This window comes from Antechinus flavipes, chromosome 3 (genome assembly GCF_016432865.1).
Source record: "Antechinus flavipes isolate AdamAnt ecotype Samford, QLD, Australia chromosome 3, AdamAnt_v2, whole genome shotgun sequence".
In the NCBI taxonomy this organism is placed as follows: domain Eukaryota; kingdom Metazoa; phylum Chordata; class Mammalia; order Dasyuromorphia; family Dasyuridae; genus Antechinus; species Antechinus flavipes.
Window position 1 is genome coordinate 626,742,318 of NC_067400.1, and position 70,523 is coordinate 626,812,840.

Here is a 70,523-nt window from a genome sequence, read left to right on the forward strand (position 1 = left end):
CTCCTAGGTATAAGTATAGATATAGATGTAGTTTAAGAAATGTTTTTAATGGTGTTTGTTTTTTGAGGGGGGAAGGGGAATGTTTGACCAACAATAAGCTTTGACCTGGAAAGCATAAAGTAAATATATATTATAGTGAATTGAAACTTCAGATAAGTAAAGGGACAATAACAGCATTTAGCTATTCTTTTTTAAAATAATAACTTTTAATTTTTTGAAATACATGCAAAGATAGTTTTCAAATTCACCCTTGAAAAACCTTGCATTCCATATTTTTCTCCCTCCCTCCCTCCTTCATTCCCTCCTCTTCTAGGCATCTAGCTATTCTTGATGAGTCCAAATCAATAGGCCCCCCAAAGGATAATTATTTTCCAATTTTCATAAAAGGTAAATGAGTGTATTTTATAAACTATAGTAAAGAAAAATTGCCATTGATTTCTGTCAAAATTCCAGAACATGTAGTTTAAAAGATGATTAGAGATACCTGGGAAAGAAAATAGTGAGCACAATCACAATAAGAGTGTTCATTGGAAAATGAGCCAGTTAAGTACAATCTCCTTGTAAATTCTGAGATTCATTGATCCTAGAAATATGTTAGGCAGGGGAAATCATTCCCCTATACCACCTGGTGTAATGGAAATACTGTTCATCTGTCCAAGGTTCAATGTCCTGGTGTGTTAAATAAGGGGGAATATTACCTGTAAGATGCTTTCCAATTTTTATTAATTTACAAACTCTGAGTTATCCATAAAAATAGTTAATCTTCTGTGGAGAAAAATTAATGATCAGGTCTGGATAAGGTATGGCTGACCAAAAAAGATCCAGGGAAAAAAAGGGTCTATCCTATGAGAGATGGTATTTTACTGGGGAGAGGAAGATCTAACTCACCTGGGACCTGATGGCCAAGTGCACAGAAATTATTCCTTCTTGCTTTTCCTTGGTATTTCCCTCCTGAGGAAGGTCACAATCTTGAGAAAGCAGAGCTGTGAGACAAGAAAGAAACCATGAAGAGTAATCCTTTCTCAAAACTTCCAAACTTACCAGGGTGAAACTCCCCACATACCCATAATACAATTACTCCTTTAAAACATGGGGTCAAAGGGAGGCCAGGAGTAACATTTGAGAGAAATGATGATTTTTGTATCATATTGATAATCAACTATTTAATTGGGATTAATGTTTTTCCCTTTCCTATTTCCTCATTCAGAATTAGCACCTGTAGGTTATCTAGCAGCCTTAAAAGGGCAGGATTGATAAAATGAAATCCTGGGCAGATGTATATTCCTGGGAAAACCAAGATCTGCCCAATTCTAATTTCGGTGAATTGGTGGATTCCAAACCATTTTGTTTTAGTCAGATGGATCTAAGTGGCAATGAATTCCTCTTTTTGTCTAGATTGACCTAGATGGGGTGATTTAGGTATACATAAGTCAGTTTGATCAACACTGAATGATCAGAGTCACATCCCCCCAGTCCTTCATTAGGATAAGGCCATCTGGCATTATAATGTTCATTCTTTCATCACTTGTTAACCAATCAGAATTGATTTCCACTCTCAGGTACAATCACTTTTCCAAAGTCTTTGTCTCTGCTCACCAAGAGTAAAAATGAGCTCATTTTATTATTTGCTGATTGCAATTAATAAATTAAATTATAATTTACCCAGAAGCTGTCTCTCAAAAATTTTCCCTTGCCATTTCCTCCCTTCTCCATCTCCAGATTCAGAGAAAAGGGCCATAGAACCTTAGTGAATGAGACACTGACTGGGCTACAGTGATCATAGAAGCTTCCAAGGGATAGAGATCTATATTGAGAACTAGAAAATGTGGATTCAATTTATAATTCATAGCTTTGTCCTTTATGTGTTATGTGATAGACTGATTGGGTATTCAGCTCAAATCTATGTGTTAGTCACAGATTTATTTAATGAAAAAAAAATCTAATTCTCCCCTTAATATCTACATGTACTCATTAAAATATATGTATATATATCACACTAATGTATGTGCATACACATATTAATATATCCTGTATATATACACAGATACATATATATATATATATGCATATAAACACACTCCTACACATGTGTATGTTTGTACAAACAGGAAACTAGGTGGTATAGTGAATGGAGTGGTGGGCATGGAATTGGGAAGATCTGAGTTTAAATTAAGCCTCACATACTTACTTGCTGTTTGACCCTGGTCAAGTTACTTACTTCTGTTTCCCTCAATTTCCTCATCTGTAAAATGAGCTGGAGAAGGGAATGGTAAACTACTAGTATCTTTGCAAGAAAATTCCAAAAGGGTTCACAGTCAGATATGATTGCAAATGACCAAACAATAAAAATATGTGTGTATATTTGTGTGAGTATCTTTAAATTCTGCAAAATATGAAAAAAATTGCATTTGATCCTCACAACAGCCATAGCAGGTAGATACTCTTATTATCTCCATTTCACAAGTAAGGAAACTAAGTCAGACATAATTTAAGTGACTGCCCAGGATCACACAGCCAGTAAGTAAGTAAAGCCAGATTGGAATTCACTTCTTTATAGCTCTAAACCCAGCTCTCTATCCACCTCTAAGGTCTGTTCCAGCTCTAACTCTAGAACTGGATAATTGGAGACATCCTCCTACGCTGCACTTCTTCACTGGCCTGGGATTCTTGTCTGGCTGATTGTGGTTTACTCACCTTTTGAGACTTCTCCCTCTGGCTGCCATGATACTTCATCTTTCTCCAATTGGGAAATCACACCTGGCTGGAAAAGGAGGGTTCCTGCTCATGAGAAAAGAAACAGAAAGAGCTGAGAAGAGAGATGGTCTCCCCATGTAATCCTAAACTCTTTTTTTCTTTAAGAAAAACAGGACACATCAGGAAGGTCCAGGCTTAGAGTACAAAAGACCACTGCAAGATTCTTTGTATTGTATGCGGAGGAAGTATGGGGAGATTGGTCAGTTCATTGGGGCTCAGACAGAAAATTAAGTTTAATTGACTTATATTAAGAAAACAAGGAAGTAATTTCTATTAAGAAAATTGGAACCTTTTAAATTTTTGCCTCTTTCAAGTTCTCTTTTAAGCATTGCCTTCCCTTATTAGAATAGAAATTCCTTGAAGATAGGAATTACTTTGTTGTTTTCTATTTTTTACTTATATTTTAATCCTCAGGCTTTTTGTCGCATATTCAGTGGTTAATAAAAGATCTATCTATGTAATTTGGGTTATTTTCTCTGAGATTAAGTTTTGACTTGAGATAGAAAAAAAAAAGGTTATTTCCTTGGAATTAGAACCTTGGAAAGCACAACAAAAATGCTAGCTAGTGTATATCTTCATCCTGAAGGATTTAGGGATCACTATATATTACATAAATCGCATGTATTCTTAAACTTCAGGTGAGCAATTCAAATACCCCGGGAATTTTTGGAAAGTTAAATTGTAGCCACACTTCCAAGATTTGCAGTACAAAGCTGCCTTACCCAGAGATGTTAGATTCTCATAGTTCTCTAGCATCACCTCTCTATAGAGTTCTTTCTGAGAGTCATCCAGTATCTTCCATTCCTTTTTTGTGAAGTACACGGCCACATCCTTGAATGTCACTGTTTCCTGAAATATAGAACACACTCTGGCTCAACCAGATAACCATCAAATGGACTCTGGAGAATGTATGGAGTTGCCAGTATTTACAAGAACTGATTTTCATAATATTGGGGATCTTAATTATACTATGTTTACCACCGACTTAATATGTGCTTCATTTTATACTACACTCCACAACATAAATGATGAGACCCTGGATTATTAGGTGGGGCTGGCAGAGACAGCCTGAAATACTGATGAAATGACTCCCTCAGGTAAGCAGGGAAGGCACTGGTGGGGATCAGTTCAACCTTATAGTCCCACTATCTGTGAGGTCTTGGATACCCCCACTTGCTGTGTCATCAGAAATCCAAGTTAGGTCAAACCCCTGAGGTTAAAGTTCCTCATAAATCTGCCCACGGTCCATACCTTCTTGGGGGGTGGGGGTTAGCACAACCTTCTGCCTCATGGTGTTTTTCTCTTTCTTACAGCTAACTTTTTAAAATTCCTCTATGGATTTAGCCTGCCAGTTACTGCCAACTCCTACCTCATGGCATATTTCTTTAATGAATTCACCTTTCCTGGATAACTCTATTGCTCTCCCAACTCTATTTCATATTTATCCTTCCTATTGTATTTCTTTGTTTTGTCGGTAATCTTTTCCTAAATAAATTTTCCTTTTGACAAAGAGAATGGCCATTGTGAATTCATCACGTGACTAAACCCCAACATTTGGCGTACCTACATCAAACACATCAATAAAGAACATGTTTAAGAATTGGGACATAATACCTAGAAACAATCAGTGGGAAAAGTCCTGAGAAATGTGACCTTCGGCAGTAGAGAAGACAGTGAATTTTGGATCCAAGAGAGAATTAACCCTGGCGATTGGGAATCAAATTGTAGAAAGGCACAGGCTCAGATGCTCACTCTTCTTGGTGGCACCTTGATAATTTCTAGGAGAATATGTTTTGATTTTATATGACAATATGGTATAGCTACCATTCTTACTAGGTGATTTTAGTAAATGTCTTTGAGCTAATTTTATCTACTGACTAGTTATTAAATATAAGTACACTGGTGAGGACTTCTTAGATATAATTTTACGATTGTACCAAACACAATCAGAGTACCTTAACCTTGAAGGAGTAAATTCCTGGACACCCAACCTAAAGTTTGCAAGTTTGAATTGGGGGTGTAGATGCCAGAGAGGGAGCTACACCATAGGGATTTCACTTCAGGTTATTTGGGTGACTTATGCATTTTCTGGAACCAAATGGGACAATTCTCCACCTAGGAGTCTTCCTAGTACTATAGGAATCCAATGGAGAAAAAGAGTATTATTTTTTCTTTTTTTCCTTCCAAATGATAATTGGTTAGTCAGTATGTTTTCTTTACAACTCAAATCAATTTTTTTACAGATAGTTTTTATACAGTTGAATATTTAAGTCTTAGTCACTTAAGTCTACTAAGTCTTAGTATCTGTTTTATCACTGGATCCAGTATAAGTATGAAAGCTCAAATGAGAGGATGGGTGTTATATTCTTAGAATACTGGCACCTGGCAATGTCTCCAGATCCATACATGATCTACATCTCCTAAGAAAAAGGTGATATTAAGATAATTCTTTGGGACACTACAGACTATATTTTATTGAGATATGAAATATTTACTAAGGAATATGAGGAGAAAGACAAAACCCTGTTGAGTCAATAAAGCTTTATCCATTCCAAAACATGCTAAGGTGACCTCATTTCTCTTGTGTTATATGTTGACTTGGGCTAGTGAATCACCATCAGTGATTTTGGAAGGGTAGCTGGTAGAGGGAAAACATTCTTCCTAGACCACTATGGTGTACTGGAATACTGTTTAACTGTCCAAGACTCAACTTCCTCATGCATTGAATAAGGAATTTAGACCACATCACTAGTAAAATAGCACACTTTCATTATTTATAGATTCTAAATCATCTATGGGAATAATCTGATAATAATAATTCTGGGAAGAAAAATGATTAATTATTGATTGAAATATATTATATGTATTATATATCAAAGTTATGTAAAATTAATTAATTAATAATAATTATTACCCTGGGCAAGTCACTTAACCCAATTGCCTCAGCAAAAAATAATTATTATTAATAATTAATAATTCTCCTAAGAAAAATTAATGATCAGGTCTTTGTATAAGACATGACCAAAAAAGATCAAGGAAAGAAAAGGGTCCATACAATGAGAAAACAGGAAATATTTTAGTGGAGAAAAGAAGACCTGATTCACCTGGGATCTGATGGCCAAGTGCATAGAAATCATGCTTTTCTCTTCTTTCTTGGTGTTCTTTTTTTGAAGAAGGGCAGAATCTTGAGAAAGTGGAGCTGTAAGACAATCAAGAAATTGTGAAGAGCAATCCTTTCTTGAAAATTCTGAACTCACTAAGGCAGAATTCCCCACATACCCATGTACAATGACTCCTATAAAATATGGGGTCAAAAGGAACTCAGGAGTCCAGATTCAGAGAAAAAGCAATGGAATATTATTGTTTGGGACACTGACTCAGCTACAAGGGTCATAGCCAGTTCCAGTGGATGGGGGTCTGATCTGAGAATTAAGAAACATGTTTAATTCATAGCTTTCTCCCTTATCTACTATGTAATAGACTCAATATTCAGCTCAGCTCTCTATGACTCAGTCACACCTTCATTTCAAAAGAAAAACATTCCCATTCTCCTCCCTAGCACTAAGGATGTGTGAGAATTAATCTGCTGAATCCTTTGGAGCAAAACATAAGGCACCAGCTAAATACTATCAGAGACTACGTGATCTGATGGAAACAACACAATATTGGGTTCAAGCGCCCCAGAATTCTGGTACTAGCTGACTCTTCACTGACTCTCTTGACTTTCTTCTTAGCTCCTACTTTCTAACAACTGGCCTCCTACATCTTCTCTGACACATAGCCTTGTCTCCAGTCTCTATCCCTTTGCTTTGGCTGTCTTCCATACCTCACCTACCCATGGTGAGTGTGACCAAATCACTTATCTTCTCTGGGTCTTTGGTTCCATCTATAGAATGAGGAAACCCCTCTAGGGTCTGCTTCAGCTCTAACTCTAGCACTGAATGAGCACATTAGAGACTTCACATTGCACCATCTCTGTAATGCTTCCCTAATCTGGGGGAATATTTCAAAGGTCCAGTCCCATGACTGAGAAGCTGAGCTGTTGTACCAAGGAGTCCCTCAGTTGTGGCTCACTCACCTGGACCAGGGCTTTTGGGGACTTCTTCTTCTGGTGGCCATAATGTTTCACCTCTTTCCAACTGAGAGATCACATCTGGCTGGAAAAGGAGGAGCCCTGTGTATGGGGAAAGAAGTGGAAAGGACTGAGGAAAGAGACATTTCACAAGGAAGTCTCAAACCCTTATTTCCATAAGGAAAAGAAGGTCCAGGCTGGAGTGCAAAGGACTTCTGAAAGCATCAGTTAACTGGGGAAACACACAGAAAATTAAGTTTCATTGACTCACTCTCTGCTAAGAAAATAGGAACCTTTCATGTCTTTGACCCAATATGGATACCCTCCTCCCACTTCCTTTGCAGCTTTCTTTATGTGTTCTTTTTTCTTATTAGAATTTATAAGTTCCTTGAAGAAAGGAACTTTTTTAAAAAATCCTTATATTTATATCCTCAAGCCTAGCATGGTTTAGACCAACAACGGGCACATAGTCAGAACTTAATGAATATTCTCCTTTTCTGGGGCTGAGCTTTGACCTGGGGAAGAAAAAAGTTACTTCAATTACAAACTTTAAAGTTCAATAAAAATGCTAACCAGTATACATACATACATACATACACACACACACACACACACACACACACACACACACACACACACCTTCATCCTGAAGGATTTGAGAATTTCCATATATTACATAAATTACATGTATCCTTAAACCTCAAGTGAGCACTTCAGGCACCTCAGGTATTTTTGGAAAATTAAATCCTATGGAAGTGGATATGGACAAAGAGAAGATCCACTTCAGGTCCAATTGACCAATGATGGACAGAATCAGCTACACCCAGAGAAGGAACACTGGGAAATGAATGTGGACTACTTGCATTTTTGTTTTTCTTCCAGGTTATTTTTACCTTTCTGAATCCGATTTTTCTTGTGCAACAACAGAACTGTACTGATCTGCACACATATATTGCATCTAAGATATACTTTAACATGTTTAACATGTATGAGACTGCCTGCCATCTAGGGGAGGGGGTGGAGGGAGGGAAGGGAAAAGTTGCAACAGAAGTGAGTGCAGGAACAATGTTGTAAAAATTACCCATGCATATCTTCTGTCAATAAAAATCTATAATAAACAAAATTAAATAGTAGCCACACTTCCAAGGACAAACAGATTTGCAGGAGAAGCTGCCTTACCCAGAGACACTAGGTTCTCATAGTTCTCCAACATGACCTCTCTGTAGAGTTCTTTCTGAGAGGCATCCAGTGTCTTCCATTCCTTCTTTGTGAAGTACACAGCCACATCGTTGAAAGTCACTGTTCCCTGAAATATAGAACACACTTCTGCTCAGTCACAGACCATCCATCAAATGCAGAGTTCATAGGATTCATAGGGAATGGTTCCCAAGATATTGAAGGCCTTAATTATTCTGTGTTTAACATTGACTTAAAATGTACCACATTTTGTACTAGACTGTACAACTTAAAGGACATGGCTTTAAATTTTTTTTTATAAAGCTTTTTATTTTCAAAATACACATAAAGATTTTTTTTTCAAGATTCGCTGTTGCAAAATCTTGTGTTCCAAATTTCTCTCCCTCCTTCCCCACCTTCTCCCTTTCCTGGAAGCAAGCAATCTAATATAGGCTAAACATGAGCCATAAAGAACACATTTAAAAATAAAACCAAAGAAGACATAATCCTTAGAAAGAAACAATCAGTGGAGAAAATTCTGAGGAATTGTGACCCCTGCCAGTAAAGAAGAGAATAAATTTCGGATGCAAGAGAGAATTAACTTTGGCTGTTAAGAGTCAAATTGTAAAAAGGAATAGGATCAGGGGGCCACTCTCCCCAGTGACACTTTCTGAATTTCTGGGAGAATATGCCTGACTTTTATATGACAATATGTTGTAGCTATCATTCTTACTAAGTTATTTTAGTAAACATAGTCGCTTTGAATTAATTTTGCCTATTGATTATTAAATATAAGTGCATTGGTGGGGATTTTTGAGATACAGTTGAGAGAGAATGTGTACCCACAGAGTACACTGGACCATCCTGGACATCATGTGACTTGCTGGTGTTATTTGGGGCTGTAGATCCCAGACAGGGTGCTATACTATAGGAATTTCATCTGGGGTATATTTGAGTATCTGCTGCAAAAATTTTCTGGAACCACTGGGAATATTAATAGCACCTACTTCCCCAAATTGTTTTGAAGATATTTTTAAATTTTTTAAATTAATTTTTAATTTAATAAGAAAAGAAAAAAATTATCACATATACAGCAGAACATAAGAGAGGATTCAATATGTAACAATTTCCATTTCAAGAAAACCTTTATAATAAATACTACTATGACATACACATATAAATTAGTATATACACATCTATATAATAAGTAATACTACACACTTTTTCACAGCTGTCCAGCTTTTCCTTACTTCCTTGCATGTTCCTTGTTCCTTGCTATGCACTTTTTACTTTACTTTTTTCCTTTCTCTCCCGCAGAAGAAAGGTATGCATATATAAAAATATGTATATATACAAATTACATATCTACACATATACATTGATGCCTATAAACATACACATGTATATTCATACACGTATATGTAAAACCTATTGACATGTTTTTATGTTAAAATAAATTGTAAATAGCTAGAGCCATACAAAGCAGACCTAGAGGTAGATTTTTAGAAATAAAGTAGAGGTTTAATTAATTTAAATATGCTAATAATCTAGATTTAATTAATCATTTTAAGATTAAGGAATGAAGTTTGCAAACTGGTAGCATTCCTGGGCAGAAGACCTTTCCTGTAAAGGCAGAGATATTATACACAATTCATAAGGAGAAGGAAATAGGGAAGATGGATTACAATACAAGCATTTTCAGGTCCTGAGTGGTTTCCTACAACAAGGGCATGAGTGCAGGATAATATGGATGTTCTCCAGTTTTATGGGAACAGTTTAAGTGATTGTTTCAAATCACTGGGGTCATTACTTGGTGGGGGACAGGTGAGAGGAATAGGTTCTGCAATCTTTGATTCTCTTCACTAACATACACAGAAAAGTGTTGTCAGGGATTGATTTGTCATTTCAAGTTGCACTGTAACCCTCTGACCAGAATCTGCTGGCAAAATGGTAGCTCTGAAAAATCTAGATTATCAGCATATTCATTATACATATGCTGTTAATATGGACATCATAATTTTCTACACAGTTCATACTGTGTTTATTTTCACTTGTCATCTAATTCTCTGGACATGGAGACCAGCTTCTTTCATAAGTTCAAATTTTTCCATGTTTTTCTAAATCAACCAGCTCATCATTTCCTAGATCACAACTATATTCCAACCTAATCACAGTCCATCTGACAGACTATCTATAAAAGTTATTTTTTTCCCAATTCCTGCATTCTTGGCTACATAGGTTTTATTTATACAAGAAGATTTTAATTTAAAATAATCAAAATTATCCATTTTACAATTCAACAATACTTTCACTTTATAATATAGTTTAAGGTCTGAATCTGCTTCTTTTACATCTTTTTCCCCCTTGGTTTCTTTGAAGTTCCTCACCTTTTGTTCTTCTAATTGAACTTTGTTATTATTTTTTTTCTAATTCAGTAAAATAATTTTAGTAATTTAATTGGGATGTCATTACTTAAATAGATTAGATTAGATGATCATTTAAAAATTAAATTGACTTTACCTACACATGAACAATAAATAGTACTTCAATGATTTAGCTCAAATTTTATTTGTATAAAAAGTGTTTTATGTATATTTTTCATATATGAGTAAGTTCATCCTATTCACATTCTAAGCCATAATTACTTGTTGTACATTTTCCTCCTTCCTATTTTTCCTCTCTATCCTTCTCATCCTGTTTCTTTCCTTCATTTTTTGGCTTTATTTCTACTTATTACCTTGCCTTCCTATTCCTTAACCTACCCACTTTTCAAGAACCCTTCCCTTATCCTTCCCCCCACTTTATCCCCTTGACTCTTATTTCAAAATTTAGAAGACTTTTATACCCTTCTATATGCATATGTTATTCCCTTTTTAACCCATTCCTGATGAGAGTAAAGTTTCAGCACCACCTGTCCTCCCTCATTAGCTTTTTTCTGTATCAATTTTTCCTTTTTTTGTTCTTATTTATATGAGATAATTACTCCTTTTTTATCTTTTTCTACAGTGTTATATACTTTTATTACATTATCATACTCAGCTCAGCCCAAGTCTGTATTTCTAACTACCCAAATAAAAATGACAATCAAAAAAGAACATGTAATATTTTCATGTATAAGAAGTAAATAACTTAACCTTGTTGAGTCCCTTATAATGGGCCCTTGATGTTTACTTTATAGTTCTCCTGGATGTTATATGACCAAGAATAGCTTACTCAACAAAATATAATACTGAATGAAAGAAATAGACATTTAACAAACTAGAAGGCTTTAAGATATTTGTGACAAAAAACAACAGAGTTTAAGGGGAAAATTCAACATATAACATGTTATATTATATTCCTTACTCCATTTCTTGCCAGAAGTAGTCAAAGAAGATGTCCCTAACTATGATGGAAGAGCTCAGAAATTATCTGTACAGCAAACATTATAGTCCATAAGCAATAGCTATTGTAATGACAAGGAAGAAACATGAGAAGGGAATGTAGGTATATGTAGACTACCATACATCAAACAAGAGATAAAGTGGACCCAGAACTCAAGATGCTCTGGCCCTTTTGCCTAGGATTGGTAGTGTTAGATTTATGGTGTGAACACTCCTAGATTTAGATGGTGCAAAAAAAAGATAAAGGCAGCTTTTCTACATGGAGTGGAAAAACCAATTTGACCATGTGTTTCAAGACACTCAAGAGATACTTTAAATGCCTTATGAAAAAGGGCATATAGACCATAACCTTCATGGAAGTGTTAGTGTCCCTAGTTGACTTCATTGTTTTTGGAAAAGCAACAGAGTATGAGGAGAATTGGATGAAATTTTGGATCAGCTAGAATAGGACTTGTTAATCCTTTTTGGGTCATGGTCCTTTGGGCAGTCAGTCTGGTAAAAATTTTTGCTTCCTTTTTACAAAAAATATTCTTACATGAATAAGAGAAAATACCTAAGGCTATAATGGAAATCAATTATTTGAAACACAGTTATCAAATAATTTTAAAAACATTCACAGATGGGGCAGCTAGGAGGCACAGTGTATAGAGACACAGCCCTAAAGTCAGGAAGATGCAAGTTCAAATCTGAAATCAGACATTTAATACTCCCTAGTTGTGTGACCCTGGGTTAGTCACTTAACCCCAATTAATTCAGCAAAAACCAAAACCAACCAACCAAACAAAAAACCATTCACAGATTCTAGGTTAGGAACTACTCAAGCTATAGGAAGTGGATTTAAAGCTTCCATTTATGCTGTCTATCACCAATCTCCCAGTCCAGAATTTATCCTTGACTTCTCTCTGCCACATCCAATCTATTATCAAGTTCTATTGATTTTATTTAGCAACATGTCTTGAATATGCTTCCTTCTCTCCTCTAACACTGTTGCCACCTTGGTTGAACCCATAGTTATCTTACTCAGCCATTGACGTCAAATCTCTCCCCATTCCCATATATCTTCCTGAACCACCAAAGTGATTTCCTCAAAGCACTAGTATGACCATGTCACTTCTCTATTAAATAAAATGCAATGAACTCTACAAAATTCTTTGCTTGGTGTTCAAAGTCCTTCATACTCCATCTCTTCCCATCTTTCCACTCTTCTTACATGTGACTCCCAACCAAGTATTCTTTGATCTGGTGACACTGGTCTCCTGATTATTCCATTAAGGAGAAATCACTTGTGGTATCTCCTGAATGGTAATATATGAGAACATACAAATTTCTCAGCATCAAAGAGTACCTTTGCAAAAACTAATCAAGACCAATAGCAAATGAAATCATAAATAAATTAAATAAGGCAGAAATATTAAATATGCCATTTATCCACAAAAATAAACTGTAAATCAGAGAATAATAAGAAAAAGACACATGCCTAAATGGACACTCAGTAATGGCATTCTGAATAGTAGAATATTCAGCATAGATAAAAGAAAATATTCTAGAATAATAAATGCTAAAGAGAAGGATAAGAACAATAATGTCCCAAAATATTTCAATATAGCTAAAGCAGTATCAGAAATTCTGAAAACATACCCAGCAATTACTCTTGTGTATGTTTTTTCTTTAGGCAGAATATAAATTTCTTGACTGAATGGACTCTTTTCATCTATTTATTTATGTTATTAGTCATCTAGCTCTTATGTTCCAGGTACTGTTAAGCTTAAAAAAATTTTTAATTGCATTTAGTTTGTTGTTTGTTTGTTTGTTTGTTTTGAGAGGCAGGGAATGTTTGGCTATGAATAACGTTTGAATTGGAAAGGACAGAACAAATATGTTTAACAGCGAATTGAAACACTAGATAAATAAGGAGAGAGTAAAGCACCAATCTGTTCTTGGATGAGTTCAAGTCATCAGGTACAAAATGGAAAATGTTTCCCAAATTTCAGAAAAAGTGAGTGAGTAGATTCTGTAAAATATGATTGCCGTTGATTTCTGGCAAAATTTCCAAATGTATAATTCAAATAATGATTAGAAAATATCTGGAAGACTCACTAATGATCATAATGAGCCAAGAAGGTTTTATGCAGCAGAGAACACGCCAGGGTAACCTTATTTCTCTAGCCTATTATGTTGCAGATATTATTCCTATATGTATGTGACTGGAGCTGTGATCTCCCAGTGAGTTTTGAGATTCAGTAATTCTGGAAATGTAGCAAGCATTCCTTCTATAACACCATGACGTAATGTTTACCTGTTTAAGGCTCAACTTCTTCATGCATTAAATAAGGGGCTTAGACAACATAACCTGTAAGGTGCCTTCCAAATTTCATTATTTATAGACTCTGAATCACCTATGAGAATAGTTAGCCTTCTGGGAAGATAAATTAATGATCAAGTTTTGGACAAGGATTGGTTGATCAAGAATGATCAAGAAAAGAAAAGGATTCATACTATGAGAAAAGAGGCATTTCTACTGAGAAAGACCTAACTCACCTGGGACTTGATGGCCAAGTACACAGAAACCAATCTTTTCTCCTTGTCTTTAGTGTTCTCCTCTTGAGGAAGGGCACAATCTTGAGGAGGCATAGCTGCAGGACAAGAAAGAAGCCATGAAGAGTAATCCTTTCATAAATCTTCCAAACTCACAAGAGAAAATTCTCAACAAACCCATAATACAATGAGAACCATAGAATATGGGGGTCAAAGGAGCTCAGAAATAACTCTCCTTTACCCATCCCCAGATTCAGAGAAGAAGGCCCATAAAACATTAATGCCCAAGAGTGACTCAGCTATAGTGATCACCGCAGTTTCAAGGGAAAGAGGTTTTCTCTGAGAACTAGGAAACATTGATTCAATTTATAATTCATATCTTTGTCCTTTATTTACTATGTGATAAGTTGAGTATTCAGCTCAACTTTCTGTGATTCAGTTACACCTTCATTTCAAAAGAAAAATATTCCCATTCTCCTCCCTAGCACCACGGATGTATGAGGATTAATCTGCTGAATCCTTTAGCACCAAGCTCAATACTATCAGAGATTATGTGATCTGATGGAAACATTGCGACATTAGGTTCCAGGGTTCTTGAGTTGTGCTATTACTTTTGCTCTCCTGGCTGACTTTCTTCTAGCTTTGAAGAGAAATTTGCTACTTTTCCAACTGGCCTTCTGCTTCTTCTCCAACATAACCCTTTTTTCAATCTCTGTCCCTTTGCATGGGCTATCTCCCATCTCCCTAACCAGATTATATTTGACTCCTTTGTTTTCGTTTTACATTTATTTATTCTGTATTATTACATATATTTATTCTACATGTAATCTCTATGGAGAGAATGTCAGCTTTTTGAGATTAACATTCTTTTCTTTATCTTTTTTGCCTTTGATTGGTTGAGTTTTATTAGCCTAAATCTTCATGTTTGCCAAATGGAGAAGAAAAGTTTTCTCATCTTCTTATTCATAGACATTTATTTGCAAGGGGAAAAAAACATGATAATGGACATGAAATTTTTGGCAAGTGAAATGTTAATGGTGCAGACCTAGAATAAATGGAGCAAGTTCATCTGGGAAGATGAACCACAAGAGCCACAAGATTCAGGCTTGTTTCTTTTTCTGTTCAATAGATTTATCCATGATCCAGATTGAACACAGATGGCTTAATTGCTAAATCTTTGGATCACATGTAGCTGAGAGGAGATAGTATATTCAATACAGAAGGGAGGTGAGAGGACACATCCCATCCTTGTCTATCCCTTTTTCTTTCTCTTGTCCAATTCATTGGACAAATTCTATCTTCCTTTTAAGCCTATCCCCACCCTAAGAAATGTCATTTCCCCCTCCCTTCTCAAGGATTATGGGCAAGTTGTCATTTCTATCGCATCTGTTTCAATGTGTCCAGAACATGCTACATTTGCCCAATTCTGGTCCCCTGGACTGGAGTCAGAAATTGCTTCAGCTCCAACAGCTTTAAAGTTAGGTCTTTCCCATTGGTTTTTCTGTCCAGTCAAAGTTCACAGGTCAGAAATATTTCAGATCAAGTCCTGTATACCAGAGCTGCTCTTTGAAAATATCACCTTTCTTTCCTTCTTTTGAACTATCTAAATTTATTTATTTTTTATTAAAACTTTTTATTTTCAAAACATATGCAGGAATAATTTTTCAACACTGACCCTTGCAAAATCTTGTGATCAAAAATTTCCCCTCCTTCCCCCTACTCCCTCTCCTAGATGGCAACTAATCCAATATATGGTAAAAATATGACACCACCTTTCTTGAAAGCTCTGACTCTGGGGTTAAAAGGGAGGTCATTTTGACTGGAGCCTTCACTAGGAGATACCAGCTGTTTCTATGGTAATCAAGACAAGGCAACCTCTAAACCCACTTGGGACCAGCCACAGAGTCTAAGAAAGCCTCTTTCCTTACAACTGGTCATGTGATGAGTGTCATTAATTCTCCATTCACCTCTCTCATTGGTTCAGGTCCTGCAGAACCAGTACAAGGGTCATAGCTACGAACTTAGGGAAATACATATGGACATAAGTGGATTTGTGAGTTCTTCTGTAATTCCTTTCACAGTGGCAGATCACACGACCCCCATATCACAGGGGATGAGGCACTGGTAAGACTGAAAAACCTCACCCCTAATGGCCAAGCATCTCTGCGCTTAGGGAGGTGGTTCTCTAAGAGGGCAAATGTTGTATGCTCGAACAGGGTAGGAAGCCTTTCCAATGGCAGGACCCCCTAGAGATGGCACTGCTCTGGCAAAGGGAAAGATCAGGGCTACTTTTGATCAGTATATAGTTTTTATGCATAGAGGAAGACTGACAGAGAAATGGACAGATCGACAAATGGAGAGATATCTACAAAGATACCTTCAAAGATTTGTGGATCTCTCCCTGTCACCTCTATGTCTGTAGTTACATATCTACAGCAATTCATATACACACACAAACATACAAACACACACTCAGAGTAGCATGTGAAAAGTGAAAAGCCACAATACACACACACATGAAAAAAGAGGGGTGAGAAGGTTCCCACCTGTGCCCACTGGCTCACTCTCTAACTTACCTGCCAGCATCCTCACAAACAAAGGAGCCAAGCTTCAATTGTAACAGATGAAGGAACTACCTTTCCCAGAATTCCTCGCGGCTGAGAGGCTAAGTGCTGGCACAGGCTTGTGGGGCTCAACCTGACACACTGGAAAGAGAGTCTGAGCAAGTGTCCCTATGGGAACATAGGGGCTTCCTCAAACTACTCTGGGAAATGTAGTTCATGGACTATGTAGTTCAGAAGCGCTGTCCCTCCAGCACCACTCAACAGTACTACAGCTTGAAGGCCAGTTGAGGGGCCAGATATTGGAACAAAAATGAAGCTCATGTTAGATCTTGGAGAAGCCCCATATACATTTAAAAAGACTGAACACATGCATGCAAATCTTAGTTTTGAACCACAATACCTAAAAATTGTATTAATCACAGCTAATTTTAAATCTATTTATATAATTATTAATAATTTTATTAATTATTAATATCAAATTATGTACATAACATATACATAGTAGAAGAGGAATTTAAAAATTTAAATAGCATTTTATAAAATATCTCATTTGATCCTCATTACAGCCCTGGCAGGTAGGTGCTACTATTATCCTCATTTTACAATCAAGGCAGACAGAAGTCACACAGCCAGTAAGTGCCTAAGCCCTCATCTGAACTCAGTTCTTTATAACTTCAAGCCCAATATTCTAGCCATTGCACTATCTGCCTTCCTATTAAATTATAATTTCATATTCACTATGAACATAGTGGATATATAGCTGGTCTGGGAGCCAAGAAGACCTTAAACCTCTCCTCTCTCAATCCACCCTTCACTCAGCTGTCAAACTGATCTTTCTAAAGTGTCAACATGACCATGTTACCCTCCCTCCCAATTCAATAAATTAATTGCCTATCACATCAAATATAATGTCCTCTGACTTTTAAAGCCCTTCACAACCCGAACCTTACTAACCTTTCTCAGTCTTCTTATACCCCAGGGATTTTGCCATCTTGTACATTGGCCATCTTGCTGCTCCACAAGCTCTTCATCTCCCCAACTCTGGGCATTTTCACTAGTAGTTGCCATGTCTGGAATACTGAATCATCTCATCTTCAGATTTTCCTGCCTTTCTTCAAGTCCTATCTAAAATTCCATTCAAACCAGAAGCTTTTGCTGATCCATCTTAATGCTTATGCCTTCCCTCTGTTGTTGGTATCTTGCTTGTATCTAATTGCTTTTAGACTGTGAGCTCTCAGAGAGCACCAAAACTATCTTTTACCTTTCCCTGTATCTTTATCGCTTGGCACAATACACAGTAGCTGTACACAATAGTTGCTTAATAAATACTTTTGACTTGACTTGATGGATTTACCAATGCAAAATAAAAAAAGGAAATGAATGATTTGGGAAAAGGAAAGATCTAATCTTAGTTCTGGGAACCCTCTGGAAGCATTTGTTAACAAGGTGTGGGGGCTATAAGTAGAAAGTAATCCATCTACCCTTGTGAAAGATGGGGTCTAGTTATTATGGCCTAGCTAACTGCAGCTGAGAAGGCTTGGGTGGCTTTGTACAGTGGGTATGTGTAGGGATTATGCATGATATAGATGATTAATTGGGCCCTTATTCAGTATAATTCAGTTTTTTGATATGATTCTATAAGGATAGTGATTATAAATTTTGTATTTTAGGTCCTACAGCTGTAAACAGCAAATTGTAAGATTTACTTGCTTAATTGTAGGAATCTAACTAGAGGACCTGCACTCTTATTTTACCTTGTTATGTTAACCAAGCTCTTTATGGCAGAGGTGATTCAATAACATGGAAAGTCTCCCAACTATTTTTGGTTGCCTCTTAGTTCCTCAACAACCTACTATTACTCAACTCACAGGGAGATGACCGTGAGACTTTGACCAGCAAATGATCCTGTTGCCTGGCCTATGTAATGCTTTTTTACTGGCCCATGTAGATATATATTTTTAATCACCTCAGCTTATGGGTCTGCTCTTAGACTCAGTAGGACCACCTAAAACATCAAGTCTTATAAGGTTTGCTCATCAGTTTATTTATCAACCAATTGGATTCTATATTTTGTGTAGGCCCTCCTAGAGGATTGTCATCAAAATCTATCAACCAATGAAGCTCTGTATTTTTCTGTGTATTTTTTCTGTATCATTTGGGTATCAAGCACTGTAAAACTAAAGCCCTGGAGGTAAGGAAGATTAAAAGGGCGAATGATCATTTAATAAATTGCCATTGACTCAAAGCTCTGTCTCAGCTTCTTTTATTGTAAATTGGACAATTTGGAACCCCACATTATGATGACTCCAAATAGCAAAGAAATATGCAGGCCCTCATCTCTTTAGAATAGCTTCTACAGGGGGTACAGGAAGGAAGTGCATTCCTGAATGAGTTTTCACCAATGGCTGAGTCAAGGACTCGGGTCCTGGGCGAATGGACTTCCCTCTAACCCTGAGGCAAGTCTCAAGATGGGTATGTGTGGGGATTATGCATGATATAGATGATTAATTGGGCCCTTATTCAGTATAATTCAGTTTTTTGATATGATTCTATAAGGGTAGTGATTATAAATTCTGTATTTTAGGTCCTAGAGCTGTAAATAGCAAATTGTAAGATTTACTTGCTTAATCATAGGACTCTAACTAGAGGACCTCCACTCTTATTTTTCCTTGTTATGTTGACCAAGCTCTTTATGGCCGAGGTGAGGCAGAGAGAACTGCCTCAGTTCATTCCCTAAAGTTCTTTCCCTTAATGGAATTCTCCAATTGAGCTGAGAGGGACTGATTGGATTTATATGTTCTGAAGCACTTAAATGAATTATTTATAAAAATTATATGATCATGATTTTAACACTTAAAACATAAACTAATTTTTTCCTCTGTCTACTTTCATTTTTATTAAATAGGAAAACCAGAGAGATTCAATCAGCTGTGAAAGAGCCAGTTCTTCATTTTTGACCAGCTAGTTAGCAGGAACCTGGCATCCCAGATCATAAGGAACAGCTGAGGTCTACTTTATTAGAGGGGATCATGGATCCTTTAATAAAGTGCTAATGGCATAGAGCTCTGTCTCAACTTCCACTATTGTAGGTTGGATAATTTTGGATTCCATTTTCTGTCCCATTTTCTTGACTCCTTTTGTGTATTATCTACCCCCATTAAATTAGGAGCTCCTGGAGATCAGGCTTTTCATTAATTGTATCCCTGAGCACACCTTTTATTTCATTTATTGTTTAATAAATGTTTAGTGGATTGGATGCCATTAAGATTGCAAATTTGGATGAATGTTAGGATTATGTTGCCTTTGACAATAAAGGGGACGTTAGGAAGAGAGGAGAATTTAGGGGAAAAGATAATATTTTGTTTTGGATACATTTTCACTTTCGATGCCTACAGAATATCTAATTTCACACGTCCAAAAAGTAGATGGTGATATGGGACTGAAGTTTTGTGACAAACTAGGAATGAATATATATTGCTATTGTTATTCAGTTGTTTCAGTAATGTCTGACTCTTTATGACCCCTGTTGGAGTTTTCTTGGCAAAGATACTGAGTAGTTTGACATTTCCTTCTCTAGCTCATTTTACAAATGAGGAAATTGAGGCAAACAGGATGACTTGTTCAAGATCACACAGCTAATGTGGTCAATTTGGAATTCAGTTCTTTCTGACTCCAAGCCCAGTGCTCTATCCATTGCACTACCAACTATTTCAAGAAAGATGATAATTAAATGTATGGGAGTTGGTAAGGTCATCAAGTGACAGTATAGGGCTAAAATAGAAGATAGCTCAGCATAAATGTTTAAGGGATATTCAATTAGTGAGTGTAACATAAATGAAGAAGCAGCAAAGGAGAAGGAGAAAGAGTAGTTACACAAGAACATTAAAACTTAGAGAGGAGAAGCCATTCAGGAAAAGAAGGTTAAAAGATGATAAGAATTCAAGAAGGGGATTACGAACAAGGCCATTAAATTTGGCAAATAAGTGGAGATTGCATTTTCAACTGAATAATCAATAAACATTTATTAAGTGCCTACTATATGCCAGGCATTGTGCTAAGCACTGGGGATAGAAAAAAAGACAGTACCTGTCCTCAAAGAGCTTACAATCTCATGGGGACACAATGTGTAAATAAAAATGTAAACATATCTAATGGAGAGATAATATATTAACAAAATGGTAAACTCATCTAATGGGGAAGCAATATGAAAAACAAAAATGTAAACTCATCTAATGGGGAGACAATATGCAAATAAAAATGTAAACCTATACAATGGGGAGGCATTATGTAAACAAAAATGTAAACTTATCCAATGGGAGATAATATGTAAACAAAAATGCAAATACATCTAATGGGGAGGTAATATGTAAACAAAAATGTAAACTCATCTAATAGAGAGGCAATATGCAAACACAAATGTAAGCTCATCCAGTGGGGAGATAATATGCAAACAAAAATGTAAACACATCCAATGAGGAGGCAATGTGCAAACAAAAATATAAACTCATCCAATGGGGAGACAATATGTAAACAAAAATGTAAATTCATCTAATAAGGAGGGGAAAAAAGTAAATTCCTCTAATGGGTAGACAATATTTAAACAAAAATAGTTAAATGTTTAAATACACAAAAAAGCAAGCTATATACAACATAGCTTTAAGACACTAGCTTTAACAGGGGATGGGGAAAGTTTCTTGTAGAAAGTGGAATTTTATGTTTGTGGCAGCCCTGTTTGTAGTGGCTAGAAGCTGGAAAATGAAAGGATGTCCATCAATTGGAGAATGGTTGAGTAAATTGTGGTATATGAATGTTATGGAATATTATTGTTCTATAAGGAATGACCAGCAGGATGAATACAGAGAGGACTGGCGAGACTTACATGAACTGATGCTGAGTGAAATGAGCAGAACCAGGAGATCATTATATACCTCAACAATGATACTGTTTGAGGATGTATTCTGATGGAAGTGGACCTCTTTGATAAAGAGAGCCTTAATTGATCAAAGATGGACAGACGCAGCTACACCCAGAGAAAGAACACTGGAAATGAATATAAACTGCTTGCATTTATGTTTTTCCTCCCGGGTTATTTATACCTTCTGAATCCAATTCTCCCTGTGCAACAAGAAAACTGTTTGGTTCTGCACACATATATTGTATCTAGGATATACTGCAACCCATTCAACATGTAAAGGACTCTTGCCATCTCGGGGAAGGGGTGGAGGGAGGGAGGGGTAAAATCGGAACAGAAATGAATGCAAGGGATAATGCTGTAAAAATTACCCTGGCATGCGTTCTATCAATAAAAAATTATTTTAAAAAATACTAAATAAAAATCATTTATTCTTTAAAAAAAAAAAGAAAGTGGAATTTTAGTTGAGACTTAAAGATAATCAGGAAATTCATCAATTGGGATGAAAGAGAGAGAATTTTCCAGGTATAGGAAATAGTCAAAAAAAAATACCCAGAGGTTTTTGACAGTATTCTGGGAAGATGGTAGAGGAAATCAGAAATTTCCAGGCTCTACAGATTTCCTCAACAAACAGATAGAAAATCACTATGAAATGAATATAAAACAGCAAAAATAAAGGGGTAAAGCAGTTGTCCTCCTAAAATAACTTGGGAGGACTCAAAAAATCAGGACCTCCACGGGCTGAAGTTTAGCCTGAGAGAAGCCAACTCCACCGACTCAACAAACAGTAGATCATGGAGCAACTCTGTCAGGAAGCAGACTAGGTCTCATCTAAGGAACAGCAGACAGCTAAGTGGGAAAAAACTGAAAAAAAACCCTTGTTTTTCCAAAGGCCAAGCCTAGTGATGCTGACCAGAAATGATCCCATGCTGTGGTGGGGGGCAACAAGGAGTGAGCACGTACCTGGTGAGTGCTGTACTTGCAGAGAGTAAGGACATTTTGGGGACAGAGTGACTGGAGGCTCTAATTGTGGCTTACAGGAATAGAAGAGTCCCAGAGGTTGAGCACCAGACAGAATACAAAATAATAATGATGATGATGATGATGATGATGATAGGAGCTGAAGTCTATGGCAACATTACCCATAACTTGAGATTAAAACCTAATGATAATAATAAACTGCTAATATTAAAATAAAACAAAAATTTAAAATGAGTAAGCAAAGGAAAAACAGCCCAATCATAGATAGCTACTTTGGTGTAAAAGAAGATCTGTGTTCATATTCAGAGGAAGATAGTGAAATTTTAAAAGGCCACTCTTATCCCAAAGAGTAACATATGGTCATAAGCTTCCCAAAAATTATTGGAAGAATTTAAAAATCTAATAAAAGAGATCAAGAAAATAACAAAAACAATTCAAGAAAATTATGAAAAGCAAGTTAATTAATTGGAAAAGAGATAGGAGAAATTAAGGAAGAAAATAACTCCTTGAAAATTAGAATTGGGCAAAAACCCCAGCATATCATCAAATGACATTATAAGACACCAAGAAATAATAAAACAAGAAAAAAAAAGAAGAGATTCTGAAATATCATAGAAACAACTGATCTGAAGAAGATATTGAGGAGAAACAATCTGAGAATTATAGGAATACCTGAAAATTACAATAAAAAAGAATCTGTATTCAATATCACAAGAAATTATTAAGAAAAAATTGCCTTGTTGTTCTACAACAAGAGGGTAAAATAGAAATAGAAAAAAAAACCTTACTATACACCACCTGAAAGATTCCAGGAGGAAAATGTAAAAAAAGGTCAGAGCCAAGTTTCAAAACTCCCAGGTTAAGGAAAAAACAAGAAAAAACCCCAACTATTTAATTACTACAAAAATACAGTCAAGATTTCAAAAAACCTACCACCTTCTACTCTATTAGACCATACATCTTAGAACATTATTTCTTTTTTTCCCATTAGTATTTATTTTCCCAAATATATACAAAGAAAGTTTTTAATATTCACCTTTGTAAAGCTTTGTGTTTCAAATTTTTCTCTCTCTGGCCCCTCCCCAAGACAGAAAGCAATCTGATATGGGTTAAACATATGCAATTCTTCTAAATGTATTTCCATAATTCATCACACTGTGCAAGAGAAATCGGATCAAAAGGGGAAAAATCATGAGACAGGGAAAAAACCCCAAGCAAACAAAGCACAACAGCAGCAAAAGTGATCCACTTCTTTGATCCACATTCAGCCTCCATAGTTCTTTCTCTGGACATGGATGGCACTTTCCATCCCAAATCTAATGGAATTGTCTTGAATCATCTCATTGTTGAAAAGATCCTGTCCATCACAGTTGATCATTACATAATCTTGTTGTTGCTATGTACAATTCTCTTGGTTCTACTCAGTTCACTTAGCATTAGTTCATGTCATTCTTTTCAGGCTTTTCTGAAATTATCCTGCTCATCATTTCTTATAGAATAATAATATTCCATCACATTCATATACCATAACTAATTTATCCATTCCCTAACTGATGGGCATCCACTCAATTTCCAAGAACTTTATATTTCAAGGGGCAAAAGAGTTAGGGCTACATATAAAAATAACTTACTCGGAAAAGTTGAGTATAATACTAAATGAAAAAGAAAATATACTTGATGAACTGAATATTTCAAATATTTGTAACAAAAAGACCAGAACTCAATGGAAAATTCTAAAAGATCCAGAGGAAAAGTAAGATAAACATTAAAAAGTAGGGAGATTGAAGGAGAAGATAAGGTAACAGGGATAGGGTAAAAAGAGAGACCAAAAAAGAAAATAGTGAGTAAAAATAAGATGGGGAAAATTCACAAATAGTAATTATAATTTTGAATGTAAGTAGAATGTTTATAACAGCTATCTTTGTAGTGTCAAAGAACTGGAAATTGCAGATATCTCCATCAATTAGGGAATGGCTGAACAAATTGTGGTATTATATGTGATGAAATACTATGCCATAAGAAATGATGAACTCAATAATCTTTGAAAGGAATAGAAAAGACTTGCATGAAATGCAAAGTGAGCAAAAGCAAGAGAACATCATATATAGTAACAGCAATATTGTTTTAAGAATGATTAAAGTGACTAAGTCATTTTGAGTATTATAAATACACAAATTAAAAATCAAGGACACATGAAAAAGAAGCTAGCTGAATCCAGAGAAAGATGGGAGGGAAAGAAAAGAAATTTATACAATAACTTTAGTATTAATTTAAGTAATATCATGTTGTACATAATTGTAGTTTTATGTACAATCATATTTTTATTATACTACCTTGTAAAAATGTTTTATTCCATAAATTAAAAATAAAATAAATTTAAAAAATAGAAAATATCCAGAGCGAAAAAATGGCTTGTCTAGTTCATGAAACTGCCAGGAAGCCAGTGTCACTATCAGAGAGTATGTGTTGGAGATTGGGTTGTGAGAACACTAAAAAAGTAAAAAGGGGCTAGGCTGTTAGATGCTTTGAAATGCCAAATAGAGCATTTTGTATTTGATTTATTGGCATTTATTGAAAGGATGGGGTAGGGGGAGAAGGAGCATGACCAAACCTGCTCTTTAGAAAAAAACTTTAGTGGCTCATTGGAAGTTGGATTGGTAAATAACTTGAGGCAGACAGACCCAGCAGCAAATATGGGAAAAATATTTTATTGTATAGTTTGGAAAAACCTTATTAACATTATTTGAACCTAGTTTTACATGGCTAGAAATTGTCTAAACCTACCAGGCAACATATATATATATATATATATAATATATATATATATATATATATATATATATATATATATATATGAGAGAGAGAGAGAGAGGAGAGAGAGAGAGAGAGAGAGAGAGAGAGAGAGAGATTGGAAGGAGAGAGAAAGTAATCTCACAAAGACTTGAGGAGGGAGTCACACCATTTCTGGCTCTCTCCTTTGCCAAATGATGCAATTAAATTCATTTAAAACGATTTTGGAGTTTGAGGTTCATTCTCAACTAAAACAGGCCAGTGCAATCACCTAGATGTGTGGCCAATGAGGACCTTCACTAAAAGAGATGTATTAGGAGACAGAAGGAGACATATGCAAGAGATGCTGCAAAAGTAAAATCAATAAACTTTGGCCACTGATTTAATATATGGTGAGGAATCCAGAACAACTGCTAGGTTATGATCCTGAGGGACTGGGAGAATGCTGATGTCCTCTACAATATCAGGGAAAGCAAGAGGAGAAAGGAATTTAGGGGAAAGATTATAGATTCTGTTTTGTACATAGGGCATTTAAGATATCTATTGGACATCCAGTTTGTGATGACAAAAAGGCAATTGGAAATGTGAGTCTGGAGACCAGAAAAGAGCATGGCAAGATAGGTAGATTTGAAATTTATGAACATAGAGATGGTAGTAAATCCATGGGAGCTGATGATATCACTAAGTGAAGTAATATAGAGGAATAAGAGAGAGAGCCATGTGGGATACCCATTGTTAGAGAGCTTGAGCTGGAAGAGGATCCAGCAAGGAGAAAAAAAGAGTTATAAGATAGGTAGCAGAACTAGGAGAGAGTAGCATCCTGAAAACTTATAGGGAAGAGAGTATCAAAAAGAGAGAATGAGTAACAGTGTCAAAGGTTGCAGAGAATAAGGATGGAGAGAATACCATTGGAGTTGGCAATCAGGAGATAATTAGTAACTCTGGAAAGCGTAGTTTCAATTGAATGATGAGGGCATATGCCACATTTCAGAGGTATTAGATGAATTAGTGATATTAAATATAAGTAGCCTTATCAAGGAGTTTAGGCAAGAAATGCGATTATAGGAGACAACTAGATGGGATGATTGGACAGTTTTTAAATAAATTGGTATATATAGTCCCCTTATATCCATAGGGTTCTTTATATCCCAAGCAACAAGGAAGTTATGCAAATGGCTCATCCCTAAATCCTCTGGACCCAGTGAATCTCAAGATTAGCATCCTTGTACCTATAAGGAAAAACAGCCCAGTTTATATAAGACAAATGCAGTTCCTATCACATTTCAGCCCTTAGTGAAATGGTCTCAAAATTTTTCATGGAGATTTTCTATCACTTAAATGGCTTTAAGGTTACCACTAAATAGCTCTGACCTCGGGGATAGAAGTTGAGCAGAGACATCCAAGAAGGAGAAATCTAGTACAAATACAAGGAAGATATTTTAAAATCTATTGATATAAAAATCATTTAAAGGTAAGTTCATGAAATGGAGGCAAAATCAGAGGCCATTCATACTGGGTGTGAGCAAGAATAAACAAGAAAAATTCTAAGAATATCACGGCCATGACACCAAAGTTGACACCTCTGCCATAGTCATTAAACTCCATCACAAGTTGAAAGTTTGCTATTGCCTTTGCTACCTCCACCTATAGCAAAGTGACTAAAAGGAAACCTCTTTTCATTGCTCCCTTACCAAAATCAGCTGATTCTGTACTTCAATGTGTCATGCTATTTTGACAGAATTCTGCCACACTTTCATATTTATTTTGTTACCTAGTCTCACTTCCATTTTCTGAGCACTTCTATTTAAAATCTAAATTGGATGATGACCCCCACCTTGTGCATCCACATTGGAATTTTCAGACAATTCCCACTTTTCCTCTGCATTAGAATTGTTCCCTTTGTGACTTCTGAATTTCATTCTGGAAATTCTCCCTTCCCCCTTGATCTGACTTCCAGGGAGGCATTTTAGGCTTCTGGATCCTACCCATCTCTCCTCCGAAACCTTTGAAATTTGCTTTCTCAGAATCTAGGATGCAGGTCAGAATATGGAGGAGCAGCATAGCCTGGTAGGTAGATAGCTGGAAACAGCCTGGCTAGACCTAGATTCAAGTCCCACAAGATATATTCTGGTCGTGTGATCCTGAGTATTCTAGAAAATCCTCTAAGACTTTGAGTTTCAAAGCATTAGCATTAACAGAGAGTTCTATCATCCAGGGTTCCCTATATCAATGTGATTAGAAATCCAGGCCCCAATTCCCTTGTCAGACTATACCCAGATTTCTTATTTGTCCCAAATTGCAGGATGGAGGCCATTTCCTTCCAGGGTTTCTGACATTTCTACCCCCAGCCACCAATTCTTTCCTATTAGTGAGAACTAAATTCAACGTCCTCATGCTGGGTTTTTCCATGTTGCAGTACAAGTACCTTTTTCTGATAAAATTAAAATCTGATAAAATGAAAAGCTTCACTAAATGGACAAAATATGGACCATATTTTTCAGTCTTGGCTCTCGGGCTGGCTATGTAAGCAGGATCTTTATGTCAGGCTGGTATCTTTTTTTGCTCATCATCCACCTACCCACCAAAAACATCCTGCTAAACCTCTTTTTGTTCAGTTGTTCCAGTCAGAAATGACTGTGACATTATGTAGGGTTTCTTGGCAAAGATACTGGAGTGGTTTGCCAGTTCCTTCTTGTTATTACTTTACTACCTCATTACTTTGGTTTTCTACTCCTTGTTTTTTTGGTCATTCATTTATAAAGTAAATTTGGAGAACCAAATCCCCCCCCACCTTATAGAAAGATTAACAGACAGATACTAACATGATACTATTGGCAAACCAGGACAACTAAGCAGTTTATTGGATTGAGCACTGGACTTGGAATTAACAAGACTCAACTTCTGAGTTCAAATCTAACCTCAGATACTCACTAGGCAAGTCACTTAACCTTATTTGCTTTAGTTTAGTTTAAAATGAGCCGGAAAAGAAAATAGCAAACCATTCTGGTTTCATTGCCAAGAAAATCCCAAATGGGGTTTATTCCACATTGCTACACTGTACATGTATAGTGGATGTGGATCTGTTATAGGACTGGATGGGGAGGTATTGTTCCTCAGGGTTATCAGATGGAAGTCCCAATTGGGATTGGTGGAATAGGCTCGTTGTGAGCTCCTTGACTTAGCCAAACCATCCTGCAAAATCAGTACAAAATAAAATTGTATCCCAAGATGAAATAAGGAAATTCCTGTACTCATGATGGGCATGAAGTCAATTGAAACAACCATTATTCATTAGAGACCTGAAAAGGATTAATATCCTCCCCAAAATCTGTGAGACTTCCTAGCCCTGTACAGGACACTACAAAAGTACACACCCTTGAAAGAATGATCATATCTATGTCCAGGGATAGAAAATAATTGCTTCCTCAAAAAATTGGTGGCTCAAATCTGGAATTATGCCCAAAAAGTTATCAAATTGTGCATACCCTTTGATCCAGCAGTGTTTCTATTGGGCTTATATCCCAAAGAAATACTAAAGAAGGGAAAGGGACCTGTATGTGCCAAAATGTTTGTAGCAGCCCCTGTTTATAGTGGCTAGAAACTGGAAAATGAATGGATGCCCATCAATTGGAGAATGGCTGGGTAAATTGTGGTATATGAATGTTATGGAATATTATTGTTCTGTAAGAAATGACCAGCAGGATGAATACAGAGAGGACTGGCGAGACTTACATGAACTGATGCTAAGTGAAATGAGCAGAACCAGGAGACCATTATACACTTCGACAACGATATTGTATGAGGACATATTTTGATGGAAGTGGATTTCTTTGACAAAGAGACCTGAGTTTCAATTGATAAATGACGGACAGAAGCAGCTACACCCAAAGAAAGAACACTGGGAAACGAATGTGAACTATCTGCATTTTTGTTTTTCTTCCCGGGTTATTTATACCTTCTGAATCCAATTCTCTCTGTGCAACAAGAGAACTGTTCGGTTCTGCAAACATATATTGTATCTAGGATATACTGCAACATATCTAACATATATAAAACTGCTTGCCATCTAGGGGAGGGGGTGGAGGGAGGGAGGGGAATAATCGGAACAGAAACGAGTACAAGGGATAATGTTGTAAAAAAAATTACCCTGGCATGGATTCTGTCGATATAAAGTAATTATTAAATAAAAATTAAAAAAAAAATTGGTGGCTCAGTAACCTTGCTGCAATTCCTGGGTACTCAAGGACCCAACCCTAGGAAGAATACTGACTGAAGTGGAAGTTTGGCCCATCCACCAGTAAGGAAGCTCCAGGACTAGTGAATGGGATGGCCTCATAGCCCTCATTTAGGGATGCTGCTAGCTCCACTTTCACAATTCACTAGTGTTTATTTTGAAGAAAAAAGAAATCTATTATTAGGTGCAAACTTGTACAACTTAGTAGGTTTTGTAAAGTCATTTTCTGGGGCTCCTAAGATGCTTCTTCTCCAGAGAGAGAACTTTATCTCACCCAGACAGGGAAAGCTGTGTCTGCTATCTACTCCCCATGATTGCGATAGCACATATGACCTTATTGTACCTGAGCATCAAAATTATAAACATTTATTCCACACTTCCTCCTTCTCCTGTTTCTCAGGACTTGAACCCTGATTTTAGTGCTGAATATGTTTTTGAAGTTGTTTCCTCCCTCCTCACTTCCCTGAATGTGTTCCTTTAGGTCCATAACTGTATAAATTTATTATTCACAGATACTTTGGGAACCACTGCTCTGAGAGTAAATCTCTGAGCTGCAAAGCTGGGATAAGCGATCTTTGAACCATTCACCTGCTGTCTTTGATCTTGTCCATCAAGCCCTCCTCCCCTCCCTGCTGGGTATTTCCCCCCTCACCTGCAAAGTCAACTGCCCCCATCTTTTTAGCTTCCTTTTATATGTTGTCTACCCCCATTAGATTATACGTTTCTTGAGACAGGGACTTTCTCTGTTTTTATTTGCAGTATCTTTAGATCAATGACTGGCATTTAGAATGCACTTGTTTATTGATTTTATTATCTTTAAGCTAGTGTGGTCTTGTTATATCATAGAGAAGACTTTCCTTATAGACATAATGCCTATATATGTATATTTTTTCATCTCAGGGAGTAGAAGTATTTCTTCACAAGTCCCATAAGAACTTATTTCCCCTTTAAAATCTCATTGTCATTAGGATAGTTTGGGCAAATCCATTCCTGCTCAAAGTGAAACTTGTTACATAATCAAGGTGATGATAGATTTAAGGATAGAAGAGCCCAGCAGACTATTCTTCCAAGTTCTTGGGTGGGAAGAAAAGAATGGGTGATTCCTGAAGCAATGCCCTGGGAGAAACAAGGGACTAGAAAGTACTGGTTCTACGTCCAGAAGATCTATCCCAGAGCAGTTGGGGAGAGTGACTGCAAGATGTCCAGGTAACACACAACAGGTGGCTGAGAAGGAAGAGTGCCATTAAGGCAAGACAAATGTCAAGAAATGGCCATATACACCCTTATTGAAGTTCTAGATTCGACTTCATCACCACCACAATCCTGTGAACAACATATATGGATGATATGGAGCTGTAGTAGCAAATATGGACCAGAGGGATAGTTGTGAAAATGGCACCCTTTCTGCAAGATGATGATGTCTTCCAAAAGACAAAACTAGCAACTAACAACTATAACATAGGGACATTTCCTGTTCTGAGTTCAAAATCCTGGTAAATCATTTAACCTCTCTTAACATGTTTCCCATCTATAAATTGGGTTATTATGAAAATCACAAGTGGCTATGTAAAGCATTTTGCATGCTTCAAAGAACTATAAATCAGCTATTATTAGTGTCATTGTAATCATCATCATTATTCCTATGCCTTAAAATGGGACAAACAATGTTGTAACTGGGACCATAGTGATGGTCGACTCTAAGGGGATCAAGATCAAAAAATGGCTTACTATGTTCACTTCTTTTTTGTTTTTTTCTCTCTTGTGGTTTTTCCTTTTTGTTTAGATTTTTCTCTCCCATCACAATTCACAAAGATTCACAAAGAAATGTGTATTGAAAAAGTTAATATACATATGTAAATAGGAAAAAAATAAAACAATTAATAAAGGGGAAAAAGAGTTAATAGATTAAGGGAGGAATTACTCTCCTGCAAAATAAACTCTTCAGAATGTGTGAATAAAAAAAAGATCAAAAGGTGGGCTTTGGTATATCATTTCAGTTATCTTAATAAGGTTTTTTCTTTATCAAGTCTTTGAGTGGGAATAAAGGATGTGTGTTTGTGTAGCTTGGATGACCCCTACATTTCCTTCTGGTTCTAAATCTTTGACCCCTTTGGGAATATGTTCTATATTCTCAATGGAAAGGAGTAAAAAAGTAATATATGCATAGGGTACCACTTCACCCATTAAATTGACACAATATAGTAAAAAAATGATAAGATTCAGTGTCAGCAAGTTTGTGGGAATTTGTTATCACCTTTGGCTTTACAGACAGCAATCCAGTAACATGGCCCCAAGAGGCATAAACTGTTCATTTGATGAAATATACCAATGGAAATAAAGGAGGAAATAAATGTGGATCACCATTTCTATAAGATTTAGACTCACAAAAAGAGCTGGAATTAAGATAATTTTTTTTTGCTTGTGCACAAGAAACAATAATTTATCAAATGAATACTAGACAGTTACAATATTTAATAAAGTTCCTTTACCATTATTACCTTTCTACAATTAGACTTTAGCATGGATCAGATGATATCTGATAATTGATAAATAGTTCTGCAAAACTTTTCTATGATCAATATATTCTTAAATACCACTTTAAATATGAGTTGTCTGACATAGGCTATATGACATTGCTGAGCTTCCTAACTTGCTACATTGAAAACACCTTTCCATTACTTCTCTCCTTTGATCACTAAGAATTTCCCCTATACTTGAAGATTTTTTCCCATCTTTATTATATATTTTAATTCCCATTTAATCAAGTCATTCTCCAATTGATAAATGGTCAAAGGATATGAACAGACAATTTTCAGATGATGAAATTGAAACTATTTTCACTCATATGAAAGTGTTCCAAATCACTATTGATCAGAGAAATGCAAATTAAGACAACTTTGAGATACCACTACACACCTGTCAGATTGGCTAAGATGACAGGAAAAAATAATGATGAATGTTGGAAGGGATGTAAGAAAACTGGAACATTGATGCATTATTGTTGGAATTGTGAATGAATCCAACTGTTCTGGAGAGCAATCTGGAATTATGCCCAAAAAGTTATCAAACTGTACATACCCTTTGATCCAGCAGTGCTACTACTGGGCTTATATCCCAAAGAAATACTAAAGAAAGGAAAGGGATCTGTATGTGCCAAAATGTTTGTGGTGGCTAGAAACTGGAAAATGAATGGATGCTCATCAGTTGGAGAATGGCAAGTTGTGGTATATGAATGTTATGGAATATTATTGTTCTATAAGAAATGACCAGCAGGATAATTTCAGAAAGGCCTGGAGAGACTTACATTAACTGACGTTGAGTGAAATGAGCAGAACCAGGAGATCATTTTACACTTCAACAACAATACTGTATGAGGAGGTATTCTGATGGAAATGGATTTCTTCGACAAAGAGAAGATCTAATTCAGTTCCAATTGATCAATGATGGACAGAATCAGCTACATCCGGAGAAGGAATACTGGGAAATGAGTATAAACTATTTGCATTTTTGTTTTTCTTATCATGTTATTTTTACCTTCTGAATCCAATTCTTCCTCTGCAACAAGAGAACTGTTCGGTTTTGCACACATATATTATATCTAGGATATACTATAACATATTTAACATGTATAAGACTGCTTGCCATATGGGGGAAGGGGATGGAGGGAGGGAAGGGAAAAATTGGAACAGAAGTGAGTGCAAGGGATAATGTTGTCATAAATTACCCATGCATATGTACTGTCAATAAAAAGTTATTTTAAAAAAAGAAAAAAATTCCCATTTAGTATGAATTCCTATGTAGTAAACATTCCCAGTGATTGAAGGTTTTTCCATCTCCATCACATCCAAAGGATTCCCTTCATATCATGATGCTTGGTTTATTTTTTTAAAGTTATTTCTGGTCTGAAAAATATTTAGAGGGAGGGAATAAAATTGTAACCTTCAAGCATTTGAAGAATTAAAACTATTCTGCTTTGCCTTAGATAGAAGAACCAGGAGCAATAGAGCCATTCATCAGAAAGCAACAAAGTGCCTATTTTGCATATGGATTTACAAAGGCAAAAATGAACCAGCTTGCTTTCTACTGGGGAAGACACATTCATCTGCAAATTTATGAAACAATATAATGGCAGTGGGGGCGGGTAAAGGAGGGGAATAGTCATTGTGGGTATCAGTAAAGATTCAATGAGAGGGACTTTTGAAGGAACTTTGAAGGAAACTAGGGAGTCTAACAGGTGAGGATGGAGTCCATTCTGGACAAGGAGACAAACTGCAATAGCATGGGAATGAGAGCTAAGAGCCAGAAGCTTGGGTTAGCTGAAGTACTGAACACATGGAGGGTTATATAAAATAAGTTTGGACAATTCCAAGGGACTTATGATGAAAAATGCTGTCCCCATCTCGAGAAAGAGCTATGGTGTCTGAATGCAGGTCAAAGTGTATTATTTTAATTTTTTTTCTTTCTTGGGGTTTTTCTCTTACAACATGACTAATGTGGAAATGTTTAACATGATTGTACATATATAACATCAGATTGTTTGCTGTCTTGGGGAAGAGGGAGGAAAGAAAGGAAGGGAGAAAATGTAATTTTCATGTAATTAGAAAAAAACATGAGTAAGTAAAATAAATTTGAAAAAGCTTATTTTGGCAAGTTGAGACCTGTCTGTAAAGAACTTTAAATAATAAACAAAAATTTGATTTGATCCTAGTGGCAAGAGGGGCAGTGGAAATAGAATGACATAAAGCTTGTGTCTTAGGAATATCACTCCCAGTTGGGTAAAGAGTACAGGAAGTAATGGATAGAAGTTGCAATAAGTGAAATTTTGATATGGTGTCCAAACAACTAGTTATCCAAAAGTGGAATAGGCTATTTCAAGAGGTAGTGAGATATCTCTCGCTAGAAAATCTTTAAAAAAAAAAAAGAATCCCTCTCATTTCTCAATAACCGTCTTCCCCCCAACAGATCCCTTTGGTAACAGACTTTCATTAACCACATATGATAACATGACAGTGCCTGGTACAAGTAGGCACTTAATAAATGTTTATTGATTGATTTACACCCATCATTGACCACCCCCCTCTTCTAATGGGTAGAAAAGTATGTTTCTGTGTCAATACTTCAGCTGGCTATTGAGTTGAGTTGACTTCTGATATCTTTTAAAAGCTGTTTTCCTTTACATCACCATGGTCACCATTCATATTGTTCTTAGTTCTGCTTACTTTAATCTTCCTAGATTTATATAAATCTTCTTAATTTCCTCCAAATTCTTCATATTCATCATTTCTTATGCCACAATATTCCATTACATTCATAGGTCAAAAATTCAATCAACAGCATTTACTGAGTACTATGTGCCAAACACTGAGCTGAACACAAGGTAAAAACACAGTCCCTGCCTTGAAGAAACTCTCACATTATAGCACAGGAGCAACATACAAATAACAGCACATAAAAGACAAATATGATATTTGAGCTATTCTTCACCTGACGGGCACCTACTTTGTTTCAAGTTTTTTGTTATCACAGAAAAATGACATACACATTTTGATATTTTCTGTCTTTGACTCCTGTTATGACATCACTGGGTCAAAGGACACAAACAATTACCTGTACTTGAACTGTTTTATAGCCTATGTTCAATTTGTTTTCCAGAAGGGTTAAACTAACAGAATGTGTGGGAAGCCAGATAGTTTAATGTGGTCCCCATCTTCTCATGGTTTCTTCAACGTTGATTATTTCTGTACTTAATACATCTTTGTCAATTTGGTAGGTGTAAGGTGGAAATTCATAGTAATTTTAACTTACTTTCTGTTATTAGAAGAACTGTGGAGTATTTTCTCATCTGAGAGTCTACTTATAGCTTACACTAACTCATACCTCTTTTTTTCTCCTCTCCCTCCCCCAAAATATGGATGCTTTTCAATATAGTGACACTGGCTTCCTGGATGCTTTATTTCCAGATTCTAGGTACTTTGTCTGGCTGTCTTTCATGCCTAGAATTTTCTCCCATCACATCTGTCTCTTGACTTCCCTAGCTTCCTTCAGGTCTCAGATAAAGTCCCACCATCTACAAGATAACTTTCCCAATTCCTCTTAAGGCTAGTGCCTTGTCTCTGTTGATTACTTCAAATAAATTCTGTATTTTTATTTTTTATATCCTCTATTTTTACATAGATATTTGCATGATGGTCCCTCTATTAGACACTAAACTCCTGAATCACAGAAAAGGTATTTTGCCTTTTTTTCTATCCACAAGTGCTTAGTACATAGTAAGAATTTAATAAATGTTAGTTGACCGAGAGACAAAACTATGTAGTAGCAAGAGAGCCAGGCCATCTTGAATCAGAAAAATCTTGAGTTCAAATCTTGCCTCTGACTCTGTGAAAGCATGTGTTAGTTTTTTTTTTTGTTTTTGTTTTTGCTGAGACAATTGGGGTTAAGTGACTTGCCCAGATCACACAGCTAGGAAGTGTTAAGGATCTGCGGTCAGATTTGAACTCAAGTCCTCCTGACTTCGGGACTAATGCTCTATCCACTGCATCACCTAGCTGCCCCCCAAGTGTTAGTTATTTAACCGTTAAGTGTTCGGTGTTTAATACTGTAATTTACAGAATCAACAATCTACACCAATCAAATGTCTGGGCAAAATCAAATGAATAATTTCATATTGTTGTTGATCATTTGTGTTTCTTCTCTGGAAAACTGCATATCTGTGACCATTCATCTCTGTGTCTTGGATCTCAGACTTTTTTGGTTGTTTCATGAAATTTTTTTCTCAAACAGGCTTCTCATTATTTTAAATGATTTTGCTCAGGCAAAAACATTTTAATTTTAGGTTGTCAAAATGTTTATCTTTTATGATTTCCTCCATTCCGTATTTGATAATGATTTTGCCCCCAAACCATTTATTTGAAAGGTCCTTCTCTTTCCAATTTTCTTTTTCGAAAAAATATGGTATTCCATTGGAAAAAAGTTTGGCAGAAATTCGTTTTTGACCAGTGCCTTACATCACAAGCCAAAATAAGTTGCATCATTACAAGTTTCCAAAAAAGGTCAGATGAGTACACTTGTAGAAGGATTCGTGTTCAGGCATTCATTGGATTAGATGGCCCCCCAAGAAGTTTCTTTCAATCCTGAAGTTCTGTAAAAGTCCCAGTCTCTATGAAGTGATTATCCAAAGCCTTTCCAAATTTATTCTATTCATATGATTTCTCCACCATCAATTTTCTAATGGCTCATGAATTGTTGCTAAAAAGCTTTTTCACATTTATTTGTTGACATCGTCCCTAGCTAGTTTGATTTTTTCAAGATTCCTAAGTATGGATTATGGCTAAAGATTTTCCTGCATCCATTTCCTTAATATTGTTTCTATTGGTATGAGGTTTCTTGTGATTTCTAAAAGAAAGTGTACATGAACAAGTACTTATTAGGTGCTAAAATCGCCAAGTTCTGTACTAAGTGCTAGTGATACAAGTGCAAAAAGCAAGATAGTCTATACTCCAAGAGCTCCCATTCTAATGAGGAAAGACAGTAAACAGGATCTAGGAAGCCACCTGTTCCTTTCAGGAACAGGGGTGTGCAACAGATGAACATTCAGACTTAGATGAGGAAAGCAGAAGGAAGGAGAAGAGTCAGGAATCTGGTAGAAGATGCCCAGAGAATGATGTGGGGGCTAGACCTAAGAGACATTAGATTAGGCAGATTCTCACAAATCAGGAGTACGGGGCTCTAGGATAGAAACTGGAGGAGTAGCCAAAACAGAGGGTGAGCAGTATAGTAAAAGGTGACCAGAAATCAGCACTGTGGAAAGTTCTTCCACCTTTATTGCATCTAAAAGGTAACTCTCCATTGTGAATTATAATGCTTACAAAAGGAATAGCTAGAACTATAGGCCTTCCCAGTCATTACATTCAAAGGATTCTCCTGATGTGTGAAGTTGTCATTGCTTTCCCACATTCACTAACGTAATACAGCTTCTTTAGTATGAAGTCTCTGATGTCTCCTAAGTAATGAATGTCGCCGAAAGCCTCTCCCACATTCATTACATTCAAAGGGCTTCTCTCCAGTATGAATTAACTTGTGTTCAATAAGATTTGCTTTGTGTTTGAAGGTCTTCTCACATTCATTACACTCAAAGGGCTTCTCTTCAGTATGAAATATCTTATGTAGGGTGGCTCCAGTGTGAAGTTTCCGATGCTTCCTAAGGGCTGAGCTTTGCCTGAAGTTTCTTCCACACTCATTACATTCAAAGGGCTTCTCTCCAGTATGAATTAGCTTATGTTTAGTAAGACTCGCTTTGCAATTGAAGGCCTTTACACACTCACTACATTTAAAGGGTTTCTCTCCAGTATGAGTTCTCATATGGAGATTAAGCTTTGATGGGTAGGTGAAAGCTTTCCCACACTCATTACATTCAAATGGTTTTTCTCCTATGTGAATTTTAATATGTTTAGTTAGTCTTCCTTTGTCTATAAAGGCTTTCCCACATTCATTACATTCAAATGGTTTCTCTCCAGTATGAATTCTCTTATGGAAAATAAGCTTTGATGGATAGCAGAAAGCTTTCCCACACTCATTACATTCAAATAGTTTCTCTCTGGTATGAATTCTCTTATGAAGAGTAAGACTTGAGGCGTAACAAAAGGCCTTTCCACATTCATTGCATTCAAAGGGTTTTTCTCCAGTGTGAATTCTCTTGTGTCCAATAAGACTTGATCGGTAACAGAAAGCCTTCCCACACTCATGACATTTATAGGGTTTCTCTCCTGTGTGAATTTTCTTATGTCCAGTAAGTCTTCCTTTGTCTATGAAGGCTTTACCACACTCATTACATTTGAAGGGTTTCTCTCCAGTATGAATCCTCTTATGGAGAGTAAGTTTTGATGGGTAGTAGAAGGTCTTCCCACACTCATTGCATTCAAAGGGTTTCTCTCCTGTGTGAATTTTCTTATGTTCTGTAAGTCTTCCTTTTTCTTTAAAGGCCTTCCCACACTCACTGCATACAAAGGATTTCTCTTGAGAAAGAATACTGTCATGCTTCCAAAGTGAGGTTTTCTTGAAAAATTTCCCATGTGGTTTTTCTCCAGTGACTGATCGATGATACTGACCAATTTCTGAGTGGTAACTGAAAGACTTCCTGCATGCATTATATCTACAATAGTTCTTATTTGAGGAGATTTTATAACACTTTAGGGGACTGGAAAACTGCTTGGAGTTCTTGGCAAGAACACCATGTTTACAAATGCTTTTTCCTTTTGAAATTCTCTGTTGTGGAAGGCTTAAACTCAGACTGAAATTTCTCTCAAGTTTATTACCACCGTGATCGGTGGTCATTTTTCTGGATTTTCTTTCCTTGTTTTCTTTCTGCCTTTGTAACCTGCTATCACACTCCCAGTCTCCTGTCAATTTGTAATCCCTAGGATCATCCTTTGCAAGTCTTTTCTTGGATGGCTTTCCCATAGAAATGCCCTGTCTTGGAACTGACTCCGTTTCACACATCTCCTGAATGAGAGAATCTGAAGGAAACAAAAAAGTATTAACCTACAATTCTTGGGAGTGGGGAGCAAGAAGAAAAGAAACTACTTGTCACTATTTTCTGAATACTCCTCTTTGAAGGAGAATTGCTGATCTTGCAAATATAGAGGAAATTAGGTAGGATTGCTAATAAATCACCATCTGGCCTTAAGTAACATTCTCCAGTATAACTTGTTAACTGTCATTCATGGAGAAAGAAAAGATGGGCAGCCAGATTAAAGTCATACTTATTATCCATATATTCCCAGTACTCTGGCACTGGAGTCATTGTAATATGCAAACCGTTTAAATTTTTAGAAGGGGGAGAATTTACGTTACAGACTACAGATGAGATGCCTAAAGCCTAATGCCAAATTCTTGAATTTACCAGCAACCAAGTAGTTTATAAGCCGGAGGCAATGTTCATAAAGACTCAGAATAGACCCAAGAAGAGCAAGTTTTGCAAAACAAAAGTTATTTCTTTTCAGTGCTAACATTTCTTGACTGATTGATGAGGGGATGCTGGACAAATCAGGTATTGAGATTTTAGTAACATATTTATTATGTTCAAATCTCTCAATAAGACCCATGGCTTTGGATGTTTATATATAAATGCACAAAGTACTAAATAATGAACAAGGTGAATTGAATATTTTAAATAAAGGAAACAAATTTGGCCAATTAAAGATCACAAAAACTTATTGAGAAGATAGTTATAATTAGAATCTCTCTAGTTTTCAGTTTTCTTTTCTGTACTTTCCTTGGACAAGATAAGCTTTGAAATCTCATTCAGAGTTATCTCTGTGAAATCACTGAAAATGGGTATTTGAGGATATGCTTCAGCTAAATTAAACAGAATAGGTAAGAGAGGAAAAAAGAATAGCAAGTTATGTAGAGAAGATATGCAAATAGAAATGATGGGAAGCATGGTAAAAATCATTTAGTAAAGATCCACTGAGGCAAAGACATAAGCAATATTGTCATTGGAGTACAGTCCAGATCACCTAGAGATAACAAATAGATGAAGACTTTGGGAAACAGATCCCAAGAATTACAGAGAAACAGGCAGGATATGATGATAGGAGACACCATCATCTGGACATCTAAGAAGCTGGAGGGCCTCCCCCATACACTTCTAAAAACAGAAAAGCTAATGTTTTCATTTCTTGACATGGCTTAATGCTAATTTTGAAAAAAGTGAGGAACCAACAAGAGTAATTCTATTTGAAATCTTATTCTTAACAACAGGGAAAAATTGGTTGCTAGGGTGGGAATGATAGAAATCTTAAGGGGAAGTAATTAGTCCAATCAATAGAGAGAAACAATCCCAAAAGTCTCACATGCACATCAGATTTTGGAAAAGCATAATTCAAACAATTCAGAGAAGAAATAGGTAGCATTCTTTGACTTAAAATTCTATGGGGAGAGCAAGCTATGAGGAATGGTAGGCTATCAAGAATTAAATTCTAAAAGCACAAGAAATAATTCTCAATAAAGCACAAGGCTGTTTTGGATGCTCATCAACCAATTTAGATTTTAAAATAATTAGGAGACCTATTCTGTTTAATTTAGCTAAAGGCAGACAACAAAGAATGAATATAATGACATGATGTGGTCCAAAGAGAATAGTTCCCAAATTCTAAAGATTGGAAAAACTGTACTGAAAAGGAAAGAACAACTCCAAAATTTTTCAAGTCAGGCATGGACGCACATGCTATTAGAGAAACCGAGGCTAGTGTCTTGCTTGAGCTTGGAAATTCTGAACAGAATGGGTTATACAGATTAAGTATCTATGATAAATTCAGCAACAATATGATGAGTCCCTGGAAGCAAGGGGGCCATCAGGTTGTCTAAAGAGACTTGAATTGGTCCAAGTCCGAAGCTGAGCAGGTCAAATTCCTATACTCATCAGTAATGGATGGGGCTTGTGAATAGCCCCTATATTTTCTGTGTGAACAAGATAAGGAAACTCAGGCTTTAAATTTTTTTAAGCTACATATAGGAAAAAAAGAGGAAGATGAGAAAAATGAAATGACTTGTGATTGGTCTTGAAAGGTTGATCACTAATGAGAGAGAAAAAGCAGAACTGCTCATTTGTATTTTGTTTTTTTCCCTGACACTGAGAAATGGCTCACAATCTCCTTAGAAAGGAAAAAGGGGGAACTGTAGAGTTTAGTTTTATCATATATCCAAAGAAATCAAGAAACTTCTATCATGAGATATTTTAGCATCATGTGTTGCAGTGTTCATAATAATTTATTTGCAAAAAATTAAATAAACCAAAATGACATATGCAAATAATTGCACAACTATATGTTGAAGCATTTGCAAAAGGAAAGAAATTCTCTGAAAACACCAAGAAGATCCTGCAAATTAAATGCACAAACACTTTTCTAACTAGTGACTTCAGGGTAATGGTGGACGTATGGGAGGATGGTGAAATCATGTTTAAAAGTATGGCTCAGGAAAGATTGTCACATCTATAGACCATGAATTATTTTTTTGAGACAAGATCTGGGAAGCATCATACATGACAAACACCAAATAGTATAAAAAATGAAATGAAATTTTGATAGCAAATAACTTGTTATTGATTTGGGATTCATTCATTCCTATATCAAATGTCTATATATTGTCAGAAAGTCAATTTGGTAAAGATCAAAATTAATTCAAAACTAAAAGAAAAATAAATGTTTTTTAATTGCCTGCTGTGTTGGATGCTAAGGATAAAATATAAAGGAACAAAAAAAAGCAATCCTCAAGAAGCTTACTGTATACCATAAGAATTTATGTAAGGTATAATATAAAGGAGGTAAAGGAGAGATCCATTTACCCAGCAAGGATGTAATATATAAAAACAGAAAGTCCCTGAACCTTTAGGAATATATCTGGGGTCTCTCATTAAATTGTGAGTATCTCATTAGATCATTAGCTCCTTAAGGCTTAGGACTGCCTTTTGTCTCTTTTTGTATCCCCAGTTTTTAGTATAGTGTCCAGCATATAGCAGATGCTTATATTGATTGACTGATTTTCTAAAGAACACTTCAAGGAAGAGGTCGTGTTGAAACTGAACCTTGAGGAAAAAAAAGACTACTGAATTGCAGAGATGAAAAGAACATATTTCAAGTATACTAAGAAATGGAAGTGAGACGCTCTTACAATGGAGTGTAACAAAAGCTAGTAAAAGATGATTTAATCTAACACTTCCTATCTTTAAAATCTGTGTAACCGTTAATATTCTAAGATGCAGTTGCCACTTCTCAAGGTCTTATTTTATAGAATCAGTGAATTCTAATTTTTTTCAACCTCTTGACCAGAAAACAAAACTCATTCAAGGATCTTACCAATGCTAAAAAAATGCAGGCTATATTAACATGATGGCCATATACTTGTTCTTGTCATTTCTGATTGCACTGCTAAGGCTCACTTCTATTTATTCTAACAATTTTCAGGTTCACAAGAAGCTGTAGTTAGGACCAACATAAAAGTTACAGGGAGATCAATTTTTGTTTCAATATAAAGCAAGAACATTCTAATTTTTAAGAGTAGTTTAAAATGTAAATTGGTTATTTCACAAAAGAGGGATAGCTCCAGAACTGAAAGTATTCAAAGAGAGGCAAAGTAATCAGTAGCACACAGCAAATTCCTACACAGATTAGACTGGACAGGCTTAAGGCTTTAGGGGCTTTCCAACTTAGATTTATTCATCATTCTTGAAAGTTATAAGAAAATTAAGTTGACCCAGAGATCATACTGATAGACATAAATCCTAAGGCAGTCAATGATAGAAAGCAAATACCATATACAGCAAAATACTCATAGTAATAGCACTTTCTTATCACCAAAAATTGTTAAAAAAAAAAAAAAGATAGATCACACTATCTGGGGATTGGCTAAAAAAAAACATAATATGGATATATAATAGAATGGTAGATGCTATACAATGATATGAGATACAGAGAACCATGGGAAGATTTACATGAATGGGTGCAAAATGAAGTGAGCAGAATGAAGAAAATGATATAGAAGGATGACAGCAATATAGACAGAAAGAACATCAAAACAACTGAAACTGAATACTGTGAAATGATAATGATCAAGCATGGATTTCCTGCCAAGTTAGGTATTTGAATGAGAAGCACCTAGTGCCCATATCTACTCCAACAAAACCTTGATTTTATACTAGATTGAATAATGATCATAAAATCTAGTGAAAAACTATAGGGGTCTTCCACACCCAGAATTACACATGCCAAAAGCTGAAAGGTTAATAAGGGGATGCTTTAGATTGCCTTTTGGACAATGGGAATGGTTAAACAAATTGTGATATATGGATGTAATAGAAACTATTATATCTTTAGAAATGACAAAAGAGACAGTATCAGAAAATACCAATAGTATGACTAGGGGCAGACTGAGGTAGGAAACATTTTTTAAAATACATAGAATAAAAAAGGAAGATAGTTTTGAAAATAATATAGAATTTATTGAGTAATTTTTAAAAAACAAAAAGTATAAAATGGAGATTCACAGTTTTATAGAAAAATTCTCTTGTGTTCTGCTTTGTATATGGTAATGATCTTTTTCGGGGGGGAGAGTGTTTAAGTTTAGAATAAAAACAATTTAAATTTTTTACAAAAGCTTATAATAATCTCACTTAGCCATTCCCTTAGAAGCAGCTAAGTGGCTCATTGGATAGAATTCTGAGCTAGGAATCAGGAAGACCCAAATTCAAATTCTATCTCAGGTACTTAGTAGTTGTGTGCCGAAGCAAGTCATTTAACCTATTTGCCTCAATTTCTTCAACTATAAATTGGAGATAATAATAGCACCTACCTCTCAGAGTTGTTGTAAAGATCAAATGATGTTGGAGGAGATGTGGGAAAATAGGGACACTGATACATTGTTGGTGGAATTGTGAACACATCCAGCCATTCTGGAGAGCAATTTGGAACTATGCTCAAAAAGTTATCAAACTGGGCATACCCTTTGATCCAGCAGTGTTTCTACTGGGTTTATATCCCAAAGAGATACTAAAGAAGGGAAAGGGACCTGTATGTGCCAAAATGTTTGTGGCGGCCCTGTTTGTAGTGGCTAGAAGCTGGAAAATGAATGGATGCCCATCATTTGGAGAATGGTTGAGTAAATTGTGGCATATGAACGTTATGGAATACTATCGTTCTGTAAGGAATGACCAGCAGGAGGAATACAGAGTGGACTGGTGAGACTTACATGAACTGATGCTAAGAGAAATGAGCAGAACTAGGAGATCATTATATACCTCAACAACCATACTGTTTGAGGATGTATTTTGATGGAAGTGGATCTCTTTGATAAAGAGAGCTAATTCAGTTTCAATGGATCAAGGATGTACAGAAGCAGCTACACCCAAAGAAGAATCACTGGGAAATGAATATAAACTACTTGCATTTTTGTTTTTCTTCCCGGGTTATTTATACCTTCTGAATCCAATTCTCCCTGTGCAACAAGAAAACTGTTTGGTTCTGCACACATATATTGTATCTAGGATATACTGTAACCTATTCAACATGTAAAGGACTGCTTGCCATCTGGGGGAGGGGGTAAAGGGAGGGAGGGAAAAAAATCAGAACAGAAGTGAGTACAAGGGATAATGCTGTAAAAAAATTACCCTGGCATGGGTTCTGTCAATAAAAAGTTATTTTAAAAAAAGATCAAATGAAATAATACTTGTAAAGTGCTTAGCACAGTGGTTATTAAATATTTATTTACTTCCTTCTTTGCAAAATCAGGGAACTATGGAAGTAGAATATAGAATATGGGTTGTGGGAAAACAAGTCTGTTAATGCAGCATTGTAGGAACTATGAATTGGTATAGCCATTCTGGAAAACGATTTGGAATTATGCCCCCAAACTCACTAAACTATGCATACCTTTGACCTAGACAGACTACCACCAGGTCTATAATCCAAAAAGATGAAAGAAACAGGAAAAGATCCTATACGTACAAAAGTATTTATAGCAGGGTTTTGTGGCAAAGAAGTGGAAACCAACAAACATTCCTCCCTATAAACTGAGGAATATCTAAACAAATGATGGCATACAAATGGAATAAAACAGAATAAAATAAATTTTAAAAGAGAAAACAAACTTAACATCATCATGGATTTAGGTAACTATAACAAATCATTAGACTCAAATTAAGCTTTAGTTTTATTGCCAAGAAAACACATAGGAAGAAGGAAATTTACACTATCATGTTCATGAGGCTATTGTGAGTGCTTTAGAAACCTTAATTACCATGTAAATATACATAACTTCTATTAATAAATAAAATAGTAAAGTAAAATGAATTGTAAAAAAATTAATTTATTTTCACTAATATCAACTAATTGATACTTAAATTAATAGACAGTAGGAATAAACTGTACTAATCCTACATCTTTTCTTTTCACAAAGTATTACATTTACTTCAGCTATTGGGAGTTTCTCAGGCCACAACATCATTTGAGACAAGGAAAAGGCTGGGTTTTGGAGGTGTTAACAGGAGAAAGTAAAGCTGCTATTGTTGCTTTGGGGAGCATATATAAGAAATATATGTGAACTAACAATTAAAGCTATAGTCAAGAAAGAGAGTAGAAAGGATGAGCACAGAAAATAAGCAGATGCCATTGCAAAGGGAGAGAGGCAACAGCATGGAAAGAAAACAAATGTGTAAGAAGAAAGAGTAGGGCTGAGGCAGAATTCAGAATGTTGGGCTGAGAAAGCCTAAGCACTTCCAACAGTGAAATGGACTCAGATTGGACCTGTAGGAAAAAAATACTGTAAATTTCTGAGTGGGGATCTTGAGGAAATGGATTTTAAAGTCTTCTAAAAATTACATTACAAAGATCACTAACCTGTTTATACTCTTTAACGCTTCTATAATGCTTACCCCCCACTGCCTAGCACATAGTAAGTGCTCATCAAAGCTTTATCACTGAAAGCACTACAAAGTGCCTGTTCCAAGAAAGTCAGAGAATGAAAATTCTGCATAAACCAAATATGTATGGCAGCATTTATCAATCAGAAAGGAAAATGGGTTCTCATTTTTTTGGAAAACACTTGAACAAACTGTATTATATGAATATAATGGAATACTAACAATGTAGGACTATGAAGAATTCAGAGATATTTAATCATGTCTTCTCTTTCAGAACAATGCAAATAGAACCAAAAAAATAGTTCATGAAATTACTATAATACAGATAAAAGGTAAAAAATAACAAAACAAAAAAACAAATGCTGAGAGAATTCAGAATTCTGATCATGCATTGACCAATGGGAGCTTCCAAGAATTTTAATGGTGCATTATACTACCCCTTAGTGATAAACTGGCAATAGGCAATAGGTACAGAATACACTATTTTAAAGATGGTCAATGTATTGGTTGGTTACCAAATTGTACTCGTTATAAGGGAGAGGGCTTCTGAGAACTGAGGGTAAAAGGAATTTATTGTGATATGACAACAGTACTTAAAAAAAGAAAATCTAAATAAAACCTTTTTCAAAGAAAGGAGTGATTTTTTTTCCATTTTTCCCCCTTTCAATCCATTTCTTCTTTTACAACATGACTGATATGGAAATATATCTTGCATGATTGCACATGTGTAATCTATATTAAATTACTGTTTCAGGGAAGGGAAAGGTGAGGGACGAAAGGAAAAAATTTGGAACTCAAAAACATTTTTAAATGAATGTTAAAAATTATCTTTATATGTAATTGGGAAAATAAAATATCATTATGAAAAACAAAGAAAGGAGTAACAAAGGGCTAGACTCAGACAGGAAAATTTAGGAATAAATCCTGCCTCTAGCATTTTACTGAGTGACTATAAGTCAATTAATCTGTCAGCCTCAGTTTCCTCACCTGTAAATTGGAGATAATACTGGCACTTATCTCATAGTACTGTTGTAAAGAAAGAATATATGTTAAGTACCCTTCAAATCTTAAAAGTGTTACATAAATGTTAGCAATTATTATCATTAAGAAAAACAACTTGGCAAATTAGTAAAGAATCTCTAAACTTCAAGGGATCTCAGAGTCCAAATGGTTCAATTCATACTTCACTAAGAATCCCTTTTACAATATACTCAAAGGGTTGGGGGAAGACTGGGGCCATAGGGCAGAAAGTGCCATGTCCTGTCAGAAATCCCAATCATGTCTCTGAAGTTAAATTTTCCTTATCAATCTATCTATGGCCCATGCCATCTTTGCATCACAAAACTCTGCCTCTGATTTTTGCTTTTTAAAATCATTTTCTCCATCTCCCAAAACTTCCCTCCAAAGCAAAAAAAGCAACAAAGCAGCCTATAGGGCAAGGACACTCATTCAGAGTAAAGTTGGCTGAAATATTAAAAAAAATACACAAAAAATAGTGTTTTTCCCTTACTCCTCTCCCATGAGTCATGGCGTCCCTCTTCTGACCCCCCCCCCCCACCACGCTTCATGGTATCTCCCCTCTTAACCACCATTATGCCTCATAGTGTATTTCTTCTTTTTATAGCTAACTAACTCTTTTAGGGTGCTGCCAGCTAAAGGCATAGTCCAACCTTATGGGATGTTTCCTTTCTCCTGACTGATTACAAGTTTCACTAGGGAAATTATCTTTTCCATCACTGGTTATTAAAATCCCTTTCCTTACTATATGCTATTCCAATTTTATTTCATACTTACCACTCCTGGCACCTATTTTATCTTTTTGTCTGTAGCCTCTTTTCTTAAAACAAAAAAACCCTACCTTTTGCCAAAGAGAATGGCCACTATGAATTCTTCATGTGACCAAACCCTGGCATTTGGTGCCTATATCAAACTCAACATTTGGTCCACATCTTTTGTTGCTATGGCAACATCACAATTGGTATCTCACCTACACCATTTCACTCTGCTTGCCTCAGTTTCCTCATCTGTAAAGTGAATTGGAAAAGAAAATGGCGAACCATTCTAGTATCTTTGCCAAAAATACTCCAATTGGGATCACAGAGTCAAGAGCGACTGAACATCAACAATAGCAAGTAATTATTCTACTTTTGCTTTTCAGACTTCCAGGGAAACTCATTTTCCCAGAAGTAGCTTTCTTCACTTTGGGGAAGCTCTTTTAGGAACCTTTCTTATATCAAGCATAAATGTGTCTCTCTGCAATTTCCACCTACTTTCTCCATTCTGCCCTTTACCAGCATGGAGAAAAAGGTACTTGAAATCAGCTCTCATGCCCTGTCTCCCCCAATTGAATCTATTTAGTGGGTCCTAACATCCCTTCTTCCTCTGGTTGATCTTCATATGACATATACACAAAGCTCTTTGCCATTCTGGCCCGTTCCCTAGCTTACCAGTATTGTTGCTGAAATCTGATGCTCAGAATAAAGCACAATACTACAATGAAGAGACAAGAAGAAGAAATAACAAGTTTTTATATATCTACTGACTAGTACAGTGTCTGGCACCTAGGAGCGGCTCGTGGAATGAATGAATGACACATCTGAGTGGGTAAAAGGTTGTCCTCTGCCGAGTGGGTAATTAAATTGATCAAGACAAACAAAACTGTGTATATTAGTAACCAGAGTGGAAACGGGTCCTATGACTCCACAAAAGACCATAAACTACCTTGAATAACTATAAACAGCAAAGAAGCTCCAATTATTTCATGAGATACTTACACTAGACCTTGTACTATCCCTGACTATTTGCTTTCTTTGTTCAGTTTCTGGTTCTAAATAATACTTGCCCTGACCTTGGGTTGGGATGGGTATCATTGTATCATTCTGTCATCTTGCAACTAAGGACTGAATCTCATGAGAAAATGCCATTAACCCAATTAATCATAATACATTTACATATATTTACTACCAATCTGGCTTGGACCCCTGTTTCTTCTGTATCTCAATATTGTCTTGGAGGTCTGAGTCCCTACAATTGGTATATCAAGGGAAAATTGATCAGCCCCCTTTCATTAGGTCTTAGAATTGGTGTAGCTGACAGGATAGTATATCTACATATCTTGTGTCCTTACAAAATGTTGCTTGAGAAACATTGACAAATCAGCCTATAGGGAAAGGACACTCATTCAGAATAAAGTTGGCTGAAATATCCATTTTCCTAACAACTAATTTATATATGATGGATAGAGAGCTTAAGATGGAAATCAGGAAAAAAACTTGGATAACTAGAACTATTTATTCTGATGACTATTCTGCTTAGTGACTTGGGAGACAGATATATGAATTTTGGTTCATCATAGAATGGAAGTGAGTCATTTCACATGAAAGATCCTGCTTTGGAGTAGGTCTGCCCTATGCAAAAGCAGAACTCTGAATGGGTCTGAGAAGGAAGACTTTAGAGTCTTCACAGTGATTGGTTGCCTAAAAGAGCTGATTAGTGGGGAAATTTTGTTGTATGGGGGAACAAGTTTCTACTTCTCTCTGCTTTTTCAATTATATGTTGTACAAGTAGAAATACCTCAAAGCCTGGACAAAAGAGCTGACCAGGAAGGGCTCTATAAGATCCCAAATGTAGGGTTTTTGTTTAGCTGAGAGAGTTTAACATTGCCTTGGCAGCCCAGGAAAACAACTGACAGAAAAGAGGCCCTAAGCAGCAGAAGGGCTGAGAGGCCCCAAAGAGCAACAGTTCTGTTCACAAGTAGACTGAAGAGCTGACTATCTGAAAGAGAAAAAGGCCAACAAGGGTCATGGTTCATAGTTATGAGGTGCTCTGGGTGTATGTATCCCTTACATGCAAATTGTTTTGACTCTAAGTTTGTGCCTACTTGTCCCCACAGTTGCTAAGGTCATCACTGAAAATGTGGCCTGTGTTTATGGATGGAATTTATGTTTAATGTTTAATTTTATTGATACTTTTCATCTAGTGAATATTTCTGATAAAGAGTTAACAGTGTCCTCTTGGCTTATTTGTTAAACAGGAAGCACAGCATTGAGGAGCATAGACACTATAGTTATAAGTAGTGGAAGTACACTATCCCCCAACAGCATTACCCCCTTGTAATCTAAGAGTGAATTTTAACAACATGGCCACCTTCTTCTGGGGAAAATATTGATTTGCTAGAGTAAGTGCAGGTTGGGTGATGAGAGTTGGATGAAAGAGGAAAAATGGAGGTTTAGCACCCCATTGCACATGGATTACAAGAAGATGGGGAATTGGAGGGGGCTAAAGCCACAAGAATAGATAACGAGTTCAAGAGGCACAGCAAAGGATCAAACAAATGGATTTGATAACTAATGGGAAAGAGGGGATGAACAAGTTTCATAGTATAGAAGATTATTCGTGCTTGGGCCAGAAATGAGGAAATTCAGGAAGGAGACACATTTGGAATAGATAAGTTTAGTTTGAGAAGTGTTTGTTCTTTATTTTCAAACACCAATGACATCATGAGTGATATCTTAACTCAAAGGTAAAATGGATTTAAGGGAGGCAGAGTTGCACAAAGTAGTCCCACTCTCTCTTCCAGAGTCATCAAAGTCCAACAGAAAAAGGTCAAGATGACTGGCCATGGCCCAGCATTCAGTAGGTGACCTTGGCATGTCTGTCCAAGTTTTATATGCCACACAAAGTACCTTCATAGCCTTTTGAACAAACTTATCCACCTTTTCCAAACAGAAATCTTCTCATGCTTGGGGTAGATAGTGCTCTAACTCACCAATAGGCGAGAGATCTCACTGATTACCTTTGGAAAATACTGTGCTTGCAGAGAGAGGAAGTCATCCAAACAGACATGCCTTGTAGGCATGCAAACAAAGAACTAAATGCTCATGACAGAAGTCAGGATTAAAGATATGAAATTGAGAATCCTTAGTGTAGACCAGATACTAAAGGACTTGAGTAAAGATGACTTTGGAGAGAAGCTTTGGGAGATGGAGAAATGATTTTATAAAGCAAAAATCAAACAATTCAAGAGCTAAGAGCAAAAGGACAGTGTCTCAAATGGAAAAGAGACAGTATCATGAAGGATAAAAGTTTTCCAAACAGTATGAAAAGATTATAAAAGACCATGAGGTCAGAAGTCTCGATGGCTCAATTACTTCCTATGTAACTCTGAAGAAAGTGTCCAAGAAGTCAGAACACTAGTTGGAATTCTTGGTAATGATACTTACTAACTACATGAGAACAGGGTCAATCAAAGATGCTTTTTAACCTCTTTTCTTTTGGAAAACAAACAAACAAATAAACCAGGTCACAGTAGTGCATTTGAAAGAAGGAAAGGAGCCTGCAAGAGGGAGAGACAGAAAACAATACTTTGCATAGAGTAGGAATATAGTAAATGCTACTGAATTCAAAAGAAAAGAGGGAAATCAAAGGAGGAAATAATCATGCAAAGAGGAAATTTGTGTTTAGGTTCAAAAGGAGACCCCAAAAGGTTGGGGTTGCAGACCAGTATCATGAGGTTTCTCAAAAGAATTTACAGGCTTGAACCCATCTCCAAGTTAAGGGGCAAAATTTATTGTAATTGTAAAGCCAATTTAAGTGGGCTTATAAGGCCAATTGAAGTGGGCTAAGTTCCAAAAGGAATTCGCAAAGAATCAGGAGAAAGAAGATAAATTTAGAGGACAAAATTAGATCAAAGCTTCATGTTACTTATTTGCTAATTATATGGCTTACAGGTAGGTTTGAGGGGTGATCTGTTCACTCTTGTCTCAGAAACTTGGTGATTACTAACCAGCAGCAATGTTAGTAGGACTATCCTAAGGCCAGAAGACTTTCGAATCATTGACAGACAGACTGTTAGAACAGTACTCTAAGGTCGGGAGATCTCAGGATCACTTCTATATTTCCCCTAGAAGCTGTACCCTATCAATTGGAGAATGAGAAAATGGAGAGGGGGAGATATTAGGAAACCATTTTCTTAAAGAGAAAGTCCCCAGGAAACTCTGGGCAGACAGGGATCTCTACAACAGAGATGTCAGCCCAAAACAATCCCAAATGTGGCCTGACCCAGATTAAAATGTAACTGGGAAATATTGAAGCAAGAAAATGAAAACATAATAAAACAAAGTATATATCTTAGAGCCGAGTTACTATGTGGCCTGCAGGGATCCTTAGGAAGGGGTCAGGGATCCCCCTTTCTATTTGGGTGACATTATTCCTCTACAGTCTCCAGAAAGGGCTCTCTCATGCCTGAAGAGCAGGGCCATTTTCTTCAATGTCTGTTGTCTGCTTGGTTGCCACTCACTCACCTGAACAAGAACTTCTTGAGACCTCTTCCTCTGGACTCCAGGGTACTTCACCATTCTCCAACTGGTGGATCACATCTGGTTGAAAAATGAGGAGACCTGCTCATGGGAAGGAGATGGAAGAGGGTTTAGAATTGAGCTGTCCCACCATACAATCTTAGGGGTTTTTCTTTTTCAATAAAAGATGGGATTTTAGGAAGAGAGACTGCAGTTCCAAAGACCTCTGTGATATATTCTCAATTGCATTCAACAGGAAGCAACTTGGCAGCAGGCTAGGGGGTCAAAGTTGATTTGGTTCCAAAAGAAACAGGCCCCTTGACTCAATCCTTCGATGAAGAAGGAAACTTTATAATCTTCAGGGTATATTTACTAGTATATTACAGAGTAATCTTTAACCTGGGGTGAGTGAAAACTAAGGAAAATTGAGTCAAGATCAGCAGAATAAGGCTGTGTGTTTTCAGTTTAGAAAATAAAAGGCTTGTCATTTGGAACCAAGAAGCAGAAACATCCTGTCTCTTGACCCCAAAGGATTTAGCAATATCCTTACATTATCCATTATTAAATATCTTTCAAAACCAAGCTAAATCTCTTGTCCACAATTCAGATATACCACAGCTTTTAGCAATTGAGAATGTGGAGGCTCTGATTTACAAGGGAAAGCCTTTCTTACCAAGAAAGACCAGGTTTTTGTAGTTCTCCAGCATCACATCCCTGTACAGATCTCTCTGATCAGGGTTCAGTTGCTTCCACTCTTCCTGTGTGAAGTCAACAGCCACATCTTTGAATGTCAGTAGTTTCTGAAACAAATACATTTCTTTTCAATACAAGACCACCCAATACATGACCCATCGAGGATATGTAAAGTTGATAAGAGGTATTGGGACTGGTCCTTATGGCACTGAGCATTTTGAAAAATAATACACTAAATATTTGAGAACTCATTTATGTGCTTTAGCAATACATAAAGTTTTGCTTGAATGTTCATTTTCATCCTTCCAAACCCATTTTTCAAAGTGTGTCCCAAGCCAGCCATCATTCCCTACTCAATACAAATATAGTCAACATTATTGTTCAGACATTTATAGTCATGTTTGACTCTTCATGATCCAATTTGGGGATTTCTTGGTCAAGATGTTCTGGTTTGCCACTTCCTTCTCCAGCTCTTTTACAAATGAGGAAACTGAGGCAAACAGAGTTAAGTAACTTGTCTAGGGTCACATAACTAGTATGTATCCAGAACCAGATTTGAATTGAGAACACCTGACTCCATGGCTAGCAAGACTATCCACTCCACCCACCTAACAGCCATAATCAATATACATCATTTTATTAGATACACACCTCTGACATCAATAACCATATTATATACATTAATTTCTAAATAGATCAATATAGATACAATGCTCCATTACTGGTCACTGTGTGAAGCAGAATTCAACAGGAAACAAATAATGTATTTAGGTAGTTGTCTCTTCCAACTCCTGCCATTCACGTGACCCAGATCTCTTACCCAATCTGTTACTTTCCAGAGTCAGATTTCCACAGAACCTGGTACTCTAGCAGTTAATTACATAAAGATCTTAAAGCACCTATAGTAGAAACTATATACAAAGAACAATGAGACAGATCCTTGATGGGATAAAAAGATAAAGTATCACCCCTGCCCTTACATACTTCCTCACATATTACAGGAAATGACATCTGCATAAATAAGTAGCATCTAAAATGAAAGATGAGAAGAACCCCAGACAGGTACAAAATAAATACTTTATAATGTCCAAGGGAAGAAGTAATGTCTAACTGGAGCAGGAAGAGATGGGGTGGGTAGGATCAAGGACTCTTTAGGTAAGAGCTATCGTTTGTGTTGGATTAAATAATTGGTCAGCTATAAACAGAGACAGGAGTAGGAAAAGCATTAAAGCCACAGAGAGCTCCTTACAATTAGATGGTATTTAGTATTCAAGAGGGAGTTCATCGATTACAGGAGAAATGCAATCAGGGCAGTACCAAAGGAAGCTCAAAATAAACATAGGAGGGAGGATAGACTGGAGAGAAGACTACAAGGATTTCAAAATGTGTTACGATATCACATCCTCCAAGTTCATAGTAATAAAGGCCTGCAATGGGGCTTTGGGGATCGAGAGGAATAACTACAGCACTACAAACACTATCCTCTTCTCGCTTTTATTTCCAGCTGTGCCCAGTGGAAGCCCCAACTCACTGGGGGAAACTCCTTTCATTCTGAAGCTTCTTCACTTTTAACAATCCTCTGCTGTTCCTAAACCCTGCCAGATTCTCAGGGAGCTTGGTCCTAGGGGCCTCCAGGACTCAAGAGGGAAGAGGAAGCCCATTCCTTGCTCCCATGTGGGAGGTTGCAAATTTACCAATCTCTCTCCATTTCTTTATATTCTAAGATCATGCTGCCCACTAAGTATATCCATTCTATATACTGTTCTCTACTCTCTGCTGCCATCTCCAGCTCTACCATCCTAAATGACTTTAGTACCTGGTACCCAAATTTTTTTTGCATTCTGTATTGTTCTTGCCATCACCCTCACAAGGGCTGTTTATCATCCTCACTTCCACCATTACTCTCATAATGACTCTCATCCTGACTCTACCAACATCTCTGTAAGGGCTACCATCCCTGGTAAAAATTCCTATGACATGGAGATTCCTTTTCTCCCCAGACTTCCAACAATCAGATCCCCTCCAGCGTGGACCTTCCTAGACTTTCTCTGCCTCTCCTGGAAGCTCGCTCTACTTTAAAATTCATAGAATGGAAGCATCCCCTGTTCTGGCTGCCTCCCCATCTGCGTGGACATTTCCTCCCAGAGGCAGCTGGGGGGCTCTGTAGACAGAGAGAGCACTGGGCCTGCAACAAGATGCTGGGCAGATCTAACCTCAGGCACTTATCAGCGGGGTGATCCCAGAACATCACTTAATTTCCACTCATTTCCTCAACTGCAAAATGGGAATGATAGCATTTATCTTCCAGGGTTGTGATAAAGACTGAATGTGAATTTTGTAAAGCTCTTAGCAAAGTGCCTGGAATTTAGTAAGCATCTAATAAATGCTTGCCTCTCTCCTTTTTTCTTCCTTTCTTCTTCCATCTTTCTTTCCTTCCTTCTCATCCTCCTTCCCTTCCTTCTTTCCTTTCTTTCTCCATTCTTCTCTCCTTCCCTTACTCCTTTACTTCCCTCTTTCCTTCCTCCCTCCCTCCATCCTTCCCTCCTTCCTTCACCCTTCTTTCCTTCCTCCCCTTCCTTTGTCTCTTCTTTCCACCTTCCTTTCTTTCTCCTTCCCTCTCTCTCTTCCCCCCTCCCTCTCTTTCTTCCTTCTCCAAACCTCCATTTAAGGAGACCAGTCCTCAGGGCCTCAGGGAAAGGAAGGCCTGTACCAGGGCACCTAGTAGCTGTGTGGCCCACTCCTCAGATTTGGATCATGGTTCCAGGGTAGCCTTTGGAAGTGCCCTGAACTTAGAGGTGACATTCCTGGATAGGAAGGCTCCAGCAGTGTACAGAGAAGGAGGTGTTCAGAAATAATCAGCAGTGGTTTGCTTCAGACTCCAAGAATTAGGGTCTCAAATCTATGATCTAGCTTGGTCTGCAGAGGAATAACTAAGGCCAAAGGGGAGCCTACAGCTCCTTCACTGTAAACCAAACAGAGCTTTCTAGCTGGCTGATAGTGGCTGAGCTCAGTTACAGTCTATACTCTGTCAGTTCCAAACCCAGCTCAGACCAGAGGGCAGCAGTCTTTGCCCTGGATGAGACCACTTTGGGAATGCTGGAAATTTGCAGATCCTCAGGCTGTCTCTGAGATCCTAGAATAAGATGAGGATGAACATCTCTAGAAAGCAGCAACAGAAGTAGCTCCGACTTTGCCTCCCAGAAGCGAGCAGACCCCAACCTTAATGTCCAGTCCAAAACTAGGAAGCTGTCTGGAAGAATGAACAAATTAAAAAGCTTCCCACCATAAAAAGCCATCAATCAGGGAAGCTCGAGGTACAAAATCGGATGAGAATGCCTCCAAAGTATCTATATCCTGACACAGCGAAGTGATGCAGAGGATGGAGCACTCAACCTCGAAAATCTGTGTTCAAATTCAGCCTTGGCTATTCCCTATCTGTGTGACCCTGGGCAAATAATCTCACCTACCTGTTTGCCTCAATTTCCTCACTGGAGAAATGAGGATAATAACATCTACCTCCCAGGATCATGGAGAGGAGAACAATAAGATATTTGTCAAGCACTTACCATCATGCCCGACACATGTCATTGCCAAATAAATGCAATTATTGTTATTACAAGTAAAGCCTGAGAACAAATACAGCTTGAGCACAAACAGCTACAACTTATATAAAAGAGGGAGTTTGAAATTTTTTTTAATGCTAGGAGAGAGGCAGCTAGATAGAGGAGCAAAGTGGAGAGAGCAGCAGCACTGGTGCCAGGAGAACCTGAGTTCAAATCCAGCCTCAGCCACTTGACACTTACTTGCTATTTGACTCCGGGTAAATCATTTAACTTTGATCTCCTTGCAACAATAACAACAACAAATTAAAAAAAAAGAAATTAAATGAGAGTACTTTAGGGGAAAACAAAAGAAATGAGAGTTATTATGAGGATAATGAGAGAATTATGAGAAGAAAATGAAGAAAAGTAATAGAAAGGGAATTAAACACTTGGCACAAGAGGTACAAATCCTTTCTCAAACAACAAATTCCCTAAAAACTAGAATGAATGAAATAGGAGCCAATGACTTCATGAGACAATAAGAAATATATATTTTTTTTTAAAAATTAAAGCTTTTTATTTCAAAACATATTCATGGATAATTTTTCACTATTGACCCTTGCAAAACCTTGTGTCCCAATTTTCCCCTTCCCCCAGATGGCAAGTAATCCAATAAATGACAACAAGAAACATTAAACAGTCAAAAAGAGGAAATCTAAGAAGAAAATATATTTTATAGAAAAAAAATTAACAGAAAAGAGATCAAGAGAAAAATATTAATAATCATTAGATTGTTTGAATGCCACAACAATAAGAGGGGGGCTGAGGGCTAGACATACTATTGCAAGAAATCTTAAAAGAAAACTGCTTGTATCTCAAAGAACCAAAGGGCAAAATGGAAAGAGAAAGGGGCCATCTGTAATCTTCTGACAGAAACCCCCAAATGAAAACTCCTAGGAATATCATAGCCAAAATTCAGAGTTTCCAAGTTAAGAAAAAAATACTGCAAACAGCCAGAAAGAAAGAGAAAGCCACAGTTTCTCAATATAATCTTCAGGCTCGGTACTCCATCCATTTACTTAGCTGCCCCCTCCCCCACCCCTATTATGTGCCAAGCACTGAGCATATACAACAAAAATTAAATGGTGTTCACCCTTATGGAACTTTCAATCTACTGAGGGGAAACAGTATATATATACATGTATGTATAAGTAGAGAGATAGACATGGAGAAGTTGCAGAGATAGAGAAATATAGAACAGTAAATATGATGATTTTTGTAGGAAGAAAACACTAACAACTGTAGTTGGTGATTGACTCCTGTGCTGTACTCTAAAGGAAGCCAGGGATTCGGGGATATGGAAGTGAAGGAAAGTATATTATTATTACAGTATCATTATATTAAAGGAATCGGAAAGAACCTTTGCAGAGGCAGAAACATGGCAGAAACCTTTAATACAAGGAATCTTAACCGAGCAAGAGTGGTTGATAATAGAAAGCATCAGGAAAAGCAATATCCAATGACACTGTTGAGGGAGGGATAAAAGATAGAGACAATTTATCAAAATTAATGAATACATTTTAAAAAGCGCAGGGCATGTCAAACTCCAGAATGCTATATTGTTGATGGGATTCTTGTTCTTATACTATATAAACTAGGTAGTTGTGATGTCTCATTGAACATATAAAATTTGGGGCTTCTTTTTAGGAGAACATTAGTCCAGGAGAGAATGTCCAAATACTGAAACAGTACTGGAAATAAATTGATTCTCATGTTTCCTCATGTATTGAATGCATCAATTTCCTCATGTATTAAATAAGGAAATTGGATTGCAAAATTCCTTTGAGTTCTGATGGTCTATGAGATTTATTTTATTTTATTTTTTAAAAAATAGCCCAATTTGGAGCTATTAATAATAATCAATGCTCAAGGCTCCCAATAAGACAAAGTCCAAGCACAAAGACAAAAAAATCTTTCCACACTTGGGGGAAAGGCAGCGTTCAGGAGGGAGGGAATAATCTATATCTCACCTGGCAGTTGGCTTTCAGAACCACGGAAGCCATTGCTTCTTCCTCTTGTCGTCACCTTTCTTAATGAAGGGCAGAACCATGCCAATGGAGAACTAAGGGATGAGAAAGAAAGCGTGAGCAACAAGCCCGCAAAGGCTGCGGATTGGCGGGCTGAGCCGGAAAAGTGCCAAGAAATCCGCTCCGCTCCAAGCCAGGGAAGAAATGCCATTCAAACCTTGCCCACTCCCCTTGCCACGAAAAAAATGGGATTTTAAAGCAATAGGAAACAGAGAGAAAAGATAATTGGAGTGGAAACATGACCCACCCAAAGGGGAAGGGAGAGCCTGGGACTTCCACTCAGAAGACCGGAGTGCGTGCTGCCCTCGAAAATAATAGTAATCAGCCTAATTTATATCAAGAGACTCGACGTCTGTTATCTATTTCGAGCCAGTAACGTCCCCGGGGATGAGGGGAGGGAGGGGGTGTGCTCCTGTTCTCATTTCGCAGATAAGGACATCGAGGCTGAAAGGGAGTCGGTGACTTGCGCAGGATGGCATCGCTCCTACGCATCCCAGAAGGGCTTTGAACTACGGGCTCACCGATCCTAAGGCTGGCGCTGGTTGCCCCCCTTCCCCCTCCCCACGAGTCCCGGCTCTCTAATTCTACATTTGCCACGGGGCTCACTCGGGCATCCGCATCTAGCACCTGCCGGGGCACGGGAAGGGCGCTCACCTGTGCTACAGGCCCACCTGATCTGGGCACGGCGGAGAGTCCAAGGCAGGGGAGCCCCCAGGAGACCTCCCTCACCCCCTGCGAAGTGCGAAGCAGGGGCAGGAGAGGCGGAACGCGCACATCCACCGATGGGGGAGATGGAAAGGGGCGTACGGGACGCCTGGGCTCCCCGACAAGTCTTACAGCCTCCCCCCTTGCCTACACACAGGCGTAGCTCATCCCTGGGCCTGTCGCAACATATCGGCACAGTCTGGTCCTTCCCTGAAGCCCACCTAAGGAGCAGGGACCCCCTGAGGGCGCATCCACTCACCTGTTCGACCACTCACTTTAAGGATCGCAAAACTCCTCCTGCACTAAGATGCAGAACTACAACTCCCAGAATCCTTCGAGTGCTCAAGGGCCGCAATCGGCGCGGGAAGGTTCCAAAGTGCTTCTGGGAAATGGAGTCCAGGGGACTTTGCGGAGAAAGGGAATCCGTAGGTTTCCTTCTGAGCAGGCGCACTACCTAGGGTGTCAGAGCTACAGCGTCTGGATCTTGTATTAAATTCTGCGTGCTTTGTAAATAAAAAGCTTTACTAAAAAAATTAAACAAAAATCCTGTCTGTTATGACCAGCTTTGGGGTCTTTCCTGCACATACTTAGACTTGAGAATAAAGTCAATTCCTTCCCTTCTTTTTCTCCAAGACGATTCCATCTTATTTGCTGCAATGAATGAAAAACCGTTGTTGTCCTTTTCAAAGAGCACCAGAATGACATCACCACGTTAGAGTGTGTCTGTCTGTGACTGATCAGACAGCTCGCAGTGCTCTGCCACAGGTCGCACAAATAGTCCCTGTGAACACACGGGAGGGACTTTCTCCCTTTGCTCATTGAGCTACCCCACCTCCCTCACAGCTTCAGAGGCTGCATTGAGTCCACGATCATTTGTAAAGAAAAATCATGAAGAAAAATCTCCCTCCATTCAGTCTTGGCTTGTAAGCTTTTCAAGTTGAATCAATCAGTGCAGTAGCTGTGCTGGTTCTCTTTGAAGGTATTTGACAACATGGCTGAAAAACATCATGCTAAAAAGCCTGGGAGAGAACACAGGCTTTCACCCCACTGGTGGCTGGGAAAGTACAGGAATATCCTCCATTATCCAGAACCTGGATAAAAACATTATCATGAAATTGACACCCAATGCGGATGAACTTCTCTAGCAAATAAATTTTGACATTTTATTGATTGATACTATTAGAAACCTGGGTCATTATGTAATAGGACTCTGTGACCCCCTGATCTCTGGGGAGGTGGGCCTGGGTTGGAAAATCACTGAATCTCAACCTTTCCCCACCCTTCTATCAGGTTCCCATCTCCAACTGATCTGGGAATCAATCACCACCCTTATTGATTTGGAAATTAGCCCCTCCAATCGGTCCCTAGCCCCACGCTATAGAAAGCTAAATAAAATCAAGACTCTGTATTCCAATCTTTGCTATCTTCCTAATCAGGAAAAAGCTCACTGAGAAAGAGCTTCTCAGGGAAAATAAACCCATTTTTGCCAAACCTCACTTGGATACTGGGACTGCAAATTCTTTCGCAAAACCTGGGACACAGATCTGGGGACCCCCATCGCTATCAGGTATCTTACCCCACAACAGTCAGATCTACAAACATTTTGTATGTACTTCTGTTCTGTTGGTATTTCTCCTGGAGTTGTCAGGCAGCAAATACTGTATGGACTCTTCTTCAGCTCCTTCTAAAGCCACACTGGCTCCCAGGTAGATGATCATGTTCCGCGTGAAGGATCAGTCTGTTAAGGAAGACTGGCAAGAATCTTGCTGGCAATGACTGAGAGAGACCCCTTATGGTTGTCACAGGACAATCTATTCCCTTTACCTTTGTAGAAACGAACAATGGAGGCAACCTTGAACTCCTGGGGGATAACCTCCTTTTGCCATATAATTCAGAAAATTTCAGTCAGCTTTTGTATGAGTAATGGATCCTCCATCTTGGAAATCTCAGCTGGAATAGAATCAGCATTAGCTGCTTTGTCACATGAAAGGAGCCTAATGGCATTCAAAATCTCTTCTGTTAGAACTTCAGCTAGGGAAGGATTGACTTCAACCTGAAATGCTCAAAGAAGAGCTGCTTTAGAAATAGCTTTGGCCTAGAGAACCTGAAACATTGCCTCTATGGAGATCTAAATGCAAAAGAATAGTACCAGTCTTCAAAAAGTTTATATTCTAGTAGAGGAACAAGGTAACACTCAGGAGAGGAGTGTCTAGGGAAGGGGTGTTTTAACTTGGAAAAATCATAGAGATAGTTGTTTGCCCTTTGTTGGAACAGAGGAACAAAGACAGCAGGAAGGTGATATCTTGAATTGCTAGTGAATTGGATTTTAGTGATGGAGGACTATGCAAAGTCACCTGCCTCATTCTCTCCTCCAAAGCCATCTGGGTCCAGAAACAAGATCAGATCAGGACAATTGAAGACAGGGACAGTGAAGGGAGTCTGAAGAGATTATCTATTTTCCAGTAACAATAGCAACTCTGATTTGACTGTGGTTTCTAAGCTGGAAAAGGGAAAAGTGGCTAGCAGATGGTGAGGAGATGATTGGAATTAGCCTAGCTGCTGAACTGAAGAATTCACAAAGATGGGGGTATTACATATCTTAGATTTCACTGATGACTGATGTGTTGGCTAGTTTGGTTGAACCAATCTCTCTCTCTCTCTCTCTGTCTCTCTCTCTCTCTCTCTCTCTCTCTCTCTCTCTATCTCTCTCTCTCTTTCTCTCTCTCTCTCTCTCTCTCTCACACACACACACACACACACAAACACAATTAAATAAAAAATATATCACTAAGTGTGAGGGGAAAAAAGAAAAATTAGCAGAGTTAGGTTAGTTTTGTCCTATACCTCTCAGTCAATCCCAGTGTCTGGACTGTTTTTATCCACAGGCATAACCTGGTATTCATTTTGTGCTCTTTGGGTGACTGTTGCCCAGAGCTTCTGTGAACATCTAATAGAACCATGTTTCAGATATAATCACTGCTCACCTCCTGAAAGAAGCATCAACAGAAAAAAAATCCCTAAAATATCATGGCCAAAATCTAGAGATTCCACATGGAAAATAATTTTTTTTTATAATGAAGTGGGTCTTCTTGTAAAAGTTAACTCTCTTTCTTGTTGACCTCTCTTCCAGTGTTCTACAAGAGGAGTGCCCACTCACTAAACTTGAATCTCTCCTTCCTAAAGGCTTTTTCCTTGCTGACTTCAAGTATGTCAGTTCTCCGGTTCTTAAAAGTAACAATAAAACTTTCCCTTTTACAAAAATTATTAAGAATTTTTTAAATGTACTTTGCTTCCACTTCCTCTCCTCAGCCCTTCAGAATCTAGCTTCCAACTCCATTGCTCAGCCTAAAAAGCTGTCTCCAAAATTATCAATGATATCTTCACCATTTGATAGTTTTTTCTCAATCTATCTTCTTGACCTCTCTGTAACATACGACACCATTAACCACCATCCTCTTCTTCTGAGAGAAACTTGTTAATCAATGCCTTGAGATTTACTAGAATTGGTTGGTTATTCAAAATATCTTAGGAGGACAGTACCTGAAAATGAATTTCTTAATAACTCTCTGAGGAGGAAGAGTTAATTTTAAAAATCAGTAAATTTTATGAGATTAGAAAGTCAGCTAGTAGAAAAGTTTAGAGCCATGCTAAATCAGAAAAAGATACTTCACACATAAGTAGCATAAATTTCTTATACCATAAAATATAATAGACCAATTTCAAGAATCTTCTTCATGCAACATCCTTCTCTTCTTGGGGAAGAATCAATAGAGGTTTGGATTGGCTATTCTATAGAATGACTAAATGGCAAGCATCTGCCACACAAAAATTGTAATTTAGTGGAAGATTTCAAAGGCCATGCTTTTGAACTTATGAAGTGTCTGACAGCACAAACAAACCAAAGCAAAATAAAACAAAAAACAAATTATGTATCAAGAGAGCTTAAAAAAAACTGAAGGGAGCTATGGATCTGTCCTAAGTGCTGAAACAGGATTTTTCACTTTCAACAATGTTGAAAGTTCACTTCACCCCTGGACTTCCCACATTGAAAGTACCCTTCACTGTTCTACCCCTGCAATCTCTAATTTTCAGATTATTTCTAGAATCTTCATTTCCTAAATTAGCCATGTTTTCATTATTATCCAGATTGCATTTCAGATTTTTTCATCGCCCTCTTCCCCCACATGGAAATCTTCCTCTCCAGCTACAACTGTGTAAAAAGAAATAGAGCAATCACCACTTCATTCCAAGGTTGCAGACGCTCAGTATTGCAAAACAAATAACAGTGTTTTATTAATTCATTTAATTTATTCATCAACTTTAATTTTCAATTAACTCAAATTGTTAATTAATTCCATGTAATTAATTTATTGATTAAATATTATTAATAACCCACATTTGTTATGAAGAATTGAAGCATAACAGTTTTACTGAAAAACTTTGGTGTTCACAACAATTGGAGATATGTGAAACAGAAACCAAATGAAACAATAAAGACAGAAAAATCTGAATATGAGATATTTTAGTGAAAGAAAAAATAAAAAATGACTTAGAGCAGTAGTTCTCCAATTTTTTGGTGTCAGGGCTCTTGACATTTCAAAATTGTTGATCCCCAAAAGCTTTTGCTTACATGTATTGTATTTATCAATGTTTGCTATATTAGAAATTTAAACTGATAAAAGTAATTATGGATTCATTAAAAATAACAATAAACAGATTACAATTAAAACAAAGAAAGTTTTAATGGAATAATTACTTTCCAAAACAAATAAAAAATAACATTACTGAGAAGAGTCTTGTGACTTTACTTTTTTTGTTGTTGTTGTTGCAGATCTAATGTATTGCTTAATGAGTAAAAAAGAAAATAAGCACCATTAAATGCCTATTATGTGCCAAGCATCGTGCTAATCACATAACAAATATTATCACATTGATTCCACAACAGATCCTGGAAGGCAGACACTGTTGTTACCTTCATTATCCTCATTTTAAAACTGAGAGAACTTAGGTAGACAGAGGCTAAGTGACTTGCACAGGATCACACAGTAGTGTCTTGAGGCCAAATTTAAACTCAAGTCTTCCTGACTCCAGGCTCAAGTCTTTATCTCCTGTGCCACCTAGTTGGATTTTCATGTCAGTTTCTATATTCAATTTGTTGTTGTGTGTTGCTCTGGTTGAAGTTTAATAGGCAAATCATGTCTTGGTATTGTTATGAAAATAATCTTGACTTTGTGCACTATCTCAGGAATTCCCTTAATACTACTGTCCCATGAGACAGATTTTAGTGAAGTGAAGTTAATATTAATAGGAAACAGGCTTAAGTTAGCCAAATGATCTCAAAGGATTGACAGAAAATTGAAAAACAAAAAGAAAGAAAAAGACAATTATCATCACATCTTTTTGGCATAACTCCCAAGGGGAAAAAGTTTCATTGAACTCAACTCTTGGGACACTAAGGCAATTTTTTCTGAGAGAACTAAATCCAGCTAACTAAGCTTCTTTTTCTCTAGTGGTTTTAGAGAAGTCTCTGATTTTTAAAATTCTTGTTCTCTCTCTAGGTGGTAAAATGAATAGAACACTGAACCTGGAGTCAGAAATACCTTAGATGCTTATAGGCTGCATGACCCTGAATACATCATTTAATGGCCATTTGCCTCAGTTTTCTTATCTGTCAAATGGGAACAATAATAGTACTTATCTCATTGGATAGATGTGAGGATCAAATGACATACTATTTGTAAAGCAGTTAGCACAGTGTCTGGCACACAGTAAGCGATTAATAAATGCTTGTTCCCTCCCCCTCATCTCTGTCTCTATCTCTGCCTTTTTATCAATCCCCTCTGCTTTTTTTCTGTCTCCAGCTGATTGTAATGTCTTTTTCATTTACCTTTGAATAAATGAATTATGTATGAATAAATAAGACTTTTAGATGACTCAGTGTTAATGTTGTGCCGATTTGTAGAGAGCAGAGGTGAACAACTATGTAAAACAGAAGCTTTAAAGAACAAAGGAGACTTTAGAACAAACATAACCCTCACACACTCACACACACACCCCGACTGGGGAGCTTCCCTCTTCATTGGCAGCTCCCAGCAAAATGGATGCTTTTAGTCTATTCTGCCAAGGATTTTCAGTGATCTTGTACAGTTCAGCCCATCTGACTTCAGGGGCGGCAGCAGCAATGACAGTGCTCATTCCCATGAGTTTCTCCTGCCTCACACAGTTGCCCTCAGTGAAGCTGATGGCCACCTAGCCCTCGTCACCCCTGTGATTGAATATGTTCACAGGTGATGGCAGAGAAGCTGATATGACACATCTCTCTATTGTCACTCCAAGGAGTTTCAGGACCTTGGATCTTCTACCCTCTTCCCTCAGAATAGGAAGGCTTTCCCTCAATCACTGTTTACTTAATACAGCGTCTCCTCATTTCTAACTCTGATTTAGAAGAAATAAAGGGAAGGGAAAAGCATTTATGAAGTTCCTACTATGTGTCAGGCACTATGCTGAGTGCTTTAAAAACATCATCTCATTTGATACAATAACCCTGGGATATAGAACAATCCTGAAAAGTAGGTCTACTTGTGCCTTGTGTATACGTGTGTGTGTACATGTTTGTATTCATTTATATATATGTATACCTATATGTATGTGTGTGTAAAGGGCTGAAACTGAGTTGGTACACTGGAATCAATCGAGCACTTAAGGCTAATTACCTATTGGACAATACTCTATTAGCATATGCTTGACCCTTCTCACTATTCTGTGCTGGCTTGATCTTTTGGTATATACAGATAATCGTAGGCAGGATTAGGGGGTGGAATAAGAAAAGCCAAAGTCACTTTGGAGGAAAAGAGGAGAAGAGAGGTTGGTAGGTGGAGAGCTTGTGGCAGTTTCGTCCATCTCCTTTACTTCTCCCCCTAAAGACCAAGGACTTTTGCTGATCCTGACTCTGGCTGACCCTGAGGTCAACAGGGAGCTAACCCGGACTTCACATGTGTGTATATATTTTTATACACACACACACACACACACACACACACACACACACACACCAGTCCTTTTCAGTTATGTCCAACTTTTTGGGACCCCTTTTGGAGGTTTTCTTGGCAAAGATACTGGAGTGGTTTGCCATTTCCTTCTCTAGGTCATTTTATAAATGGAGAAACTGAGGCAAACAAGATTAATTGTCTTTTTACATTTTGACAATTTAGGAACTGTATATTTACCAAACAGAAAGGGCAAAGAGATTAAAGTTCTGTTTTGTGATGTTAAATTTGTAATAAAGAGCTCTATAAGACCATAATTCTCCAAAGAGTGTTTGAACATTTATAAAAGCTATCTTTTAAAGCTGTTTTTCAGTTATTTCAGTCATATTCAACTCTTTTTTATCTCATTTGGGGTTTTCTTGGCAAAGATTATATATATTGCTTTCCATTTTATTATTTATTGTTAAGATTATGTTGGTTTTTTCTCCTTATTTGAAGCAGCCTGTTAAATAATATTTTACACTGATTATATTATATATTATTATATAATATTATAAATTATATCACATTATTGTATAATACATTATATATAATTATATTATATATTATATGCATATAATACATATATTACATATCATACTTACTTGTTTTCGATAAACCACTAATGGTTTTTCAGGGGACTGAAAATTTATTTTGGCAACACATCATCAGATTCAATAGCTTCTCCCACTGAGATTTATGGAAACTTTTTCTCGAATCTTTAAGGAAAAGGAAGATAACATTTATTAAAGAGACTACTATGCGACAGGTTAAGTGTTTTACAGATCGGATCTAATTGAATCCTCACAGTCATCTTATGAAGTATGTATTACCATTATACCCATTTTCACAGTTAAGAAAACAGGCAGACACAGGTTAAATGACTTCCCTAAGGTCATACAGTTATTAAATGTTGCAGCCCTCAGATTTTCCTGGTTTCAGGTTAGGTTCTCTATCCACTGCACTATTGAGCCAAAAGTCTAGACAATGGACTCTTTAAGAGTCTGTTAAGATAGCTAGAAAGAGAATGAATCAGGAAAGAAAGGACCAAGAGAATTTTCCTGCAAGACAGAACTTAACTCTTATATGGTGAAGAAACATAAGAGGCTTTGGCTGCTATTCTGAAAGATTGTTTATAGAACTGAGTCAGCAGGGGCAGTAATGGTTGGAAGTTACTGGATGTGATCTTTCTCGTAATTGACACATTGTAAATAACTACCCGTATTATTATTTTGTTGTTACGCTGTTAATAAATAATACGGCCATTAAGCTTGATTTTAAGACTAGGAGAGTAGAATCTCTGGATCTGTGTCAGGGGAGTATTAAGGGATACTAAGTTACCATTGCTTTATCTTTATTCTCCAGAGAACATAAGCTCTTGGGGGATAGGGATTTCTATTTGTCTTTACATCCCCGGCATTTAGTACAGCGTCTATAACAGATACTTAATAAAATAAATTTTGTTTTATTAATAAAAATTTTATTAATAAAAAATTAATAAAACAAAATTAATAAAATTAAATAAAGACAGGATTATTATTAATAAAATAAATAATAAATAATAAAAGCATATGGACCTTCTGGCTAAGAAGTGATTTACTTAAGATACAGAATGAAACATACCTTTTTCTAGACGGCCAATAGAAAAGTTGTTTTGTTTGACTTCATATTTGTTAAAAAGGGATTTTTTTTTTCTTTTGCTTCACGGGTGGGCTTAGTTGGCAGGGAAGGAGATAGAGGTTAGAGTACAGGATTCTTCTCCCCTCGTTCCTCCCCCAAATCAGGAAATCACTGACAACCTGACAGTTTTGAAAGGTTACATTAATCACATTAGGGGCTCGTTAATCTGAGATTTGTCAAATTCAGAAATAAAAGACTCATCTTCCTGAGTTCAAATCCTGCCTCAGACATTTACTAGCTGGATGACCCTGGAGAAATCACTTAATCCAGTTTGCCTCAGTTTCCTCATCTGTAAAATGAGCTGGGGGGAGGCACAGGTAAATCCACTCCAGTATCTTTTCGGAGAAAACCCCCAAAAGGGGTCACGGAGAATAGGACGAGAGGCGACTTAAAAAAACGCCTCAAAATTAAAAATAAATAACAGAATGTTGATGAATTGAGACGAGATTAATGGTTCCAGAATGTAACCCTGGATCCCAAGAACGTAACAGTGCAGGTTGTCAGACTTCTGGGAGGTGGAATCCGAATTCTGGGTTTGGGCCGTGAATTTGACCGTGAACTTGATTCTGTCTGAAGCTCAGTAAACCACGCCTCGGAGCATCAGTAAAGCTCTGCACCACACTTCCCGGAACGCTCCAAGAAAGAAACTTTCTGATGACCGGACTCCATTTCCCAGAAATCCTCGCGAGGTTCCTTCTTTTTTTAGGCGTTATCAGGCCTTGTCCAAATAGACCATAGGTATTCTGGGAGTTGTAGTTCCGCGGCTCGATGTAGCCCGCGCGCGACTCCACGAGGGACCGGGCGGTGTGGCCTTTTGTCCGGGGCGGGGCGGCTGGGCCGGGCCGGTCGGGTGAGTGCGTGCGGCTTGAGCTGGGATGAAGTGAGGGATCGAGCGAGGCACTGGGTTCCTGTCCTCACCGTGTCCGCGGAGAGACGTGGGTCGGTTCCCTGCGCGTCCTGAAGCAGGAGGAGCCGTGGCTGGGGATGTCGGCGCAGCCCCGCCCTCCTCCCCAAGGGGCCGCGTAAGCCCCGCCCCTCGGCCTGTGCCGAAGTGCGGGCAGGGGAAAGGGGCGGGCACCTGGGGGCGGCCGGAGGGAGCTCCTTCCCCCTTGGGGCCAGTGGTCAGCTCCCCGGCGCCGGGTCTGATGCCTCCTACTTGTGAGTCCGTGGAAAGTGCCCCCTACCTTGAATCCAGAGACCCGATTCCGAATCTTGCCGCTAACACTCAGAGGCTGGGATGTCAGTGATGGACGAGACCTCCTTTACCAATGCAAGTCAGCAGTGGTTCCGCATAGAAGAGTCTGAGAGGATTGCTGGGGACCCCCGGAGTAAATGACGTCCCGGGGACGCGCAGTCATGGGACGCAAAGGCATCTCTTGAACTCAGAACTTATTATTGCTTATTATTGGTCACGTGATAGAGGGCCCTCTTTCCCCTTCTAAAGCCCTGTTCAGCGTCTCACTGGAGTGGGGGGGGGGGGATGATCCTCCCAGGGGTCCTCAAACTACGGCCCGCGGGCCAGATGTGGCAGCTGAGGACGTTTACCCCCCTCACCCAGGGCTATGAAGTTTCTTTATTTAAAGGCCCACAAAACAAAAGTTTTTGTTCTTACTATAGTTCGCCAACAGCCTGAGGGACACTGAACTGGCTCCCTATTTAAAAAGTTTGAGGACCCCAACGCTAGTCTCTGGTTGGAAAGGCTCCCCAAAGCGCCTGATCTATTGTGGTCTGAGGATCAGCCTCGCCAGTGAGTGAGGACGAGTTCCGAGCAGAAGTCTGGGCAGCGTGCGTAACCCACTTTTGCTAACCTCGAAGCATCGCCGTTAGGAGCTATTAGTAACTTTTCTGTCAAAACAAGTCACCACTCCTGCTCTCTCCTCTCCCGATGGGCAGGGCTTTTTTTGCCTCTCTCCATCCCGAAGATTTAGCATAGTGCCCGGCACATAGTAGGTGCTTAATAAATGCATGTTGACCGTACAGCCTCATCTGTGTGGATATAGATAGGTTTTTATGTTCACCCGGATGGCTCTGGAACAGCTTTTCCCCTGACATTGCACTAAGCTTGGGTCCATACCCAGAGGGTACCCATTAAGTAGTTCTCGGTGGATTGATGAAACGTCAAGAGCCCATTAGTGTGGGCGGGAATCCTTGATTTATACTCCCCAGCATTTGGATGTAATGTGGATTGAAATGTATGATGGAGGTCACTGCTCTACGCTTTATGCTCCCGGCCCCCACCTCTGGCAGAGCACTTTCTGATCTCCAGAGCACTAGGGGTACAGTAGAAAGTCAAGTGGCTTGCAGCTCCTGAGAGCTGAGCCTGGATCAGATCCTAGAAGTCTTGTGTCCTTTAGAACAGAACACAGCGCCCTCCCTTCCCCCCTCCTCCCCCCAAAAAATAAGTTCTACTCTGAAATGGCTTTCCTCTAATTGTTCAAAAGACTGATTCCTCCCAACTGTGCACTTGAGTAGGGAAAGAATATGTGTATATTTATTCACACTGATCACTTTTTTTTTTAAAAGGAAAGATTTTTTTTAAATTTAATTTTTATTTAATAATTACTTTATATTGACACTCGTTTCTGTTCCGATTTTTTTTTCCCTCCCTCCCTCCACCCCCTCCCCTAGATGGCAAGCAGTCCTTTATATGTTGGATATGTTGCAGTATATCCTAGATACA

The 70,523-nt window shown here is 37.5% G+C and overlaps 1 protein-coding gene across 1 annotated transcript; it reads right to left on the reverse strand.

Moving 5' to 3' along the window:
• Positions 1–34,397: 34,397 nt before the first annotated feature.
• Positions 34,398–58,777, reverse strand: LOC127556652 (zinc finger protein 883-like). Its single transcript, XM_051989926.1, has 4 exons — positions 58,377–58,777; positions 52,785–52,911; positions 52,118–52,213; positions 34,398–38,916 (listed from the first exon to the last, which is right to left on the reverse strand). The coding sequence occupies exons 1-4, from the start codon at positions 58,407–58,409 to the stop codon at positions 37,361–37,363; spliced, it is 1,812 nt and encodes a 603-aa protein (XP_051845886.1). The 5' UTR covers positions 58,410–58,777; the 3' UTR covers positions 34,398–37,360.
• Positions 58,778–70,523: the final 11,746 nt, after the last annotated feature.

Coding starts and splice junctions, on each gene's coding strand:
- LOC127556652 (XM_051989926.1), bottom strand. CDS start 58,409: ATGGCTTCCGTGGTTCTGAAAGCCAACTGCCAG. Junction 52,912..58,376: donor TTCTGAAAGCCAACTGCCAG/GTGAGATATAGA, acceptor TATTTGTTTCAG/AAACTACTGACATTCAAAGA. Junction 52,214..52,784: donor CAAAAACCTGGTCTTTCTTG/GTAAGAAAGGCT, acceptor TCCCATGAGCAG/GTCTCCTCATTTTTCAACCA.